The sequence below is a fragment of the Epinephelus fuscoguttatus genome, linkage group LG5 (assembly GCF_011397635.1).
Source record: "Epinephelus fuscoguttatus linkage group LG5, E.fuscoguttatus.final_Chr_v1".
NCBI lineage: Eukaryota > Metazoa > Chordata > Actinopteri > Perciformes > Serranidae > Epinephelus > Epinephelus fuscoguttatus.
This window is the reverse complement of record NC_064756.1, coordinates 18,605,368-18,677,456: the sequence shown is the minus strand read 5'-3', so window position 1 is coordinate 18,677,456 and position 72,089 is coordinate 18,605,368. Positions and strand designations below refer to the sequence as shown.

The window sequence follows — 72,089 nt, the reverse complement described above, 5'->3', positions numbered from 1 at the left end:
CAAGTCATATTGTTGCCTAAACCTAACCACCAACCCCTTTTTACAGCTTCTGCATCAAAGTACAAAGCAAATACTGCCCCCGGTGTCATATTAGAAATGCTGGGGCTTCTGCACAAGTGGCAAATATGACAAGTCGGGATGAGATCACGTTGCATTCCTTCCCTGTCTCCAATAATTTCTTGTCAACTCTCTAACAACCACCTTTGAAAGCAAAAATACTTTAAAAATTGATCCGCAGTGCAGTTGGGGATGCAAAATGCAATAAAAAGCCGTTTTCCAATGATAATGATAAAATGTAATGAGGACGTCAACTCTCAAATGTCACTCAAGATGCATTCGAGGTGAGACCTATACTCAATCTTAATTAGATCTCGATATGATGTATCCGATACCCTGTCTCAACTTTGCATTATGCAACTGAGACACTAGCTCCGGAGGAAGACACTAGAAATTAATAGAAAGGTAGCTTTGTTTTGATTTTGATAGAAACAGCAGAGAGTGACTGGACAGAAAAGAAAAGGAGGGATGATTGAAAGATACAACTCTGCGATGTCATGTTCACAGGACACCAAGATACCTCTTAGTCCGCTTTAACCGCAGATACGTGAGGAACGACACTGAAACAGCTTCATACACAAATCAGGCAAGTCACAACACAGCTGGCTAAGACAACCTTCGGGCTCTAAGAGTGGTCCTGTATACCATTACATCATCACAATACTGGGGGGATGAGGGTTGGGGGGTGTTGAGACCCTCTGTCAAACACACACAAGCATGCATACACACACAAACACACACACTTAATGGTGACCACTTGGCTGGACCAAAACAAAGCTTTTCGTCAGGCTTTGTTCTCAGCTGAGCTCATCTTTCTGAAGGGACTTAGAGCTGTGTGCTGCTTTCAAGAACTTTTTCTCATAATGGGAGCCCAGCATTTCAAAACTCTTATTTATGTACACCTTTCTGACCATTTTTCTTTCAGGAAGCTCTTGTGAGGACTGTTCACGCTTTCAGCCAACTAACCTTTGAGACTATTTCCCTTCTCGTTTTTAGAAATATTGTCATCTTAAATTGAAGCTACTTGGTATTTTTATTCCAACCATATGTGCTTACGCTCTCACTTTAAGCAGCAGTGCCCAGGTGGGAATCAAAGCCCTGTATCACTGAACTGTACAGAACAAACCCAAAGCTGTTTCTTTCCCCGAACTGTTTGCCAACTTGTCAGGCTACTGGGCATGCTGTTGCAATCCTCTTTACAATCCCAGAGGTGTGACAACTTCACTCCTGGCAGACCTGTGTGTGTGTGTGTGTGTGTGTGTGTGTGGTGGGGGGGGGGGGGTCTCACCAGTGATGGTTGGAGGATTTAGGGTTTTAAGTTGGGTTGCGATTAGTCTGAGGTTTGAGTTCAGGGAAATTACATATTAATTTGACATTTTTGTTGCAAAGCTCGAGGAACAAGTCTGTGTTTGTACGTGTGACCAGGATTGTTGGATATTATCCTGGCTCTGCTCTGCAGTGGAATTTTTCACACATCTACCTTTACCTTTGAAATCTAAGACTTCCCTCCTCCTTGTCTTGTCTCACAGGGCTAGGTTGTCTCCATACCATGTGTTCAGTCCTCCTGTTTTCTGCATGTGGTCCTTTTTTTTTGTCCTTGCAGTAGCCTTTCTTTCTAGTGTTTGTCTGCTTTCTGTTTCTTGTGTCTCCCTTTGTTTTATAACCTTCCTTCAGTTTAACTACTATCAGTGGCACCTCCTCTGTCCCCTCTGCTATAAACCATATGGCTTCACATAAACTTTAAGAGTCACTATCTACCTTAAAATTATTTGAAAAAAAGCTATGAGTTATGCTTCAGCTCAAGAAGGAGTCTTATGATCACCTTCCATCAGCCAGCAGACATTATCATAAGGTATCAGGATTATGGCTAAACAATTGCATAGCACATTTATTCAACTCAGTGAACTCTTCATTTAAAACACCCCTCAAAACATACTTTTACAGGAAGGTTTTTTTTTTTTTTTACAGTACATCTGTTGTGTGTCTAGTTTCTGTCCTTCTTATAGCAATTTTATTATTTATTTATTTTCATCACACACTCTGATGTATCTGGTCTATCTTATCTTGATGGTGTTTACTATTATATTTGTCTCGTAAAGCACTTTGTAACTGTGTTTTGAAAAGTGCTATAGAAATATAGTTTATTATTATTGATTGATTGGAGACCACGTTTAACAACAGCAACACTAAACGCTAAAAAAACCCTTAGTGCTGGAGTTTCACTCTCAGTTCAGTTTTAAATAGCATGATTTTAGCAAATTTGCATGTGTTCTGGAAGTACTGAATGTACCAATGCATAAATGAGACTAAGATTATACTGCATGAGCTGTGTGAGAGTTTGTAAACTGATGTTTTGCTTTTAGTTTAGCTGTTGTTAAACACTGTCCCCAGTCAATCAATAAATCTGTGTGTTCACTATTTTCTATGGAGGCATGAGAGAAAACCCAACTTTTATTCAGGAATTAAAGGTTAAATGACTAATTGATATACAATGGTCAGTGTTAGGAAGGTTACTTACAGATTACAAGTTACCCTGCTTAAAATATGGTAAGTAATGTAACTATTTAATTACTTCATTAAAGCAAAATAACTTATTATATTTGATTTCTTTTCTTGTGAATATTTTAAAGAGGCCAATAAAGCTGAAAAATGTCCAGAAATAAGCTATGACAAAAGTGTGACACGCAGCAACAAAATCAATGTATAATGTACATATAAACTCTTTACCGAAAAAAAATATAGTCGAATGTATGCCCTCTGTAATCACCAACATTTCAATTAGAAACTGTAATTACATATTTTATTTCAGTAACAGTAACTGATCACAATTACATTTATTTTGTAATTTAATTACTGTAACTAGTTACTTCCCAACACTGAAAATGGTCATAGCAAAGATGTTATCAGACAAGGCAACATTTCAGGTGTGTCAGTGAGTAGCCGACCTGCACTTCTCAGCAAAGTGCATAACAGAGGAAACATTGGCTGCGACCTGGTGACATGTATAGATTGATTTCATGTCAACAGTTTTTATTTTCCCCCACCTTACATTTATATTACAGTATACAGATAGGCTGTATTAGACAAAGATCATACACCTGTGTTTAGCCATGTTACTTACTGTAAAACTTTAATTATTAGCCCGGGTTATTATTTGGTTAAATCACTGAACTCAACAGGCTCATATATGGGACAGGCCTTTACTTCATTTTACACAAAACTGTTACTCAGCAAAGTTAGGGCATATGATCAAGTTGTTTCTTTGAACTAGTCTTAATATTACTTGTATAAAAAATAGCTTTGAATAACATATCCATTACAAATCACTATCACTACAAATGACTTTTTATCCTCTTAACACAATACTCACAACTTTTTTATGAAAACCCCTTTTGATTCTTTTGATCAGTGGACCCTTACAGACTAAAGCAATATGAACATTTCACTAGGTAATCGAGGAACGGACACATATTCTGACTCAATGACAGCTTCTGAGGTAGGGAGTCACCACTTGTTTTTTCGTCATGCTGGTAAATCCGAATGAATTACGGTATTCTCTGGTGCTCATGGTGTCAATAAAATTAACTGAATGATTGACTTGTGGAGAATCGAACCAAGCTAACGATGTGTAGCATATCCATGTTGACAAAAGTTTGAATATTTATATTCGTATGCACGATCTAAACAACGTTAGCTCAAGCGTGTAGCCAATAACCTGATTTTATACATCCAAAGAACAGCTTGGCAACCAGACCAGGTCTCATTTAAAAAACAGTGCATCGGATCCAAACTAGAAATGTTCGTACAGACAAAAGCCAAAAATGGCGTGCGCCAATATAATATTCAACAATTTCTGCAATCAGGCTTCCACCTCACCATCTGCGTCTCCAATTTCCTGTCTCTGAAATGTCTGTAAGCGTGGGTCAAAGTTTCTACCATCAAGTCTGCTTTTAGAGATCACAACTTTTGCATTGTGGGAAATGGCGCACAAAATGTGTAGCTGCACTAGGCTAGTAAAAGGGACTGGGCTTTAAATTGAAGTTTTACAGTACCTGTTCACATGTATTCTTTATTTGCTCAAACTGAGACTACAGTATTTCAAACATAATGGTATATAAACTGACTTGAGCATGTGCGATCTATATTTCAAGGTCATATAAGTATTAGCCAATAAATTGATGTGCATTTTGTCACTTGAGTCATGAAGCTAATTTTACAGCTGCAAAAAGTTTGATTCACACAATGAAACCATGCTGCTTTTTGTATTTTAGGAATTAAAAACAGGTCATATAAAAGTATTTCTCATGGATCTGTGTACCCTGATGCAGTGTGTGTGTGCTGTGTCTGGTGAAAACAACTTTGGGCTGACTCACAGAGCCGTGGGAGTGGCTAACAGCAGTGTTAGGTTTTAAATCCACACGTGGTCGAGGTCTTGGGCTTGTTTAGCACCGCGTACACAGCGAGAAACTTCTGACTAACCCATGCCAGCGAGTTGTCTCACGTCTATCACTGCGGGGGCAGACGGGATCGGACCAAACTTTTGAGAGCTCAGCAACATGCCATCTTTCCCCATGTACGAGTTTGCGGACCTGGAGGAGATGATGTGCAAGGTAAAAACGCAGAGAAAGTTGAGCGGAGCAGAAGTTGGCTAACAGCAGGTCACGGGGGGGTTAACGTTAGCTAGCTAGCTACACGGCTAACTTTACGCTGTTTGCTGTGTTCGTCATTTCAAGTGTTGTTTGGCGGACTGTTGTTGATTTGAATTCACAGTTTAATTAACTTTTAAGTCGTGTCTTTATCTAGCTGTTGGTTGTTACGTTACCTGAAAGTTAGCTTGAAGTTAAGGCTGACTTGTCACAAAGTGGGAGTAGTTGTTGAAGTTGGTGTCATCGTAACAATGTAACTGACTTTCAATTAACGTTAGCTAGCACGTTAATTGTAGATAATGTAAGCTAACGTCAGTATTAACATGTATTTAAAGGGTTTAGAGGCAACACGGTGAAACAAACTTAAACTTTTTATACTTACAGTCACAAAAAGTCGGCAGTTAAAGTTGTCAAGCTGGGTTGGTAGCATGTAGACGTAACGTTATTTAATTGACTGGATGCCAGTAAGTAAGCAACACTACTCTCAGAAATACTAAGGTTTTCCTGTACTTGCTGCGTAGCAACATCCTGTACCTGAAGGATGCTAGTGTGCGTAGGATACCAGGTTAAACCTTTTGTGGTCTTGTTAGTGTGCATTTAAAAAGGCAGGCAAGATTGTTGATGGATTATCACACTGTTTATGTGAGAAATGTGGTGGACTGTCACCCTCCAAGATCATCCAACAAGTTTGAAAGCAGTGTAAGGTGTTTATTTATTTATTATTCAACAGGAGGATGCATTTGAACATAGTTTGAATACAGAGTATGGGACTGATGTGTTGCACAGAGAGTTTATGGCTATTGCAGATTCTCAACTCATGTCCCTAGGGGTGCTTTTGCATGTAGACTTGAGAGGCACAATATTACACATAAACCACAATCCACACACTACAATACACATTCCACAGTACATATACCACAATACAACCATCACAATATAGCCTACGGTACACCTACTATGGGCATACCACTGTAGGCATATGACAATACATATATTAAAGTGCACATACCATACTAAAATCATTTTGAGTTAAGCATGTTGTTGTGGCCAAACTATCAATAACAAACCTATAATCAGTTATTTAAATAAGCATAACTGGCTTTAATCTACTACTTTATAGTTCGAATACTACTTCAGAATGCATTTTTATCTATGTCTGAATATTAATGTGTACTCTAGCTTTCTGTCTTGTAGCTGTGTATATAAGACAAAATGTCCCTGCAAGGCCCTGCAAGGAATTTTGTATTAGACAGCTAAAGGTTAGACAGCAAAGTTAAAGGAATACTTAAACCACAAAAATGAGCATTTGTATATCAATTACTCATGCAGTGTTACCTTCATAAAGAAAACTGTTTTTCTTGCATGCTACCACTGAAAAAAGTGATCACATTAATTTATTAGAAACCTTGTTTAACAACAGCAACACTACATCAAAACATCCATGTATACACTCACACACAGCTCGTGCAGTATTATCCAAGTTTCATTTATGCAGTGGTTTGCTCAGTACTTCATGCACACTTGCATTCTCTAGACTGAAAGTGAAACTTATCTGTGCTCTTTCCAAAGCCAGACTCCAATTCTAAAGTTTGTAAACATGGTTTTGATAGTTTTGCTGTTGTTAAACGTGGTCCAGTCAATCGTTACATCAACCTGTGAGAAAAACAGGTTTTTTCATGACTTTAAGGTAACACAGCATGAGTAATTGATTTACAAATGGTCATTTGTGGATAAAGTATTCCTTCAAGATTGACAGATCAAAATTCAAACATAAGAGTGTGAGTCCATTGGACATATTGCTGACTGAAGTACCACGCAGCTAACTTTGTAGTGTCTGTGTTATGTATTGTGTTGTATTGAGTTGAATGCTGGAAAATCCATTAATCAGTACGTTTACATGACACTTGAAAAAACCGAATTATTGCCTTAATGCGACTATAACTGGACAACTGAAATGCATGTAAATGCGTTACTCCGACTAATATCAGAGTTCTCCATTGATTAAGACACCCAGATAATGTGATTGGAATTCGATTTTCTCCGGCATGTATACGCCGTAATCGGAGTTAAACTAGACAATGCATGTGCGCATGCTCCACACCCCCCACACTGGCGTATGACCCCGGGACTAGGGGTGTAACGGTACACAAAAATCACGGTTCGGTACGTACTTCGGTACAGAAGTCACGGTTTGGTTTTTTTCAGTACAGTAATGAAAAAAATAGACAACTATTAAATATCTTTTACTTATTGGTAACCTTATTAAAACATACCACCACAGCAGTTAACTCTTTTTACACAATTTTTGAATGAAACAAATATATATAAAATCCTGCTTTTTCACATTGTTTGAATGAAAATAGAAATATAAAAGTGAAAAATAAAATCCTGCTGTTTTTTAACACATTTTTTGAATGAAAAATATAAATGTAAATTTCTGCTTAAACAATTTTACTCAAATAAAATGATAAGAAAATAATAAGTATAGTGCAGCTGGTCAGCTTTAAAGCCTGCTCAGATTCAGTTTTACTAGGAACTTACTTAGCTTTCCCACTTTGTTAAAGTGCAGTAAACAAAACATGCTTCGATATCTACAGTGCAGCTTAAACAACACTCCAATGGCGTTGGTTATTTAGTGCGATCAGAATGGTCAGGGAAATGCTCTTTCTTTTTAAACGACGACGATATCGTAGTTTGCACCAGATTGCTCTTTCTAGTCGTGCCGGTTAACGTTCAAACTCGGGTGGTGTCGCTTTAGATGCGTTAGCATGTTAGACATGTTTCCAAGTACATACCCAACCGCTGTCCTGCAGTGTCGGCACACTGCTTTTGTCTTGTCCACTTGTTTATTTCCATCTTCGTATTTTACCCTGAAGCCAAAGTGTTCCCATACGGAGGACTTAAGGTTTGCGGGTGGGTCTCCAGGTTCGTCAGGCTCACTCGCCATGTTGTCAAAATGCGAGAATGCGCTGCACAAAGTGAAGGTGGAGATTTACAGTCAGACTCGGTCCGTCACTTAATTATGTCCGTCGGGGAACTAGATATTTTATATGGTTCGGCTCACAAAAACGGAATTAAAATAAAACAATATAAAATAAAATAATGTCCTGCGCTCAATAATTGGGTACAGGGTTGTGCCGAACCGAAAGTCACGTACCGAACGGTTCGACACAAATACACGTACCGTTACGGCCCTACCTGGAACAGACAAGACATGCAATTGTTGTAGCCCTCCAACAGCATACGGCGTTCTTATCTGCCTCTCAAAATCGCCATGACCACGAGGGATAGCGTGCACCTTATCTGCACAATCAGTAACGCTTACATTACGTACGAGATGAACAAAGCTGTACGATTATCCATCTTGCTGTTGTTCGAAAATGCCGGTCTGCCGCCTGACTCCAGTTGGTTATTATTAAGTGACGTAGTAGGTCAACCGGAAAGGGGGCTGTATTAACCCGCTGAAACGACGCATATCGCCACCTAGTGTTGAGGAGGAGGACATGTTCCCGTCAGTAATTCGATTTTCTCAGTTGCTTGTAAACTGGGACAAGGACAGAAGTCCAATTAGACGCCAAAATCGAATTTTGAGCATAGCTCGATTAAGCTGTGCATGTAAACGTACTGAATGTAGTGCATCTGTAAACATGTTGGCTACTGAAGTAAATCTGAGGGGGAAAAATGTGTTTTACCTTTGCCACGTGTAACTGCTGTAGTGTTCAGTGAGGAAAAAATGAAAACAATTACACCCTTGTAACAGCTGATCACTTGCACAAATGTTCCTTCACTGTTGTGTTTAAGGGAAATGTTAACACATGCTAATATAAAGAAAGTTAGAGTCATTAAAGGACGAAGAAAAATGCCGCAGGGATTTTATAAACACATCACTTGATATGCTAACGTTGTCTTGTGTCTGTTCTTCTTACAGCAGCTACTGAATCTGGACCTGAGGGAGCAGAGCCGACCGCTACCACCCCAGAGTCTGGCAATGAGAACAACAGGTTGCATTGGTCAGACACGTAGCAACATGTCGTTTTCACTGTCATCCCTCTCCTGCCTCCCCACGGATCCTTCAGATGGTGCATTACTGACCTCCAGCCAATGGGGGCAGCAGTCAGAAAGCCCTCTGCCCTCCCAGCTTGCTAATTCCACCCAGTGGGGGAAGTCGGGCTTCCTCTCCCAGCGCTCCATCAGCATGGTGGAGACCAGCAGCACCCCAGCAGTGAGTCTTGGCTGGCCCGGGACTGACATAACGCTCTCCCAAAATGACATCAGCCCCACCGCACTGAACACTAGCTCATCCTCATCATCCTCTTCCTCATCACGCTATAAGACTGAACTGTGTCGATCTTTCACCGAGAGTGGCTTGTGCAAGTATGGCGGGAAGTGCCAGTTTGCCCACGGGACAGACGAGCTGCGGGATCTTAACAGACATCCGAAATACAAAACAGAGCCGTGCCGTACGTTTCACACCATCGGTTTCTGCCCCTATGGGATACGCTGCCACTTTGTCCACAACAACGAGGAAGAAAAGAAACATGCCGCTCGTTCCTCCACGTCCTCTTCCTCCTCCGCAAGCATTCCCCAGCAGCCATCTTCCTCCTTCCGCTCGCACAGACCTCCCCTCGTCAGACAGAGCTTCAGTTTTGCAGGGTTCCCCTCTGCGCCCCAGCAAGCCCTTCAGCCTGCCCCTAATGCTCACCCTCGGCCTGCCACAGCCTCTTTCACACGTGCTCCATCAGCCTCTCCTCCCTCCTGCGCTGACATTACTGACCTCCTTTCTCATGCCTTCCTGGAGGTGGACTCTGCCTTCGAGGCCTCCCCTGCCCACCAGTACCAGCCCACCATGGGCCAGGCCACTGCAGGAGATCCCAGGTCTCCATTCCTTCCCTCCCCAGACTCCGGCTGTTCTCCATGTGGGCTGTCTCCGAATGCCTCCCCTTCCCTGCGGCTGAGTCCCAGTACTACTGGGGTGTTTTCAGGGCCACTTGGTGCCCGATCCCTGTCCTACACCTCTCTGTGCGACCAGGACCAGGATGGAAGCAGCTCTGCGAGCTCCCTCAGTGGCTCCGAATCCTGTGGCGGCATTAACGACGTCAACGGCAGACGCCTGGCTGTATTCAGCCAGCTCTCTGTTCCTGAGGATTCTACAGGGTTCTGCCTTTAGGCTGCAGTGTGCTGCGAACACAAACATACATATTTGCATACACTCAGACACAAACATGCAGACCCAGCATACTCTGACACACATTATATCCCGTACACACATATCCATGCTCAAGCACACACAATGCTCACACACAAGAACCCTATAAATGCACGCACCCACTCACTCACACACACACACACACACACACACACAGCACCTTGACCGACACCTCAGATGTTGCTTGAACCTGCGTGGCATCAAAGGAAACAAAGACTGACTCGAACGCACAGAGAGATCCGCCTTTTAGATTCGTGTGGTTAAAATGTCAGTCATATGCGTAAGGGAAGTGGCAGTGATGCTGAAACTGAAACGTGTGGCGCCGCCAAAACAGAGTACATATCAAGACAGGAGTGAAATAGTGCCAGAAGTGGTCGATGCTTCACCAAAATAGTGTGTTTAAAAACGCAAATTGCGACAAAGATAGTGTGATCACAGTGTGATTGGCCACAGTGTTGCCTGTTGTTGTGTCCCACCACATAATTTCTGTTACACCTGAGTGATCTGAAGAACGTAATAAAGCCAAAGACATCTTTTGTAACTCAAAGGTTTTGATTATGGTGGCACAAACACACAATGTAGGAACTTGTTTGTCACTAACTGTACACAGTATTGTGCTTATAAGCTGGTGAAAGTATTTTTTTTCCTCATAACTCTACAGTCTGAGGTAAATTATGACCTCGAACCTGAATGTTAAGTTTTTTTAAACAACTAAAGTGCCTGTTGCATTATTTGGCAGGTCATGTGTTAAAACAAGATTTGCTGGTTTGTTGGGAGAGATGTTTGGAGGGGTGTGAGTCTTTTTATTTAGTCAAGTAAGGTTGTGTGAGTTCAGGTCCCTCTTAAGTGTTCTTGAGTCTCACATGCATTATTGACAAACTGCCACCAGTTAAATGCCAAGCGACCAAATTTAACCTGCCCAGTGGGAGGAGCGAGGGGGACTCTGTTTGAGCTCAGTGGAAAAAAGCCAAGTGGGTTCAATCATACTTGATCAAATCTCATGTTCATGACATATAACTAACTGTATGACTTGCCCACTGCAAAAAAAGAGGACATGGGAATTTTAGGGGCTTTGATAGGTGAGGTGTGCCAGCATAAATAGAAGGTATAAGAGAAACTCCATCAATACTAAGACAAAAAAACCCTGAGTTAAAGCAGGTCGTGTTTCATGCAAGTTCTGTTTTACCTCTGGCGTTCTTCCCAATCAATTGTGGTGCTAATATATGTATTTTAGATTATCTTAAACATAAACATTCCCAATAGTGGGATTCATTTCCTCCCTTGTCCACTGGCAGCACTGGTGATACATTTTCAAAATGAGTATTTATGTTTTTGTGGCTCACCCCGCCAAATTCCATCTCTCCCGCAGTAATAATTCTTCCTGTTTCGCCTTTGTACTGTTACGAATGTGTAGTGTTCCTGGGCATGTGAACCGTGCGCCCAGGTCTGTTGCCTTACTGAGCTAGATCCAGCATTCTGTAGGGTTAGGGTATGTCTGCTTAGTGTTATAGAAATGTTACTCAGCTGTTATGTGTGTTTATGAAGTAGTTGGTTAGAGGAACAGACGCCGCGCTGTTACTGGTCTATTTAAAATTGCCTTTTCATCAACATGTTTGAGGCCTGTTTAGTGTTAAAGGTGATAATCTTTAGTACATTTCTTTAATTTATTTTAACGTATTTATAGAGAACTTTGAGTTGGTAATGCTTGTATCAAGTTTAATATATTTGGTTTCTTTTTGTTTTTTGCTGTTTTTGTACTTGAAATAAAGTGTTTTTGTTTTTGATTTTTTACCTCTTGGAGTTTCACTTAATCATTCGCAGGTAGAATTCACACAGGCTCAGAAACCTTGTGCTGAGATGCTGATGCAACAGTGTAGAAATTACAATGCTCGTGCTTCCTTCACCTTCCATCCTATTTTGTAGAACGCTGGCTGTATGGCAACAGTGTTCACACATTTGTGACGTTTTAGATGCAAGGTGCAGAGAGGAAGGAAGGAAGCAGGCAGGAAACCAGCAAACTGACATTTATGATTTTCATTGTAGATCACATTTCCCCAGTGGGCCTGTACTGTTGAGGTTAACTAAATATAGAGACAATGTCAAAAGTAAGAAGTAAAAGAATTTGCTTAACTCCGAAGTTGCTGTCTCGGATTAGACTGAGAGAAAAGACAGTAATGATTTCCTGGACAGCAACACAGAAACTGGATGACAAGGACAGTTAATTTATGCAGAGGGTTTATAGTTTTGCTTTTTTATCGGGGGAAGTGGCTGCTTTGGAATCCACCCGCCACAGTGGCAGGTGGGCAAAAAAGTTCATTTCCAACTCGGTCCTTAAAGGAACTCTTGATCCTTTAGTTTATCAGCTTAAAGGATTAAAAAGAAAAATTGGCACACAGGTGTCACTTGACAGGTACACTTCGATAAAATAATTAAAGATATACAATGCAATATTTTCCCATAAAGCTGTCTTCTTATTTAATGTGTCCAGGACATTTATAGGTATGTACCCCCACAGCACGCAGGTGAGGTTGGGGCTTCATAAAAAGGTAGCGACCAGGTGCCAGACCATAACAGCAGGCATCAAAGAGACACAGTGCCGAAAAACAAAAATAGCGAGGAGAAACACCAAACAAGGTTAAATCCAAGGTCGTGTTTCACAGCAAGCGTGTTTAGGAACAGTTATCACCAGTCCTCCATGGTACACCTTGTGTGCATATTTGACAACAGACACACACAGAAAAAAACACATTAGCATGCGTAATCAGAGTGAAACCCAGTACATCCTTCACGTTTCCAGGTGTTATTGTGCAAGGTAGCAGGAAATGAGTCACAAAGATACTCTGCGGTGCATCATCAGCTTAAAGAGAGTGCTTGCATAACAGTGTTGCTGATTGATCCAGAAGTGATTCTCATAAATGCTTTAGTTATTGTAAGCTGTCTTCTGAAATCACCTCAGTTAACTATAGTGAGGTCAAAAATGTCTTGGTTCAGTCATTTCTGCCTCAACCAGTGTGCTGTAATATAGCAGAACAATGGTGTGTGTGTGTGTGTGTGTGTGTGTGTGTGTGTGTGAAGTCATGCCATTGAGATTTCATGTGGAGATAAAAAGTCTTTTGTTTGGGGTTTAATCTGGACAATCCTGGGCTCCCACCCATGTCCCTTCTCCCTCACCGCCTCCACCACTTCCCAGTTTGCCTTTCTCACTTTGTTTCTCTCCTTTACTTCAAATACATCCCCTCGCCTCTCCACGTTTTACACCCTGCGTGGCAGCTGGGAAGCATCCTGTTATGACAGTGTGGTGAGTAACACAAGTTGGTAGAGGCAGGAGGAAGAAAACCCACAACTTAAATGGTCCTTATTAAGTGAAACTATATTTCAAGTATCAGCACACACAAAAGCAGGGCTATAGATGCATATGCATGACTGACCCTCCAGGAATCTCTTTTTCATGCACACACACAAGAGCTATTATCTTGTCACTGTTAACATGAGATGGGCTGGCTGTCTGGGAGTGATTAGTGGCGGTGAAGGGGTTAAAGGCATGTGTGTGCTCGCATGGTTTCTGTGTGTGTGTGTGTGTGTGTGTGTGTGCTGTATTGTGTCTGATGGACATTCTCCCACACTCCTGCCCTGTGGGACGTAGTTAAGGCAGGCAGATGGCTGTATTCAGGTCCACCACGGGTCAACATATGGCCCCAGGAGACAAAGTTTGTGTCGGTGAGACAGAGGATCTCACTCTAACTATGCATGAGTGGAGGAAGTTGAATGAGGAGGAAGGGGGAAGAAAGGTAATAGCCTAAAAAAAAAGCTGATGAAAAAGAAGTTGTGAGATAAAGAAGTGATGGGACAGTTTGAGAGGATGAAAGCGGACGGCATCCTGTGAGATCATGCGGGCTGTAAATAAAAGACACTTGGTCATCTGCAGATTTGTTTGCATGCTCTGAGGACAATGAGACCGGCCTTTTGAGACAGAGATACTTAAAGGGTAACTCTGCTATTTTTCAACCTGGACCCTAGTTTCCCATGTTTTTATGTCAAAGTGACAAATGGGAACAGCTTTTGAAACTGGTCCAGCTCCAAAACAGAATGCAGTGTAACCACTCAGAGCTGTTCTCAACATCATTTTACGCCCACTAAAAGTTCTTGTTTTGCCACTGACAGGCTCAGATTTTAATTCTTAGTGTCTGAAAACATAATAAAAGGGATCCCCACAGAGACAAACCTTTTTGTTAAAGAGTAAGATCCTTTTTGTTTAACCATAAACAGCCCCATTATCAGTACTGCCAAGCCACCAAACTCCCTTTAAATAAACACTAATTTTATTTAAATAAAACATCATACAAAGTCAAAGTTGACAGAATCAAAAATACCTCATAAAAACTACTAAATCTGTTTAATGATTACCAATGATTAACCCAGCCAACATTAGCTACAGCATATTTAAGTTATATCAAAGATACTGTACCCCACTACAAGCTGCATCAATTTTATTCACATTTACTTTAATTTCCACAAATAAGAAACAATAAATTGTGAAGACAATAAAGCCTCTACAAAAAAGCATTTTAAGTCTTGTGTGTGATTTATCCTGGCTTCATATGAGCAGAGGAAATCTCCGCTCGTCACTAGACTAATTTAGGCTATACAATGCAAAATGCCATAGGCTGGCGCTAATAATGTTAGCATCTTATATTTGTTTGGAAAATGTGTTTAGTGTAAGAGTTGTTTTGTCAGTGAACCTTGTGAGCTGTAATTGAGCCGAATTTTGTAATGTTACCTTTGTTAAGTGTTGCTGTTGTCCCTGGCTTTATATGAGAAGAGGGAAAGTCTGCTAGTTGCTAGGCTAATTTATACAATGTAAAATGCCATAGGCTTGTGCTAAAAACATTAGCATGTTGTGTTTGTGGGGAAAATGTGTTCAGATAAAGACAAGTGTTTGTCTGTGAATGCTGCGAGTCAAAGTGAAGCTGATTTGTGTACTTGTGTTTGAAATTGTCACTATTAAGCCATGTTTAATGTGTGTTTAATGTGAGTTTGAATCAACTAAACTTTACAGCACTTCACAGAAACCCCGCTGCCAACTAGTGTTTCGGAGGTGTAACTGCAGAGTGACACATGCTGCATAGGGTCTGCCGCACAAGTATAAATCCCATTTAGGACTGCCACTAGTCTACAAAAGGGGTGGGTAAGTGGCGAAACCCACGTGACACAGATACAGGAAATGAATTTAAAGTGGGCCACCGTGGTTTATCTCTGGTTATATCAGAGAAATTATATCAGACTAGGGCTGGCACAATATCAGATTTTTACTAAACAATTATTTTGGCCGAAAGCATTCACAATAACAATATTATTGCAATATCTATATTTGAATTTGAATTTATTGAAACAATAGCCACTTGAGATGTAGCATCAGATTTTTAAGGGGGTCCTCAAACACAAATACATAACAAAAACACACAGATAAAACTGCATTACATAACAAACATACACTCAAAATATGTGACCAAAATAAGAGACAAAGCAAGAATATGAAGAAATGTAAATAATTTAAGAGGTGCTGGATTATTTACACAATATAATTACGTGTGTATTCAACATTATGACACTATTTCATTTATTAAATATCAATTATTGTCAAAACTGGGTCTATCGCGATACCATGAACTTGGATATGTGGATGTTGTACGACCACACAACTGTTTTGGACCCCAGATCAGTATTTGATGTTAATTTAATGGCCACTACTAAATTATCAGGGCTCAAAAATGACTTTAAATTGCATTTGGTGATTTCAGTTTCTGAAACTGCAGTGAGCTCTCAGGAGACTTCCCACAGATCAATAGTCTCCGTCAGCTTCTCACACTACAAAAGGCTTCAGTCACTCTATGTGGACAGTGTTACAGAATTTTAGCAAGTCATCAATTTGAGAGAATGAATGCTGGTTTTACTCACACACCCCCAACACCTCCTTTCTTTCTTCTTGGACCCTGAACATCCCCCTCCTCCTCCTCCTCCTCCTCCTTTGCTCTCCTCCCTCCATTCACTGTTCCTCCTTTGTGAGTATATTGGCGATATTGTGATGCAGGGTAGGGCAGGAGGAAGGGGAGCAATGACACGCAGAGCAGCACACAACTGTTGCTGAACTCCTGCCATCATCCCTCACAGTTTGTAGGACATTTGGGTACAAGATATGTCTCACACCGTTCCCCTCCTCACTATCACACCTTCATCATCTTCCTTCATCATCATCCTCTCCTACACTGCTCCCACTCTGCCCCCCCCCCCTCCTCCAATAAACTCCTCTTTTCTACCTTTCATTCCCCCCAGCCTCCTGTAGAGGCTCTTCATTCTCTCCATCTCATTTTCCTCTCGCCCGCTCTCTCAATCTCACCCTCTCTTCCTCCACCCACTTTCTACAATCCAGCCCCCCTCCCTCCCTCCCAGGCTTTCTCTCTAATCCCTCTCTCTGTTTTTTTTTTTTTTTTTTTTTTTTTTACTTCTCCCAAGAGAGGATTTGGGCAAAGTGTTTAATGGATTGCAACAAATGGGCAAAAGAGTGGGCCATAGTCAGGTGCTGCACATTTATGCAGACGCCTAGCTCAGTTTTCCTGTTTTCTTCTCTCACAACATTCCTACAGTTGAATAGACGCTCCGAAAACCACACATCTTGCTGTCACCTACAATGCACTATGCAGATCAGCAGGGGTAGAGTGGCTGTCTACTTATAACCAGGGATCTTATTTAACTTTTCTCGAATGCTTAAGCTCATTCAAGAACTCTTGTCTTGAGGGCCTCCATACTGAAGTAAGGACATAGCCCAGTTTGAGAGCCAAGTTTCAGACAAAGGAGTTAAGGCTATATTAAAGGAGTGTAGTATTGCACTTCTATGAAGTTGGGGGACTGGCAAGAGATATATTTTAAAAAAAAGAATGATCAAAACTGATTCAGTCGAAGCCGAGGTATCTTGACTTTTAATCCCTAGCATGGATCAAGCTCCAACAACACTGGATCCTTCACTTCCCATTATGCAGCCAACAGCAACTCTTGTATTAGACCCTTCCTTCATTCTTCCCTAACTCAGTACCTTCAGTTTGAGAAAAAAAGTCTGTGGTGTCAGAATCCAAGCAAAAATAACCCTGATGACATCATGAGGGTTATTTACTTGGACTATAAAATGCTCCCTTGAGAGCCACAAAAGGCATTTTACAACTGTTTACAAAGGCTGATTGGAAATTGAGTGCCTTTGTGAGGTGCAGTCCAAGTCACAGTCTGTCTCTCCTTCCACTATTTCATGGCAGCTATTTATGCTTTATGGTGGGGTTTGTGAACGAACGTAGCTGAGCTGGGTCGCTATAGTTTCAGTGTTGTGACAACTGATGTGGTAACACTGTTTTTGCAGCAGTGAAAACTTTTTACAAATGACAAAATGTTGCTATGCTATGCTAATTAAAAAGGATGTCTGGATATAGTGCATATTTGTCTTGACTTCACTGTCCATTTATGTGCATGACAAGTTGTCTACATAGTGAGCACAATTTCACCCTTCACTATGACTGCCCTGTTACATATAAATTCCACTCTGACGTTGTCATTCATGACAATAGAGTGATGCAGGAGTGAGTCTGAAATCAGGACATAAGTTAAAAATGTAGCACCTCTGGTTCACTCATCTTTAAGTCAATGGATTTTTGGTTAGTTTCTTAAAATAAGATTTTTACATTTAGTTCTACGACATTAAATAAATTGGTAAATCTCCCACTCGTGAACTGTGGAGCTTTGAGGTGTCATCAAAAAGGTGATTGCTAACAAGTGGCTAAATGCAGCTACAGAACATCATCACGCTGAACATAGCTCTACATCTCGTTGTAGTGGCGGCGTTAAGTCACATGACCATAGTGTAGTTCATTTATAGACTCAGATTAGCATTTTGCTTCTGGCCATTGCATTTACGCTTCAAAAACTGTAAAAGTCAGGGGCGCCCAGTAGCTCAGTGGGTAGAGCTGGCTCCTATGTACAAAGGCAATGTCCTTGCCGCAGCGTCCACGGGCTTGATTCCAGCCTATGACCCTTTGCTGCATGTCACCCCCTTTCTCTACTCCTTTCACGCTAGCCCCAAAATGGTCTTCAGAAAAAAAAAAAAAAATTGTACAAATGGTGGTCATTTGTGAAAATTATTTTGCTGAACAAAATGTAAATATCTTAACTTTTGTTTTCCACATAGCTCATTTTCTGCAATAATCCAGAAATGAATGGAAAAATCACGTTGGCTTTTTGATGAGGAAACCAGTGTGACATTAACTTTTTTTTTTTTTTTAAGATTATTTTTATGGGCTTTTTGCCTTTATTGACAGGACAGAGAATGAAATAGGGAGACAGAGAGAGAGAGTGGGGACTGACATGCAGCAAAGGGCTGCGAGCAGGATTCGAACCTGCGGCTGCTGCAGCGAGGCGATGCTTCTGTACATGGGGTGCTGGCACTATTCACTATGCTGCCGACGCCCTGACATTAACTTCAATAATTTGCTTCCCTGCACCAGTCTATGGCCATTACCTCTAATATCCGATGAAAACTTGATGCTAAGGTGTCTCTCTGTGTATGAGGAAATACAACTTCCATGTTGTGACTACTATAAACAGAAACTACTGTAAGAGCAAATATGGAAAGCAGCATCCACACGGTGGTTTTTCAAGCCCGAGCCTCAGTGACACACAAACTGGAAACACAGTGAATTGATTAAGTTACATGTAAAGACCTTTATTGTGTAAAACTATTACACTGATGGCAGTGAAATACTGGAGCACTGTCAGGGATATTTTACTTAAACAGAGACAGTAATGAAAGCAGAGTGAGCACCATAATCCTTCAGAGAGAGCTATAACGTCAACGTGGTGGTATACCAAAATGTAACTTTAATGAAAATCCAAGTGTAAATAAAACATTGTGACAAATCTGATGATGGATTAGAGAGAACCTGGGTCTTAAAACACTAACTTAGATTCATCATGGTTGTCTTAAAACTGAAGTTACAGTTTAGCCTGTGCAGTACACTCACATACAGTAGAACCTCTTAATGCCGAGCTCATGATATGGATCAACAACATGAAAGAAATATTAATAACTTAAGCAGGGAAGATGGGAAATGGAACTGCTGTTGCTAAAGCACACAGTGAAATATGTTGTTATGCAGACAGGTAATAAAAAAGATAAAGGAAATGCACAGTGTGATACAAAGTGTGAACAGTTTTTGACTTCTCATTATTTTTTAAGCGAGTGTGAAAAACAATTTTCAACTACGGGGTCTCTTTTCTCCCAGACAAATACTGGGGGCGTATTAGAAAGATGAACTACAGATTTTTAAGAACAAGGCTGAACAGGCAAGGAGACCCTGGACAGACTTCGCCCAAACTGTAAAGCAACAGACATGGAAATAAAGAAAGCTCTCTGTCTCCATCTAGTGGCAAAAATAGGCAACAGCATCTACTGGAGAGGTGATTTTCTTTATCACTGTGTCAGTGAGTTGTCCTTTCTTGTTCTAAAGGCTTTGTTTTGTCACATTATTATTCCACTTAGAGAAAATGTTAAGTTGAGAAAGTAAAATAATCAAAGGAAACAACACAAACTTAACAGTTTTATAGTTTTAAGCTGTTTTGGGATTTATGTTTGAGGAGACTTTTATACAAAGCAAAGAGTCATTTCACAAATGTAACACAGAAATTCATGTGAATTGGTTTAAAAGCCACACAACATGGTAAAAACACATTTGCAGCTCACTATATGCTAGAGAAATTCAATTACTACATATCAATGCTGTGCAAAAGGACAAAAATTGTACATTTTGGTACCAAAATAAAAAATCCGTAAACTAATGTGACATCCCTACAGAGGAATAGACAGAGGCGCAGACAGTGTTACCACATCTATAATGGAACATACTGAAAATAAAATTCCTGTACCCACGACTCATTCTAGATTTGCATTTTGCCTTTAAATGAACTGAAATTTGAATGACCACCAGCATGCATGAAACACCCAGCTCCTAAAGGCAGTCTGCTACAAGGCAGAGCAAAGCACCAGGAGCTAGTTACAGATTCAGAGTGTCTGCAGAGAAACAAGTGTTGAATAATGAATCTAATGAGGCAGGTGTAATGATGTTCAAAGGCTCACTGGCTGTTATTTGGATGGATGCTCAAAGCGATGGTATGGCAGTTGATGTTTTATCCTAAATTGATTTTTATTTTCAATTATGTCTTAGTGAGTACTTCTGAGTCAGTCCTCTCAGTTCAGACTGCACCCAACATTGCAAGATATTACAAAGAACATTAAATTACCATGTGATTTACTATACATTCACATTATTGTTTTCACATCACGGACAGTCAATATTTCTTTTCAAAGCTCGGCCAGGTGGGCTCAGGCAAGGCCAGTGAAAACTAAAGCTGAAAATATCATATATTATTTCCTTTGTATACGAAACAAACATGAAAATAAAAATGCAGAAGGAATAAAACAAATCTTCTGTATCAGAATACCACACGTGAGAGGTACACCTGCTAACCCTTTTTGCTCTTTCATGGGTACCTAGTTGTCAGCCGAACCTGGCAAGTCCTGTTTGACCCAGTTGTGGAAATCACGGTGGTGTTTGATTCCCTCTGTGGGTGGATGGACAGGAACTACTATCCTCTCTTTAGGATTAGCCCAAACCCACAGGGCCCTGTTCATCAGCTCCAGGGTAGCAGAGAGGATAAGGTCATAACTTCTGGATCACCACTTGGAACTTACCTGGCAAGACAAAATTAAGAAGAGGTAAACGATCTGTTTTAGGGGTCGACAGATAATCGACCTGACTGATTATCGGGGCCGATATTATGAATTTTTGGGGTTATCGGCACCTGTGATTTTTTTTCCACCAATATGCCGATATACAGTTTTATTTTCCTTAGCGGTGCTGTTTTGCCCCTGGCGTGCTTCTCACTGCCTGCATGTACCACTCTAGGCCCTTTAAAGCAAACTCAAGACCTACCTTTTTAGCCTGGCTTTTAATTAAGCTCTCCTTTATTTTATTTTATTATTATTTTTTATTATCTGTTTTTATTTAGCTAGCATATTCATTAACTGTTCAGTGTTTTACTCACTATTTCACGTACTTTAAACCTCAGGGAGCACTTTTTTCTATTCATTTGTTTACTTGTCAAAGTTTTTTTTTTTCCAAAGTGCTGCTGGCAGCTCCCTGTACTGTTTCATTGGAAAAGTTCTCAGAATAAATATATGCTTAATTGCATTTGAATGTAGTGCTTTGTCAGTGTTTCTTTTTTTTAAATTCTGTGTCAGCTATGATTTTTACAGCAGACATATATCGGTTGTAAATATCGGCTGTCGGTATCTCTATTTCATAATAACTGGTATTGGCATGAGCTCTGAAGAAAACATATCGTCGATCCCTAATCTGTTGGGACCTTGACGGTATACTATGCAAGACAGTCAGTTACAGTTTGTAAACAAGCTTGCCGACAAAGGTGAAAGTAAAAGCCAACCCTAGATTAACTCTCGTTTGGCATTTCACCTCACTATATTTGCGTTCTTTTGGCACTGTGTCTCTTGGATGCCTGCTATTTATGGTCTGGCACCTGGTTGCTTACTTTTTATAAAGCCCTGACCTCATCTGCGTGCTGTCAGGGTAGATGCCCATAAACATCCCAAGCACAGTCAATAAGAAGCAGGAAAATACACCATCACACACTTACGTTGGGTCATACGTGATAATTGAGAAGGATTACTTCTGCATGACTCTACATTGTTTTTTCTAGGAGAACCCTGCATAGAATATCTTTAAAAGATATATCCAAAATGTAGCACCCTACTTAATGATACTTAATGAATCTCACAAACATGTCCTGACCTAACTGATCACACAACCTAACAGTTTCTTAACAGCATGTTATGTTACCACATCCTTTCCCACAGTAAAGAAAAACATGAATGATATTCTGATAGTACTCACAGGATGGCATAACAGAGACCTCAGCTGTCACCACGCTGTCCATACCAAGGTTAGACAGAGCTCCCCTCACAATGCCACATGAAAAAGCGAGGTACTGAAAGGAAACACATAAAAATACAAATTAACATGAGACGTATGGAGGTGGATTTTATTATTTCAGAGAAACAGTATGCTCACCTTAGGAGCCTGATCCAAGTATTGTTTTCCACTGGAGAGCTGAGTGAGCAGAGAAAATTTGTTGTCCTGCAGAACATAGGTGCCCTATAACAGAAAATAAAGGCAGGTATAGTAAGAAACCTTGTAACTAACAACACATTTTAAAGGATAACTTTTGTGTTTTTCAACCTGGACCATATTTCCCTGTGTAAATTGGTCACAGAGACTGATGTGAACAACAATTTTTGACATTGGTTCAGTACTGAGCGAGCGGCAGCCGCGCGACGGGCTGCAATGGAAGCTCACGGGCAATTGAACACTGTCGCTGTATGTCCATTAAAAGTGGTTATCTTCATCACAGACGGCTTAGATTGTTTTTATAAGTGGCTGAAGTGTCTCTTTACCTTTCACTTGATCAGGTCTGTTTGTTACTGCCCTGTTAAGCAGAAGTCTTATTCTGAAATATCATGAGATGTCACTTGTTGCAGGAAAACAACAGTGGAAATGTGTGTGAGATCTGTGTAATAATCAGAGTGGTTTGCGAAACAAGTAGTTTAGTGTTATCTAAAAGATATTCAATGTCATGGATTACCCTGATTTTAATCATGTGGATGAGGCTTTTGAATTTGAATTCTGCCTGTTTTTATGTGAGCCAGAGTATACGCATGAAGAGCGGACAAGGAGAGAGGGAGGAGAAAAGGCAGCAGAGGGTGAACAAGCAGCAAAGCCATGAGACTGGAAGGCGGATGGTGTTCCTGTGGGTCCTGTGACCCTATGTCCACAGAGGAAAAATGCCTATTTTGTTAAGAGTGGTTCAAGTTTACCCACTCCTGATCTGTGCCAACAAAATGAGGAGCTACACTTTAACCAACTGTCATTGACCATCTTTGTTGGATATGGACACACTGAAGTTTTGGCTAGTTGGGCTACAAATGAATCCTAACACTCCTGTCCATACACTGCACATGCACACCTGGCGATGATATTGAAAATCTCTTACACTAAATACATTTTCTATAAAATACGCTGGTTATTATACTCTCCCCAAATCTTACATAGGTTTCCTATGTCGTCTGACTGCAACAGTTGACATCTCGTGATATTTCAGTACCAGACTTCCACTTAACAAGGCAATAACGAATGGACTGAATCAAGACAACGGTGAAGAGACACCTCCACCACTTAAAGCAACAATCTGAGCTCTCTGTGAAAAAAAAAAAAAACACTTTAATTAACACACAGTGATGACACTCAATTGCCCCGTGTGCTTCCATTGCAGCCCGTCCCGCGGCTGCTGGCAGCTGCCTGCTTGCTCAATGCTGGACCAATTTAAGAAACTGTGGTTCACATCAGTCTCTTTAACCAGTTTACACTATGAAAAGGGTCCAGTTTGAAAAATGCTTAAGTTATCCTTTAACTGACACTGAATATGATTTTGTATATATTATTTTCTTCATTTACCAGCAAAGCTTCCTATAATTCAAAGGAGGTTATGTAAGATATGACCATAGTTGAGTTGTATTGAAGATTTAGATATTCTAAGCTCTTCTTTGCCAACATGATCTGTGTAATCACAAACTAAGTCACATTTTCACAAAAGAGACAGAAATTCCTGACAGTGAAAACACTAATCTAAACTTTTATTTTACCTGATGGTTTGTTCTAAGGTTGTCAACCTGTCTCCGGAACACCTTCGTCCAGAAGTCTTTACAGATGAACTTCATTACATCCAGCTCATCCTTGAAGCTGGGAGAGTCCCTGGTCAACCTAGATGGACCAAACATAAACACAGGCACTTAATAAAAGTGAGGATGCATGTTGCACAGCATTTACTGTTGCACATACAGTATGTGAGTGTTCATCTACCTCTCAATGAGTCCTTGTCCCACCCTGAAGCCCATGCTTTCAAGGACAGACACACAAACAGCTCTGTCCTGGAGAGAAGAAAGGTCAAGCTGTTTATTGGCTCAGTGGACAATAAATTATTGTGTGTGTTAATGTGGTTTGTCCTGACAAAACTGCAAGGTTATCATGTGATGGTTAGCTGAATTGTGAAGCCTGAGAGTGGGGGAGTGATTATCTGGTTGGTATCTACAAATATGCGCTAATTAGCCAGCACAATTAATACCAAATAGTGATAGTGTTTTGAAAGGTGCTCCCAGACCACAGTGTAATTCAAGTCTAAGATTATTCTTCACATTAAGTGTCAGTTGACTGTTTCCTGCCTTTATTGAACACACCTTGTTATCCATCTCTCCTTTACCGGACTGCTGCTCCTTGTAAATATGTGACACAATCTCCATGTGGAGAAAGTCGAACAGAGACTCGTCTGCCATATCTGCCAAACACACAAAAGTGATTATAAACCCCAATATAACGCTTGAATAAAACAGTTTCACTTATCAGTACCGCTAAATGTGAAAACCCTTAACGTCGTTAGCATTAGCTTGACAGTTAGCGCTAGATAGCAAACAAGTGTTGTTCACAGGCAAAATTGCCCAGGCCTAGTCTTTCCTATGTCGCCATATGAGACAACACAAAGCAATGCATGTTTGTATGACACAGCTTGCAATTAATCTGACTGAATTCAACAGCGTTGACTGTTAAATGTACCCTACCTGTAGGTTGCTAGCATAGATTTTAAGCTACGAGTAAACACAAGCCTGCTTCCTGGGTTGCGCTCGAAATATTTACCAGGGTACTCCTCGGGGTTCACTCTGGCGGAGTTAGTGGGAATTAACTCCTTAAATGAACGTTAATCACACGCTCCAACAACCAAGAACATTCGAAAAACTATATTTACAGTAATAAAATATATTATTTTCAAGAAAAGGGTGTTAGGAAATTCGTTAGAGAGTAGGAAATTCACGTTGAATTTAGGCATACGCCGATACATTTACAAACAGACTCTCTGACACGGAGCTGACATGTCTTCCAATTGCGGTATGAAACGTCACTTGTCATGTGACATGATAGTGCAGCTCCGATTGGGTGTTGGAGAACAAGCCATTTCCTTATTGCTCATGTGATTTGTGTTTTCAACAACACAGGAAAGGTTTGACAGTTTCGGGGGTTTTTGGACTCTGTATTTAAACATTTAACTTTTACATTGTATTTTAGACTCTCTCTGAGAAAACGTGTATTGAGCAAAGTGAAGCCGGTATGTCTGGAATACTGTAGCATATAACTTCCCGTTTTATTAGTAACGTTAAGCTACAGTAACTGTAGGTTGTCACAGTGTAGCTAATGTAGCTGTGTGTGTTTGTGTGTGTGCAGCGATGTCCAGCAGCTACCAGATTGTGGTGCAGGGCGAGGCCTCTGAGACAGACTCTGATGATGAAGTCTACATCACCTCCATGCCACCTCCCCAAACTGTCACAGTCGGAGCCAAGGTTGTGTTGCATGCTCTGTGTGTGTTTCAGAGATAAAAGTGTGTTCAGCAGCATTGACCAATACGTCACCTCTCCTGTCATTAACCTGCAGTCTGCTTTGTCTGTGATCTTGGGTGCTGTCAGGTTCCTGGGGAGGCGTCTGAAACAGACAGTGAGGGTGAGGAGGAGGAGCAGGCGGACCGAGCATCCTCACTGAGCCAGGAGAGCACTCAGATACTCAGGAGAGACCTGCCTCCTCTTATTGTAGTTAGAGACCATCCTGATATACAGTCCATCGTGGAAGACAGGCCAAGTCCCACACACAGGCCACAAGGTGAGGAAAACCATATAACAGTGGTTCCCAAACTGGTGAGTTGCGGCAAAGTCCATAAAAAACACTATTTATTTTTAAGTACAGTGAATTTCTGGCACAGAGCTTTTAATTTGAAATGCTGTTTCCTGCTGTAGAGTTAGTGACAAATGGACAGCTACTTAACAGACACAGCAGACTAGCTTGACGACATGTCCAAACCCAAGTATGATGCTGAATGTATGTAACTGTGTGGACCTTGAACTACTGCCAAACCAGAAATCTGGACCCTGGGGCTGGACCAGTTGGGAACCACTGCCATATAACATAATAAGTATAATAGATATTCCAGTGATCATTATGTGACAGAATACTTGTTACTCAGAGATCCGTTTACTGGTTTCTCATGATCTGCATCAGTGGGTGGATCATCAGCTCCAGTGATGCATTTGAAATTTGTTTGATAGCTCTGATAAAGCTGGTAGTTTGACCTTTGAGTTAAGAGTATCTTGCCACAAAGCCCTCCACGGTTAAACTATCCTTATTATTACTATATGGGTAGCCTTACTTAAGATCATATATTGTGGAGTGTTTGTTGTTGCAATGATAACTGATTACTTTTGACCAGTGTATTTCAGTGTTTGGCTTTTTTTCCCCATCACATTTCATCAGTGTTTAGTCACTGATGGCTTTAATCAGACGGAGAAGTGAACGATGAAATTTAAGTTTAGCTCTCAGTTATTTCAGTGTGTCGTTCTGTTTCCAGGTGAGACCCTTCTACAACAGAAGCTGCAGGAATCTAACAGCCGGCTGTTTACTGACGTTGCACAGACACTACGGCATGTTTATGGCAGTGCCACTCGAGAAGTAAGTAGATGTGTTTGACTCTGGACATTTATCATTACATATATAAATTAGGTATATAACATCTTGCTAAATGCCCCTTATACTACATAATTACAACAGAAGCCACTGTACTTATTCTCCAGTGTTGTAGAACAGGAAAAGAATATTTGGGAACAACATATTGCTATGCAGAGGAGAAGTAATCAGAATAATGCTGCATAGAGGGTGTGATGCAAACCTGTTGTAATTCAAACATCTAGGGTGGCTGTGACAGAGTAAGCTTATGATATAATGTCAGAGACATGACATTAGAATAGATAGAAATCATATTGCTATTTTACATGCCAGTACATGTAAAGTGGCAACACTTGTATCATTAACAACAATCTTATGACAAGCATCTTGTCACAGCTGATTGGTTGTGGTTGAAATGTCTTCATTTTAAAAGTTTTTTGACTCTGACTGCTTTTCTTAAAGGTGCAAAGTGCAACAGCTCAGCTGAATACGTCGCAGAGCGCCATCATCAACGCCTCCCACAGCATCCGATTAATCCTGGACGACCTCAAGGCTGTGTCCGAGAAGATCGACATCATCACCAGCTGTCAAATACTGCCTGATATTAACATCAATAATCCAAATAATTGTACTGCTCCTGCACCTTGAAGAATCAAATCAATATTTATGTGTAAAATATCATCATGGGAATATTTTCCATGAATATCAGAGAGTAGAAGAAAAAGCATGTTAGCTTTACTTCAGTGTTTACGAACAGCACCCATGCATATGAACAAATATGTATACTGAACAGTCACACACTATTTATCTGTCAGGTTTCTCTGTCCTTGTGCCTGGAGCTCTGGGGATATTTCTGTAAGGAGTAGAAGTTAAGGAAATAAAAGCATGTCCTGTCAGCTCATGCTTACAGCTCTCTTCTTACACTTTGGTCTTTTTATGAGGCATATCCTTTTATGTCTTTGCTCTTTTTGGGTCCTCTGTGATAGGTCAAGGAGGCCAACGTGTGTAATGTAACACCCACACTATCCAATGGCTGCTGCCCTAATGGATGAAAGCAAAGGTGGAGATAAGCGGAATAATTTTGAGGAATTTTCTCATTTTTTGGTTATAAATTTATTTTCAAAAACAATAGCATCAAAGAGCAGAAAACGAATACATACCTTTAACTGCACTTACAACAACATGCTGGTCACCTCAACTCATGGAAAAGGACTTTGGGGTCTAAACACAGTTACAAACACACTCATATATGTCAGTCGTATCTTCACCAACAATGTAAGATAATGCTACTGATTCAATCAGCCTGCTTAACTACTAAAACACTCTCCTGTGTTCAGAGCATCCTGTCCTTTCCCTCCAGTTGTCCTTTCATCCACCCATCAATTCGGTGATGTCCCATATCCAACAATCAACAGCTTCACTGTAAATCCACCCGTACAGACTGTGTTTAGTCATGTCAGACAGGTGTGTAAAGATACACAAACACCACGACCAGGAGGTTAAGAACTGTGCCCACGATACCCGCAATGCCAAGAATGTGTTCAAGGTCCACTTTACATCTGGCCGCTTGAGGGAGCACATGGACAGGCTCGATCACCTGAAAGAGACAGAGAGAGATGTGCAGTGTGTGGATACAATTGAAATGCATCCAAGGCAGGAGTTACTGACATATTTCTACCACCTGATGGCGCCATTGATAAAGATATGACAACACTCACAGAACACAATGTAAGACTTGCTGGTTCTCTTTGGTGTCTATAGTCCAGAAAATCTGCCATCTGCAATTTATGTGTAATAAACACATTATGGCTAATGCAGTGGTGGTAGAAGTACTCTGATCTTTTACTTACTGGTGAGTAAAATACCACCGTGTATTATCTGCCATGAGGGCCCAAGGACTTAGGGATATCGTATGCCGTAAAGCCCTCTGAGGCAAATTGTGCTTTTGGATACTGGGCTGCATAAATAAAACTGAATTGAAAATGTAATTGAATTATTAGAATCAGAATTCAGTTAATTGCCAGGTAGGTTTTCACACACAAGAGGGTTGCTTTTGTGTATTGGTGCTTCACATAAATATTGTAAAGGAAAATGAAATACAAGTAAGTATTACAAAAATCAAGGGAGATTTAAAGAGAAGAAAAATATAATCAAAATATGACCAAAAAATACTATGAAAAGACCAGAAAAGTGGACGCACTCTGTTACAAATGATTGCCATGCATTTAAGATTATAAAATGCAAAATTATTAACATCAAAATACACTAAAGAAAGTCCCCTGTATGCAGAATGGCCCACTTTGCTAGATTATAATGACTGATGCATGAATGTGTACATCACTACATGACTAATGTTGCAGCTGGTGAAGGTGGAGCTACTTCAACATCTTAATAATCCTAATAAATAATCATTATATTATTGATAATATTTAGTACTATGAATCTGAATCTTCAAGGCAACTCAAGATATCAAATACATTTAGAGAGGTGAAATATTTCCCTCTGAACTGTAGTAAAGTAGATGTATTAAGTAGCAGAAAATGGAAATGGTGAAGCACAAGTGCCTTAAAATTGTACAGTATAACATTACTTGAGTAAATCTACTTTCCACTACTGGTCTTACCTCTCTGCTGTTTCTCGCTCCTCTGTTATTCCTCAGTTCCTTTGGCGTGGGTCGCTCCATTTCTCACCCTTCAAACTCAGAACGAAGCAAAAACTACTTCAACTTTAATCCTGTTCAGTCCCAAAACAAATAGAAACCAATATTCACTGGCAGGACTTTGTGCACCATCAGCAGCTCTCTGAGTTTAAAGTCTTCTTTATCCTCCTCTCCCAGAGCTCCAGAGACCCACAGGTCTGTAAGAAACAAGAGAATAAAGGGATGCTGTTTTGTTTGGCTGTGCGGCTAATGGCACAGACTGTCACAACAGGCCAAGAAGCTGCTCTGTGTTAGGTTGCGTTGGCTCGTAGATGCCTCTGTCTGTGTTTCTGTGTCTCCAGTGTATTGCTAAGGGAGTGAAGAGGCCTCAAATACTTTGTGTTGACGTCACCGGTGTCTTCTTATTTGTGTGTATGTGTGTGTGTGTGTTCTAATTATTGCTGTGTCTTTAAGTGTGATGGATAAGATCTGCCATGTTGTATCTGAGGATGTGTGTGTGGAAACTGAAAGCTATTTAAGGAGATAAAGACAGTAGAGATGTTTGACTGTAACTACCAGCTACTGTTTCCTGTAGGGAATTAGTTTACCTTTTACATAGCTTAAAATTATTAAGATGAACAGACACACAGTGCAGTGTTGAATCACATCCATCATGCTTAAAGCAGACAGGAGAGTGGTTGCCATTGGTGAGCCTTGATAATAGAGATCCACTGAGGCTTCATTACAGGTGAACCCGGGGGCAGAGCAGAGGTGAGCTGTTAGTTAGGGTTGTGGTGAAGCTCCCTCAGACCATTCATCATCGAATACCACTAGTTTAGACAATGGAATTTATAATTTGACTTGATTAGCTTGTAAAGTAGTGAGAAAATCAGCTTCAGACTCTGGAGACTGCTGGAGATAATCTCTTATTCTATCCATTATAAATTAAAAAAAGGATTAAATCAAAAGTCCCTCTCATTATTTGAAAGTACAAAGGTTAGATTCATATCCTCTGCATGTGCTTTAATGGACATCTACCAAATGATGACAAATCTCTGCAGATATCGGGGGACAACCACCAGTGCTGCAATAAATCATACCTTCACAAGTGTTGTTTTGTTTCATTTAAACTGTTTAGGCAGGTGTTGATTCAACTGTATGATCATTTTAGAATTTTTGATGCCGTTGAATCGCACCAGCTGTCACACACACACACTGGTGCTGGGAGAGGATGAACTCCAACAGTAAGACTCACACACAATGAAAAGTTAAAGTCTTTATTTGCCAAAACAGAACACCACACACAGGTGACAGTCTGGAAAATATCGGAGAAACAATCATATCAAGAAACAATGCTGAAAAGCTCACAAAACTGGCAAAGAGAGAAGGCCAGACAGAGTAAGAACACAAGGAGAGCAGGGTGAACACACACAGGTGGAGCAAATCAGGGCGGGGAGACGATCACTAAGGCCGGAAAACACACACACAAGAAGTAAACAAGACACGACACATTCGGTGAGAAGATCAAAATTAAAAAAAACCTAATGAATGAGCAAAAAACATAAGAGAAAACCCCAAACAAAATCTGCTTGATACACTAAAAGTGGAGAGAAAACAAAAGACAGATAAACTAATTTCAGCAACTAAAAGATGACGCTAAATAGAAATAAACTGGACTCAGAACTTATACGACACAATTAGCTTACAATAAATAACACAAATAACAGCTATATGATGCGATACATATCAACAACATCACAAACTGCATCCTCCAAAATGATCACAATGTTGATTTCACATCTCTCTAAAACAGCGGTCATATGTATCTCTGTACTCTACGTAACGGTTTCTTGCCTATCAGCTTGTGCTCACTGGAATAATAACTGTATGTATGTTCGGGGATCACCCTGGTCTTGGTCCATTTTCCCTCCCTGGAATATTGGTAGCAAACCTCAGAGGGAGTGAAAGAAGCGATGAATCAGTTGATCAGGGACTCTGGTTTACATGAGTATAATGAGACCCCAGGGACATGTGAATGTGTTATCTTCATTTAAGGGACCACATAAAAAAAGAAATCTCACATCCTCACATATCTATTATCTCTCTTATTATCTCTCCTTCCAGTGTGTGTGTGTGTGTGTGTGTGTGTGTGTGTGCGCGTGTGTGTGTCCATCAGTCCCAGCTGTCCTGACTGAGCTCCATGTTTGAGGGTTTCATGAGTGATACGTAATTTGGAATGAGGGCAAGCACTTAAAGACAGTCAGGACCCAAACATTACATCATCATATGTCATCAGTGATAAAGAAAGACAATGCCGTCCTAATGATAGTGATGATAATCATGACGATGATGATGACTGTCACATCCTCATATCCTCCCTATAGCTGGGAAGAAGAAGAAGATATACTTCATTAATCCCTGAGGGGAAATTCGATTTATTTTTACCCTCTGTTGTCGTTGAAATACACACACGTGCACAAACAGGACCTATTCAATGGAGAGATGTGAGAGCGAGGGGTTTGTCTTGGACAGGCACTCTGAGCAGTTGGGGGTTCAGTGCCTTGCTCAAGGACACCTCAGCGATGCCCAGGAGGCGAATTGGCATCTGTCCAGCTACTAGTCCATGCTTCATACTTGGTCCGGATGGGGACTTGTTCCCAAGCCAAGTCCCTATGGACAGACAGCAATATTGATATCGATGTCAAAGTTGTCACCTCATCATTTTTGTTTTCTTGTAAAGACAATTATACAGTGATACAATGCATCCCCTTGGTATATGCTGCATTTGATGTTGACTTGGGCAATCGGCTTTGAGTTGGCCTCTAGGGTCGTCTTCCACATTCTCATGGAGTTCTTTATGAAGGTGGTTAGTGTCCTGATAATCTGGTATAGTTTCAGACATACAAAAATTAAATATGAATCACTTCAATGAAATTCCTTCAGAGCAGGACCAGCTTCTCATTAAGAGCAATCTGTGCTTGGGTGAGGTTAGACAGGTAGGTCACCATCAACAGGTCGCTGATGTTGGAATTGAGCATGATTTCAAAGTCCTCAGCTGAGATGGTGGGAACCTTATTAACCAAAGCTTCAATAAGTAAAATGAAGTGATATATTGTTATGAGTTTCCTGAATCCTCCCAGTGGGAATGTGATTCAGATTGATAGTGAAATGTAAATGGCTGTGATCTTTGTGGACACACTGGAGCTTGTGCCTAAACACAGACCAGGTGCATCTGCAAGAGATTGTAAACAAATAACTCTGTGACTCAGTGGGTATTTTCCTTCAAGGCTGGGTGAACTTCTGAGGGACTTGTTACACTCAACAGGCAAGTAGGACATTATATTACTGTTTACATAAAACATCTTTCCTTGTTCCAGTGACAGTGGCTTGAGGCTCAGAGCCAGGGATGTGGTTCACGCTTGAGCTGGCAAACTAACTAAAGACTAAAATAGGAACAAGGCAAACAACGGACCAGCGCGCTGCAAGAGATCATAAATGTTTGTGGTACAGAGAGTGCAGAGGGTACGGGAGAACAGGAAGAGAAGAAAGAGACACTAGATTATTAAATCATCCTAGATTATACATTTGAGCTGCAGTCAGATCCTTGCTGGAGAATAGACCGGTGAGTCTTTTATAAATGCATTTGTGTGTGTGTGCGTGTGCATGTGTGTGCACAGAGGGCAGCCACCCACATTAGCCAGGTCAGTGGCTGTCTCATGGGGCGCCTGAGGACACACTGTTAGTTTATCTGGCTGGCTGAACAAGGCTGCACACAACAGCACAGGTCTGCCAGAGCAGCTATACGACTTTAAAGGAACTCTGCTCTGTGGGTAATGACCTTGTTTTCAAACTGATAGCGCATTCAAGACAACACGAAATTAGGATGCATCCCACTGACAAGCCGGAAGAATAAACAAGAGTAAAAATCCTCAGAGGAGCTTAAGAGGACAACAGCACCGAGCACTCAAGTTGAATTCAGAGAAAAAGTAAAAATGTGAATACACAAGTAGACTAAAAAAGAAAACAGAAGGGTTGGGCCACTCAGCTTTATTATTGTGTCAGCTAAAAGGATTTACTTTTGTACTTTCAGGCTCCTTGATATATTTTAAGGCAGGAGTCATCGGAGCAGAAGGATGAAGTCCCCAGTGATACAAACACAAAGTCGAGTTTTGTTGGGTTAGAAATCCAGTTTTCCAGAACACATCCCCAGGTGGGCAGAATTACAACTAATGATCAAAACAGGCACAAGAGCTGTAAATGTCAGGCATGTCTGACTTCTATCCTGCACTCCCTGAGCATCTAAAAGCATTTCAGCCTTTCCCAACCTTTTAGCCAGTGGTGGACAAAGTACACAACTCCATTACTTGAGTCAAAGTGTAGATACTCCTGATCAAATATTACTCCAATACAGAAAGTCGTTCAGACAAACTTTTACTTGAGTTAAAGTACTGGATTGCTTGCTTTTAAGATACTTAAGTATTCAAGAGTACATTATCTGTGTAATGTTGATATATTGTTGTGTTGTTAACACAATGTATTTACAAAACCGATGACGCTGAAACAACCTCCTGGATTTACACCCGTTCACAGCCAAACTAGTCAAATACTGCCACTTTGTCAGTGGACCTTACCGTTAAAATGTGAAATGCCAGGAAGCCTCCTGCATTGGTTTTGTGCATTCACTGATGGCATCTCAGTTGACACTTGTTCAACACATTCTTACTCCGACCTAATATCAACATTTGGTCATGGACTTTCCAAGTCCATATACAGCGTGCAAGGTACCCTGAGTGCGTTGGTTGTTGACGTTCTCAGACGACATGTCATGTTCTGCTTGTTACATTCATTGTCTTCTTTCAAAATACACTTCCATTTTCACAGGAAATTTATTGTTTACATACAAGCTATTTCAAAATAAACACACTACGTCAGTACAACAATGCAAATTTATGTTTTTTTTCCCCTCCAACAACTAATGCACGTGGTCGAGTTTAGGAAACAAAAGCACAAGGTTGAGTTTAGTAAAAAAGAACAGGATTTGGCTTTATAACCTTACAGGGCGTGAACACCACTCTCCTGGGTGAATGTCAGTGTTTGTTAGACCCACCCACCCACTCTACCCAGACTTTCGCCGCCTCAACTTTCATTCTTGTTCCCCTGCGTTTCCCCCTGATGCCGCCGAGCACCATTAAAGTATAGCGGTGACAAACCACATATCATGCTGACGTTAAAGACAGCTTTTTTCGTTAGTATATGACGCTGCAAATCACTGCCCAAGCACTGGATTGAGACGACTTTGGAGTGAGACTGGTTGGCTTGTATTCAAAATAAACTTTCATTTCAGAGTTCTCGTGAGAGCACAATTTGAATTTGCACAGCGAGTCACTCTGGCAATCAGTAATGATGCTCATTACCCATGCCGTTGGAGCCGAGCTGCACCAATCACATCGGTGTATCTGATATAGGCGGGCCAGAGGCGAGCTAAACAGATGACGACAGCACTGCGATGGAATCAGTCAGTAAACATTGCAAGATGGCTACGGATGAACCCCAGTTGTTTTAAACGGCTTTGGCCGCTACAATGAATGAGTTAGACTTGGCTTTTTCTCTAAAAGAGGAACAGAAGAGCTTGAATCTTTCCTTTGCAAGAAGGACGTTTTTGCTGTTTTGCCGACCGGATATGGCAAAAGTCTAATCTACCAGTTAGCTCCGCTGGTAGCTAAGCATACGTCACCCCGTGTATTGTTCTGATTGGTCGTAGTGTTATCCAATTGCGTGCAGTGATATTTTCAAATGCATGCTTGGCGCCGCCCCTCGGGTTGGGCCTTTTTCATTACCCATAGCCAGACCCTAACTCTTTCTAGATTTGGGTCTGGATTTCCATGCTACTCATTACATGTATTTGCTTTTCAAAATAAACTTATGACTTATGTTTATCTCTTTAGGTTTAGACAACAAAAGCACATGGTTAGGTTTAGACATAAACATCGTGGTTTAACTTAAAATAGGTCCAGTTCTTACTAACGTGATGCCACTACATGTGACATGTAACTATGGTGGTATGCTACACATACTAGAACACACACCTTTTGGTTCCAAACAGGGAATGAACAGTGGGCTTGAGGGTGAAAGTCCAGTGTCTGTTTGACCCATCCACCTTCCCTGCTGCCTGCCCTAAATTGACTTTTTAGCTTTTCCTAATACGGTAGTTGCCTGTGGCACCAGAAATAGCCACTGCCCAGCGCATATCATACCGCTGCAAAAGGTGTATCTTTGTGTCGGTGTCTGACTCCAACATCCACTTACAAAGCGGTAGTAGTTAACAAGTTGGGAGTGAGAACGGGCTGGATTCATACCCAGGTCCAATACGACAAGTTGAGAATCCATTAGGCAATAACGAAGTTTGTTCATGGTAAAAAGAGCAGACATTTGAAACAAAATGAATCTGTTGTTGTACAGTAAAATTTTAAGCATGGACTATGGATATGCCCATGGGTGCTCTGGTGGTTAGGACTTGTCATCTTCAGTCGGCAATAGCCCTTATAACCACCACCAAGTTCAAACGGAGCCATTCAAAGCCTGCAGCAAGCACTTTGAACCTGACTGACAGGTGTGGGAGGAATAGTTTACTGAAAGACAGCTTGTGGCCTATCACATCTTAGAAAACAAAATTCAGCTGCTCACTTCAAAGCTATGTTTTAAAGTAACAAGTAACAGGAGTAACAGGTTTAAGATTTTGCTATTTATATTAAAGAACAACAAAACTCTCTGAAAGTGTTTTTTTTATTGGCATTACTGTTAACTATACATTATACATATATATATAAACAATACATGAAAGCACACCAGATCTCACAGCATTTGTTCAAAGTTAATTCTCAAGGATCATAACAAACTGTTTCTCATCAGAAATCGACATGTTCACACATATTCTAGAGGACGTAACTTCCTTATTAAAATAAAATACCTATTTCTTGCTGATAGAGGCAAACGTTATCTCCCATTTCAAAGCTACAGTTTATTTTATTAGTGCTGTAGCAGCTACTGTCCTGGAATGTTAGTCAGTAAATCAACATGTCACACAAAACTTTGGTCAAAGGCTAATTTCTCAGGCTTTCTGTTACACCTGGCAGTTCCCTGGACCTGCCTGCTCATGGAATAATTTGCATTCAAAGGTACCTCTTCTCAGCCTTGTGCAGCAGATAACGCAGAAAACACTGTATTAGTGGAATCTGTTTGTACAAAACAAGGCAGTAACAATTCAACCTTCACAGGCAAATAAGTGTTTTTCTTTTTTTCAGACTTCATTTTGGTCAAAATCTGAGATGACTCAATTTTCTTCAGCTTTGTTGCACTGAAATAACATTAACATATCTTAGGGATCCTCTTGTCCACATTATCTCCTCTTGTCTAGTCTCAGACAGTCTGTGTGCAATATGCCCTCTCAGGCTAAAAATCAATTCGGCTCATGCATCATGAAAAAACATGGGAATCTTTGCTTTGGCTGAACATAACACAGTCGCTGGCTGGCTCAGACTCAGAGGAAGAACATTTTTTGAATCCAGACTCAGAATGAGCATTTGCCTGTCTTTGAACATTGCTTTCTTGTTTTCAGTGTTTTGTGTTAACACTCTGTGCCTGGGGCAGTGGTTTGGAGTCCCAGGTGTACCTTGATGCACCTGTTTTTCCTCTGGCATTGAGTACTGTTTCGATAACATGATGTGTGTGCACATGTTGGCCTGTTGACCGTGTAAAAATGATAAAATACAGTAAACAGGCATCAAAGAAATGTAAAAAACAATGTAAAAATGTGTGTATTTTGAAGTGTGAGGGAGACTTTTGAGTTGCATTGTTAAAAAAATGTCCATGCTGTGTGTATGTGTGTATGTGTGTGTGTACTTTGAGGAAGTGGCTGAATGTCTGTTGGGACAGCAGATGGTCAGGACTCGCCCTCTAGGCTCTCCCCTGTCGTTGGTCTGTTTGGCAGTGAGTGTGTCATGTTAAAACAGATCTCAACTGAAAACATGGACTGCATACAAAACACACAATAACATGTATCCCAGGTACTGTAGCCACGGAGCGAGGTCCACTTATCAAAAGCTGCTCTGGACAGATCAGTCAGTGCTTATCACTGCGGACATGATGGCAATTCCTCCCTGACCAAGACTACAGAAAACTATAATAAAGACTATAAATCTGCAATGATTTTTATTTCATGTTTTTGCAATTGCTATTTATTAAATATGTTGAAGGCTCGAAAAAGTCCCTTTTACTAGCCCGGTGTGGCTACACATTTTGACAAATAAAGGCCTGTCTCAATTAGAAGCCCGGTCTGGTTGCCAAGCATTTTTTATAGAAGTTCTTCGGATAAATAGGATAAATAATATATAAAACCAGGTTGTTGGCTACCTCAAACTGTGTCCATTCCACGATTACCCTGTAAGTTATTTATATTTCTTTAGTCTGTAAAGGTCCTTAGATCAAAAGAATCAAAAGGGTATTTCATAAAAATTAAGAGAGAGAGAGAGTTGTTTTAACAGGATAAAGCAACACATTCTCACTCTGACCTCGTCACATATTAACGTTTTGGTCATGTCAACCACAAACACACATGGTTGGGTTAGGCAACAAAAGCACGTAGTTGGGTTCAGGAAAAAAAGAATAGGGTTTGGCTTTAGAGTCTTATGTGATGTGAACACAGCGCTTGGGTGAAAGCTGGTGTTTGTTGGACCCATCCACCACCCCTCATGTTTGCCCCAATTGGACTTTTGCCACCTTAACTTTTGTCCTTGCCAGCTGCGTTTTCCCCTGCTACCGCTGACCTGCCGGGTATCATGCCAACGTTAAAGGACGCCTTTGTCATTGGTTTCTGACACCAAAAGCCCAAGCGCCGGATTTCGACGACTTCGGAGTGATACTGGGCTGATATGCAAGGTGCCGTAATCCTCGAGTGCCGTTAACTCACTCACTCTCTGATGCGCTGTCTGTCGGAGCTAGATCAAATGAATGATTCATAACTGATATATCATCTGAAGCCTAATCTTCAAACAAGTAAGATTCATACTGGTTTAAATCAACAATATGATTGTATTACTCGGTCTTTGCTGAGCAACAGTTTTGTGTGAAAGGAATTAAAGGCCTGTCCCACATGGGTCCATGTCATTGGTTCGACAGTCCATTGGTTCAACATCCCATTAGTCCGACTGTCTGCGCAGCTGAACGGCTCTCGGCGGGCGTATGGTGCGCCGCGACCGGCTTGAGGCGGAGCAGTCTCACGGCTTATGTGTTTGTCACTTTCTTTTTCATTTTAACCCACACCATGATCTTTTCCTGACCCTAACCAAGTGGTTTTTGTGCCTAAACCTAACCAGACCTTAACCACAGGGCATCATGATGATTTCGGAACGGACTTCGGAACAATGAGTTTAATATGGTCAGAACAATGGGATGTCGAACCAATGGGCAGTTCCCGTCCCATATTTAGGCCTGTTGATTTCAGTGAAGTTAAAAACATTTGATATATGTCTTAGTTGTTTCTGTGTAGAAAATAGAGAGAGATGATTTTACCGCTGTCCTTTGAAAACCCACTTTGCTAAATTCGGTCTCACTTTCCAGTGAGGCACCATATATTACCAATGAGTCAGTGGTCCTGCACGTAGTTCTCTAGCATCAGTTTTGGACACTCAGGGACAGCGTGTTAACTTCCATCTTCACAGGAATTGTACAGTCTGCTTGTTAAACGCATACAGTGTCTTTGCAAAATTAACTACTGCAGTTAAATTGATTTAGCAATTGGTTAATAAATCATTTACACTGGGTTCAAACGGATCTATGAAGCATTCGTGAATAAATTATTAACCACTAATTAAGACATTACTTAAAATTAATGATTTATAAAAGTGTGCCTTATCACAAAGCGGATAAACACCAGCCAAAGCGCAACCTACGACTTGTTCTTATTAATGGCTTTAAACTAATATAACATTAAAGTAAAGCATTAGCAAAGTATTTATCAACATTAATATAGCTGTTAGCCACAACTTATAAACCCTTTATGAAGGGGCCTTTATTGGAAAGTGGTATTTTAAAACCTCTGCCAGTATCTTAGTAAACCTGAGTTAAACAGTTGCTTGTTTGGTTTGTTTGTTTGCCAACATCAAGTGACCCTTTTAGAGGTGGCACGAAGTGAACCAAAAATATCCTCAGTAGCCTACTTTTAGTTATTTCAAAGTCTATTTGAATGCGTTTCTGCACAGCTGTGGCTTCGACTGTCACAGTCTGACAGCAGATGTCTGGCAAACCAAAGGTGGCTCACACTGTGCTTTGGTGCACTCTTAAAATGGATTTAGCTCAACAAACTCCACTGTACAGTTATTAGATGTGACAGGAAGTAAATGTGCAAGTCACATCGATCTCAGCGTGCTAACGGTCGAATCTCCTGATGTGTGCTGAAAGATGGTGTAAACTTAAATTCATGAGGACGCAAGTAGCAAGTGTGTGTGTAGGGGGGCTCTCTTTCTATCTTTGTGAGGACCGGTTTGAGATTTAGATATTGAGGGCTTTTGGGAGACATAAGGGTTAGCCTATTTAATGCTAAATAAGAGTAATGATTTATTAAAATTTGGGTTTTATTTTAATAGTTGAACTACTCTGAACTATTGGTTGAGATTTAAGAATGTGGAAATGCTAAAAATAAGTCAAGGGAGCAGGAAACAGTAGTGGCCACATGATCATATATCTTGTGTGATGCCACTATGTCCCCTAATCTTATCAGTGACTTTGGTAAGTACAATGTTACCATAATCAAGAGAAGCCTAAGATGTGATGAGCCTTAGTTTTGCTTTAAGATTTCCAGAAATAGGTAAATGTTACATAAAATTTGGGGAGTAAGCATGTTGTGTTAAGCTCCGTTTCCACCAAACACTTTCGGTATGGTACCTTCGGAACCAAAAGTAACCCTTCAGACATGGTACCTAGACCCCAGTGTTTCCACTGCAAACAGTACTTTTAAATGTCATCTTTAAGGTGTGTTGATTGATTCACGTTGTCAACTCATGCATTAAGTAACATTACAAGTTAACGATCCACTTTAAAAGTTGCCTGCAGTTGGCCCAGTGGATTAAGTTATTTTTTTCTCCAACTCCAGCTGCTGTGAGAGGCAGCAAAACATCCTTTAATTTATAGTTACAGTCTTCTAATGAAACTCTCCATAGTATGAACAGTGGTTACATGAGCTTCAAAACCAGCCACAACTCAGCCCTGAGCAGAGTGACCGTCCTCTATTGACCATTCAGCAGCCTGCAGTGTTCACAGCTCCACCTTTTAGTACCAGATCTGTGTGCTAGGTACCCCAACAGAGGGGGGACCAAAAATGGGGACGGCACAGAACAGTTCCATTGGTACCATCCACAACTTTTCACAATGGGAACGGAAAAAAAGCAAACCGAACTGAAGTGAACCGTACGGTACTGCTTGGTGAAAACGGGGCTAAAGGGTTAGGGTTAAAGGCTAATACAATTTATTAACAATGGTCCTCAACTAAGGAAGTACAGATGTTTGTGAGATGGTGAGAAAGACATTTTTCTTAAGCAATGCAAGTAACTAAAATGTACCTTTGTAATTTGTCCTGGTTGCTGTTTTGGAACTAAACAAAGCAACTGATCATTCATAGTAAAACTTATCATTCCTGCAGGCAAATTGCGGTCATTTGTTCATCCAGCATTCTGTAGTCATGGCCATGGAAATACTTATCTGTACTATTCTACACTTTATAAAAATAGACAGTGGCCAACAGAACCAAAGTTATTCGTTGACTTTCATACCAAACATTTTCCACTGTAGTGACTGTGACTTTTGGATTCAAACAAAACCCTCAATAATAAACTGTTGCTAACGCTAAGAGCATAATACACTATGGAAGAAGGAATCTTATATGCAATGGTTATCAAAATCTCAGTACCTCTCACAATTCACAGTTCTCACAAGCCAACATGTCAAAGTGAGCAGTCAGAGTTGGTCGTGAGGGCCTCCTCTTTTTGTCTTCACCCCCAAATGTCTGACTGACAGTGTATGAAATGAAGTCCGTGCATGTGCATATATATAAAAGTATTGTGCTATGTGAAACGACAGCAGAAGCTCATGTGGGTCCTCTCAGTACTATGTCTTCTCCGGCGTCAGCTTGTTGGTGGAGAAGAGAATGACGAGGATCATGTGTAGATTCAGGCCAGTCCTCTCTGCTCGCGTGTCAGCTGCATTTAGGTTTGCTCCTCCATTACAGGCCCAGTGCTTGAACCTAAAATCATATCCATAGTGACATGCAGCTCTAGTGGAAACGCTGTAACCCAGTCCTGGAGAGTTTTTTGTGCCTTTATGAGTTTCAAGACAGATGGAGAGGCCTTGTGCAGAGGTTTTATGTCCTCTTTTTTCAGGCACTCCACACTGCAACAGGCCGCTGTCTGAATTTGTGTGACATTGTCTCAGTTCCACGCTTTGCCCTCGCTGATGCTGCTCCTCGCCGGCCTTACAGATCCAATCACAGAAACATGACACCAAAAAATAGATCATTATCCCATGGTACCAACCCTCCACAGAGAGAGCTCTGAAGGTGCGCAGAGCTGCAACAGCATCCAGCTCCATGTCTGGGTGTTTACAACATCAATAAGCATGTAGAACAAACAGAATAACTGTAAGAAATGGCAGTCTTTACATCAGGTATTTAAGTCAAGGTGTGTTAAAGATTATAATAAGTAAACATGTCATCATGCAGATATGTGAAGGAGCACTGCATCTACAAAAACACCAACTGTAAGACACAAATTTATACAAAAAAGGTAAAGTCTTAAAGTATATTTCTATCATAAATTAGTCTGTGAACAAATCTCCTGTTGGATGTCACTTGCCTTTTAATTCCCTCATCACCCTCCATTCAACATGTTATGATTAGAGTATCACCATATTATTAGGCACAGCAACCTGCTTAGAATATCATATAATCTCCAACTTGGCTAGGATGTGCTTAGGTACATTATATACAGGTGTGGCTGAACACTATGCTCTAAGGTACAGGTGCTGTTAGGTGTGGCAGGATTTTCTCATGGCGGATATTGTGTATGAGCACATATATCAGACGGAGGTGTATATATAGACGAAGACGAGCAGTAGGAGGTTGAGTACGATGCCGATGACTCCCAGCACAGCCAGGAATCTCTCCTCTGGTGTGCTTAGGTGTGGACACATTAGGTCCATGTAAAACCCTTTGAGTCACTCTATTAACTACAGAAACTGGTATTTAGCAATAGGTGTGAGTGGATAAATGTTCTATTCAAGTAGATTTTAAGGGTGCTCAGCAGTAGATAGGCCTATGGATTAGTATTTCTCTTGGCAATTTTGGTCCCTTTAAATAGTTTCAGCAGTGTATGGCATATCTCGCTAACTTCTTATTTGGTCAAGCTCACTCAAAGTTGCCTTGTTCGTCAAACCATTTCAATAAATTTACCTGGCAGTGATGATATTTTAACTCTCACAAATGAGCTTGATTGTTCAAAGACACTTTTACATGTTATGGGACAAAGATGCAACACACTTAAGCAGTCACAGAAGTGCTATGTCCCACTCATATGAATGCAGAAACATGTGACCACTGGCAAACTGGACACACTGTCAATAGTCATTTGACGTGGATCTGTCTTGAAAAGCTGACTCCACCTGCAGCTCTGTCCCTGTTACCGTTAGCAGTCTAGAGAAAAGCAGTCTTATTGGATAGGCAGTGATGCAGGTGTGGATAAATATGGCTACTATCCAGGTGAACACACTGCCAATGATCCTCACATCATATTGCTCACTCTGAACAACCGAACCCTTTCAATATTTAAAGAAGAGGGTGGCAGTGCAAAGAAAAGTTGGGGACAGTGCCAACGTCTCTTGTTCAAGTCTTGCAGAAAACCTTAGGTGACGGAAGTGTAGATGTAGACAAATATGACCACCAAGAGATTGAGGATGGTTCCGATGATGCCCAACACGGCTAAAATTCGCTCCTCTCGGTCGTTCGTGGCGTCTTCCTCTCTAGCATGAGCGCTGCAGACATAGCGGCTGCCGGGGACCATGGTTACCATCACAGAACCCCACCCCCACAGGGCACGACGCCTGGATATGGAGACAGTGATGGGGGCGGAGGTGAAGAAGGGGAGGTTGAAAATAAAGAGAGGAGAGAGGCGAATGCAAAAAAAAGGAGGCAGAAGAGAAGGAAAGTTAATTATTTCTGACACAGAGTCGCTGAAAATGGTCCCTCTCTTTCCCAAACACATCATGCACACATCTCTTTAGTCACAAACTTTCCCGGCATGCATTTGGGCATTGAATATTAATAAATGAAACGTTAAAAGTCAGTGGAGAATGAAATGAGATTTTGACTTTGTTCACTGTCTGACCCATATCTGCATCAATTGTAGAACTGTCTCTTCCATTTTCCTCATTCTTTTTGTTCTCTGGCGTACATCTTGTTTTCTTTTCATCCTTTCACGTCTCCTACCACTTGTTATCACCTTTTCCCACTACCTGTTCCTCTTCCTTCCTTCATCGTTTTCTCACCTCTTTCGCTTCCCATTGACTGCAAGAATCTCCAACTCAACAAGACAACATCCAACACAGTGCCAGCACCTTGTAATGTTAGCAAGGAATTGCTCGTTATGTGTAAAGGCGTTCTTCACATTGATTCTTCAGCAACCTGTCTCCAAGAAATAACGTCTGCATGTTACTAAACTGAGTTCTTAATTACCTGATGTGGCAATATAATTGCTGCCTGGATTATGTTCAGAGACAATGTTTCTCTCAGGTAATGACACACACTACATTCATGTACCCTGTAGGCTTTGAAAGGAAGTGGCTGGGCATACAAAGGGCAGGACCATGACACCAGAACTTTGGGTTTGTGTCCTGTCTACTGTCTGAAAAGTATATGACAAAGACTTTGTGTCAGTTCGGGAAGGACCCAAATGCAGCAGCCTGCAGCAGGCAGGTTTGAGGTTTAACAAAAAGCAAGCTTTAATATAGCTCATTAAAAACATCCAGAACAGGCAGATAACAGAAAGTCCAAATGACAGAAGAACTAAAACTAAACTGAAAACCAAATGGGAAAATATAATGATTTCAGGCAAAAAAAATCCAAACAGAACACAAGACACCAGAGGGGTATTCCAGAAAGCAGGTTTAGTGAAAACTCTGAGTATGTTAACCCTGAAATGAGGGAAACTCTGGGTTTTCAGTTCCAGAAAGAGAGGTAAATCAAACTCTGAGTCAGTCACCATGGCAACTGAGTCTGTGAACATAACCTGCTCGCTGGCAGGTTTTCTTCAATAAACCCTGAGTTTTTCTCTGTCTCCTCCCTCTTACACGCTGTTTCATTTCCTCATTCATTCAGTCCATGTCAAAGCTTGTATCGAAGCGCGTTAATTAGCGGAGATTTACCGTCTGTCACAGTCTAAATCCTGCTGGATATTAGTTTGTTACTCAGGACTGTCTTAAGTTACTGAGTTTATGCACATCAGTCATTTCTTTGGACATCGGTTTTTGTCTTTACATTCAAATATTACACAGCGAGAATTCACCCTCAGCTCAGAATCAAACCTCTGTCCTTTTTATATGTAGGCCTATTATTTTTTATAACACTGTGCACAAGGATCAGACTGTGTAAACTAATGTGTAGGTCTAATTATTTAAATTTTAAAAATCGGTATGAAGCTTTAGACACGTAGTATCAGTGACTAATGATCTCTATCACTGATGTTATTGGTCGCACTGATGGAACATAATTCCTATAGCCTAACATTGGGGATTATATGTTAATATTTCTGAGTAAACAATGGTGCAGCATTTCAGTGTCTTTAAATTTACTGCATTTGTAGCTGAAATAACGTCATTGAATGCTGTTGAGTCAAGATACAAATAGATGTCCAGCATTTTAAAATCTACTGTATTTTAACCTCAACGTCTTTTCAAGTGCAGATCACCAAACATATTATTACTGGGTCAGACTGTGAGTTTACAGTCATGTCTTTATGTCTTTGATCTATAGCCTAGACTATATGTTTTAAATCTTACTATTTTTCAGTTGCTGCCTCCTGTGTTTTTCCCCATCAGATTAAATCTGAACAAATATATTATTGTATATTATTAATATAATGTAGCCTAATGTATTTACAGCCTGATACACAGTCAGATTCCACCACTTTATCTTCATTAAGGAAATGTAAGTCTGATAAATGATGAATAAACGGACAACACTGAATAAAACTTTTTTTATTAACTTTATGGTTAACTTATTTACACTTTCTTCGCTCTGACTCAGGCTCTTCTTTTAAAGATAAACATGCACTGTCTGCTACACATGCATTAATATTTCTACATCCACTGGATTAAAATGGAGGCGCTGTCTTTTATTTACCTGTTGCCATGGTGAATCGTGGAGTTGGAGCTCCATTGATGATGGCTTTTTATTGTCGGTTTAACTCAGAGTGAACATACTCAGAGTTGACTGAACTAACTCAGATCAGCTGTTCTGGAACCGGAACCAGTTTCCCATCTCAGAGTAAGTCAACTCAGAGTTCAGGGATAGACTCAGAGTTTGTTGAACCTCCTACCTGGAATACCCCTCAGGCAAGAAACACAGCAAGGAACAACACCACAGATGAGCACAGGAATGGACGCAGATGAACTGACAAGAAACAGAGGAAAACACACAGGTATATATTAACAGAAAACTAATCACAAGAATGAGACACAGCTGGAGTAGGAAGACGTGGGCAAAAGGAGGGACATGGGGATTGGCTAGCAACAAGTGTGTGGAGGGGAACACTAGGATGGAGCAGACAAGACTAATACAGAACAGGTGTGAAGGGAAGACTCTGGGAACAGGGAAGGACTAATGAGACAGGTGTGACAGAAAACAGGCGGGAAAACACACAAAAACAGGAAGTAAAACCAGACACAACATGAGGAGAGAATCTACAAAATAAAACAGGAAATAGATAAGACATGAATGAATGACATGAAACAAGGAAGAGCACAAACAGAAAACCCTGAAACAAAGTTCACAAGATAACATGATATAAACAAAAACCATGGATCATGAAATACTTTCACTAAGGTTAGGGGAAGATCATGATTTGGGTTAGATGTTGATTAAAAAAGTAATAAAATAATCTGTAGTCAATACGTGTGGATAATTTATGTAAGATTACCTATTTTGGCCAAAAACAACTGAAATTCCTTCATTCAAACCTTTATTTAAGACTCGGGAAATCAACTGAGAGAGACCCTCATTTTCAATGATGCCGAGCATGAACAAAGACATTAAAATAATTAACAAGCAAACAAAGAACAATCATGTATATCAATTAAAACAAAAATGAGATCATACAAAACAATGAACAACACTAGCAATAAATGGGCTCTAAAAGTAGAAATACAGGGCGATAAACATGCAACAATATCATTTATTCATTCATTCATCCAACCGCTTCATCCTCTTGGGGGTCGCGGGGGGGCTGGAGCCTATCCCAGCTGGCATTGGGCGAGAGGCAGGATACACCCTGGACAGGTTGCCAGACTATCGCAGGGCTGACACATAGAGACAAACATCCATTCACTCCCACATTCACACCTACGGACAATTTAGAGTTATCAATTAACCTAGTCCCCAACCTGCATGTCTTTGGACTGTGGGAGGAAGCCGGAGTGCCCGGAGAGAACCCACGCTGACATGGGAAGAACATGCAAACTCCGCACAGAGGGGCTCCCATACCCGGGATCGAACCGGCAACCCTCTTGCTGTGAGGCGACAGTGCTAACCACCACACCACCGTGCCGCACCCCAATATCATTTATGTAAATTGAAAACAATGTTGGCCCGAACACTGAGCCCTGTGGGACACCTTTATTAATATTTAAAAATTCTGAATGAACATCACCCATCTTTAAGCACTGCAGTCTATTGGAGAGGTAGTTTTCAAACCACAGGCAGCTGACAGAATCAAAACCAATATGGGACAATGCCTTTATAAGTAACAAATGGTCAACTGTGTCAAATGCCTTAGACAAGTCTATAAACAGAGCAGCACAAGACAATTTGCTATCCAAGGCTAGTGTAATGTCATTTAGAACCAGCGATGTTATATTATATTTGTGGCTATGTGTGCTATCCGCATTTTTGCCGGATTCATCAATTATCAACATTTACTCATTATGTTAATAGAAAATGTCATTTGTTCTGCATTACGTTTCCTAAAAAATATTGCTGTTTCAAATTAGTTTCACATAAATGTAATTTTTTAATAGACAGGGCTGTCCTCCTCAAATATATTTCCCAAAATCCTAAATTTAAACTACAGAACTGACTAAAATTAAAGTTTTTAACAATAGATATCATGTAAACACCAATACACTTAAGCTGGTAAAAGCATAGACTGCAAAAATAGTAAACGTAGCTACCATGACATCACCCATTGGTTTGTGGACTCCAGTTTTTGAGCTACATTTCAGCCATCGCCATCTTGGTTTTTGGAGCCAGAAGGGACCATAGAGGCTGGCATTGTAGAGGAGTGAGGCGTGGATCTGACTGAGAAGCCATGGACGCTACTGGCAGACAGTCTGTCACTTAAAGAGGCCCGCCTTTAATTTTGTGCAACTTAAAGCAATAATAAAATTCACATGGGTGACTTATATAAATATTAATCCCCCGCACAGTTGTCATAAAGGGGGACATTTCCTATAAAAACCAAAACCATTTTTTTGCACCAGGCTATAAATGCCTTCAGTGACCTTTCAAAAAACTGCACTGGCTTCATTTTTCAGCCCCAGAGGTTGCCCTTGGTCAATAGTCATTGAAGACCTTGGTCTCCCTGTCCTCTGACACTAAGCGCTGATGTGCAATCAGTGGTGTCCGTTAATAATGAATGAGGTTAGATGCTGATGAGGGAATTATCTACACTCCTCTAAGACAGTTTGGGAGCGCAGAGAAAAAGAGAGGTTAGGATGAGGACAGTGTGAGTGCATATTTCTCTCTCTCTCTCTCTCTCTCTCTCTGTGTGTGTGCTAAAATGAGAATGACTCCAGGGCTTTACACAGGATGTGAGACCGTTACACTGAACTGGTCACAATTAGGTCCACCAGTCAGTTGCCTCACTGATTTTGTAAATAATTCACATCCCTTAGCATAGAAAAATATAGATAATTGTAAATACACTTTCTTAAATTATGTATTATTGTGGTTACAATCTCAACCTGTCGCTGGATAACTCATTGTTGTGCAAATACTGGAGATGTAAACACACACAAAAAAGATGAATTCTCAAAAGTGTGTCTCCTCCTGCCTCTTCTTTTATGTTTGCTTTACTCTGCTCTCCACTTGTTGTTCTATCTTTTCTTTTTGTTGGTGTGCTGGGCAAACACTTCAGCATCCAGCAGCTGTTCTGGCAGCCCAGGGGTTTGTGTGTGTGTGTGTGTGTGTGTGTGTGTGTGTGTGTGTGTGTGTGTGTGTGTGTGTGTGAGACTGTGCGTGTGTGAGACTGTGCGTGTGTGTGGGTGGGGGTAGGGGGTTAGTGTAAGGACAGGGACATAACACTATCTTTTGATGCAGCTTAGCCATTCAACAGTGTAACGTGATTATTTCCAACCCAATTAGAGGGAATGCATGGCACACCTCAAAACTCGGGCCATAAAGAAGAGAAAAAAAGAAGAAATGAGAAGATGACAAAAACAAAGAGTAAAGAAAATACAATAGAGAAAAGAGAACATATGTAAACATCCAGATTTATTTATTTACCTGCCCAAGTGTTGACTATAAAGGTGTTGTTGCTGTAATGAAGGTGGGATTAATGTGGCATTAAGGTATACTATGCAGGATTTTTCTAAAAAGAAAAAAAAAAAAAAAAAGTGTTATGTTTGTGATGTTTGTGGGTACAGACACTTTATGAAAAGTTACAGCCAGGTGCCAGATTGTAAGCTGCACATACTGAAGATGAAATCACATCGCAGATACAGTGCTGGCGATATTGTTTACAAACTGGCTATTTCTGCATAGCTCACCTTCTAAAGTCTAGGGTGTAGGATTTGGTGGCATCTAGTGGTGAGGTTGGAGATTACAAGCAACTGAAACGTCTCCCACGTGCCAAGCGTGTAAGAAAACTATGGTTGCTGACATGAAAACGCAAATGAGCAGAGCTTGAAAATAAATGAAGGCATCAAGGAATCACATTGTGCCTAATGGACGTCATAGCACAATGGCATAACAGAGGTGGACCTGTTGAAACTATTTTGTGACTATTTTGCATTTTTTGTGTCATTTATTTGTCATGCCCCTGGTGTATATAGGCCTTAAAGGGCAAGGTCTTTCAAATGGAAACTCTCACTTAGCCACTACAGCGCTGATTAGCTTTTTTCCTTCAACAACAAATGCAGGTGATTACGTTTAGCCAACAAACGCACATTTGCAATCACACAGGAAACAAACACTGGCCTCATGGGTGAAAGTCGATGGCCTTTCATTAACTTTCGTTGCTGTCCTGCTGCATTTCCCCCGTGACGCAGTTGGGTGCCATTGAACAATTACAATGACTGGCCGCCTATTATGCCGACGTGACAGGACAGCTTTTTCATTGGTGTCTAATGCCAGATGTCACTGACCAAGTGCCAGTTTTCGACGACTTTGGAATGACACCAGGTTGCCAGGTGATGGGGGGAGAATGTTTTTAGAAAGGCTTTGGGGGATGGCATTTTGACACTACAACATACATACTTCGACTAAAATTAGAATTTTCAGATTTGAAATCATCAGAAACACAACTGAAAAGCGACAGAATGATATAATAGCTTTATATCATTGTATCCGTGTCGCCCTTTATGTCTTTTTTCAAAGGTATTGACTTTACCAAACGGACAATGCAGCCCAGAAAATAAGCTGCCACTGAATACAGTGTGCGCAGGGCAGCACAAAAAGTTTCCCAAGGTTTTATATTGTCAGATATCAGACTTTGGGCTTTGAAGCAGTATACCATGTCCTTCTGACCTTTTTTTATGTCTTTGCTATATCATATTTGTGATACATGATAGTACATTGTATGCTTGTGCCTACATTGATCTGCAAACATTTCACATCCTCCTTGAACTTCTCAGGGCACTGAAATTTGACAGTGATCTTAGAGCATGCTTGTCTGAGTGTGCATGCACCTTAGTTTTTTCTTACTGCATCTGCATGTTTGTCAAATTGTGTGACTTCCTTTGGGCATTTATAGCATTTACACATGATTTATCACACATGTACTATATGTTTACACATGCAGTGTTATGCCAAACAACTGCAGCATTCTCCAGTCACAAGCTCACACATTAGACAGTGCTACTCTCAACATACAGTTACTCCAAGAACACAAGCTTCTCTTTCACTCGCTTTGCCTCCCTCCCTTCAAGAACACACATCTTAATGAACCGCAGCAGCTCAAGCATTTAGTCATTCAAATTAATATTTAACACATTTATTCTATTTCAGCCACTCAAACCTCCAGTATCTCACCACAGAACAGCAGGAGGAATCAGATGTGATTGTCTTGTCACCGTGAAGGTTTTTACCAATCCCAGTTGGTGGCATGTTGTTAAATGAAGTCTCATTAGATCCAGTTTTCCCATTTCAGTCTGAGGGGTTAGTTAAAAAGTTCTCCGTGCGTTATCAGGATAAATAAAGCCTCTATCTATGACTTCCCTGATGTGTTTTTCCCCATGCGTATAAGGCATTGTTTTAGGAAAACATGTAATTAAAGCTGCGCATGCCGAATGCTTCTCTGAGTTTGTTTTGAACCAGACTATGAGGACACTGTGTCGTGCAGTAGAAATACAGAGTCACACTGGGGAATTCACCAACGGCTTCCCCGCAGAATGAGCAATGCAAGGCAGTCTGCCCCGTGAAACTCATGCATAATATTCATCATAATTGGTGCAGATAGCTGCTCTGCTTATTTCGCTGTCAAATTAATTTGTATAGGGTGCAATATGAATTCTCCACGGATGGTCCATCTGCAGTGCAGTGTGCGTTACTCTGGGAGTCTTAGAGGTCACATTCACTAGGAGGGTAATCTCATGGAAGTATATGGAATGGAAATAAGAGCTTGTGAGATGCATATTTTAAATTACAACAGGGAGAAAAAGACTGACTTACTGGAAGAAGTCACTATGAGTAAAAAAATATCTTTAAAAGTTTAGTTTTAGAAAGTTTTATTTTGGTAAATGTGAGAGGTTGTGTTTGTTCCTGAAATAGCTGGTAACCACTAATCTGTGCAGACGTAACAGGAGGTTTAATGTTCTTGATTTTGCCCTTCATTACACACGTAGCACTTCCTCTGATGCTGTGTAATACACTCAGCAAGCTTCATCGACTAAATTTTTAATTTTAAGGTTGTATTAGTAAGGTTTTTAGAGGGCAATGCAACCTCTAGGAGTAAGTCTACCTCAGGGCAAGAGAGTCTGTTGAGGGTGAGGTTTGATTTTATCTGACATGGGCTCGTCACTAGGGGTTTGAATTACATTATCTCAGGAGGAAAATGACTTGTTTTCCAGTTTCATTTCAAATATTGGACAAAATTACAATCTTTCACAAATAATGTGGGGATTGGTTAAATCACAAGATTGAAGATCTGTGGAGGGACTGATAGAAATCTTTCTGCCTGTAGCCACGATAAGACATTTTACGCAACTTAATTACTGCCACAGTTTAATGTGCAGTTTCCACGAGCCTCCATGATTTTGAATTTTGATCAATAGATAGAAAGATAGATGAGCTCAAATATATAATAAGACAGATAGAGGTCGAGCTGAGAGATAGAAAGTTAATCACTCTAGGGAGAAACAGACAGACACAGACAACCAAGTAATAGGCAGCTAGACAAATGTGCAGACTTAATTAGAGTTAGACCTGCTCAAATGCGTCACCGTTACAGATGCAGTTGTAAGGGTAAAGAGGTAAATAAGAAGCTGAGAACAGAAAGGACATTGGATAAGGAATGAGACTGGCAGATGGAAGATAAAATGAAGAAGGAGGATTTAAAAGATTGGTGTGAGGTGTGTGTGTGTGTGTGTGTGTGTGTGTGTGTGTGTGTGTGTGTGTGTGTGTGTGTGTGTGTGTGTGTGCTCCAATGGTCTGATCTATACAAACTGAATCAATACAAAGGACATTGAACTGTTTGATGAAGTCACTGACTCATAAAAAAGACAATAGCAATTGTTTTTAGTTGTCATGACAACACATCAGTGGGGCTGTAAAGTGTGTCACACTCACTAATTTGAGAGCTCTGTTCTGCCCCATTTTCCTTACTAAATAGAAAAACACAATCACACACCTTCTGAATCCAAATTTTTCTCTTTCGCTGAACTAAGACTAGCTTTGGATTAATTGCCATCATCACCCATCATAAGACACACTTCATTCAAACTCAACATAAACAAAATAAAACTCACCAAAACCATCTTTTGACTTGTTGTTCATCTAGTTAGTTAGTCCGCTGTTCCAACAATCACCAACTCTGGTTTGGTCAAAATAAATCCTTAATTCACTGAGTTACATGTAAAAAAATTTGCTGGCACCACACACTCTCTTATCCCCATAGTCTAAGCTGCCTGCTGAGTAGTCGCTATCACTCATCCTTTGGCAGCAGCTACAGTTTTCAGTTTACATGTTTCAACAAACATGCAATTTATGGCAACAAAGGAAAAGGAAATAACATTTACAACACATTCTCACTTCGACCTCGGCACATAGACGTTTGGTCATGGCCTTTCCATGTCCAAATACGACATACAAGGTAACCTGGGTGTGTTGGTTGTTGACATTCTGGGACAGCATGTCAGGTTCTGCCTGTTACATGCATTGTCTTCTTTCAAAATACACTTCCATTTTCACAGGAAATTTAATGTTTACATACAATCTCTTTCAAAATAAATGCACTACATTAGTACAACACCACAAATTGACTTTTTTTTTTCTTTCAGCAACTAACGCACATGGTTGGGTTTAGGAAAAAAGAACAGGGTTTTGCTGTCTAATCTTACGGTATGCAAATACCGCTTTCCCAGGTGAAAGTCAGGGTTTGTTGGACCCATCCATCACCCCTCCCGCCCATTCTCATTCTATGATCTGATCTTTGTCTGAAACATTGGTAAAAGGTAGACTAGACTGACCTCCACATCCTGTAAATACACACACACACACACACACACACACACACACACACACACACACACACACACACACACACACACACACAGGTGGGTGTACTACTAGGTAGATGGGTAGGTTACTAAGGAGGAAGTGGGTATCCTCTCATATATATTCCAATGGATTTTTGATTGATAGGCGGGTAAACGGTTAGAAAGACAACTGCTTATACCCTGTATACCTGTGTATACCCTCCACTGTGCCACTGCACACACACACTTTCCAGACAAAATTGTCAGCCCTTTACACTCTGTTCCTATCTTCTACCTAACATTGCCTCCTGTCTAATCAACTTCTGCTGAGGAAACACATTTTAAGTACAGTAAAAGCAAACTACGATGTTGGGTGATATCGAGAAGACATGATTGCAGCATCTATCTTACAATTGCCATTGTTTTATTTTCTTCCTTGGTTCCAGCACACCGCACTTCACAACAGCATAAGTCCTGCCTGTAGCACAGACTGGCTAATCGTTCGTCGCCCCGAGGATCATTGGATCGATTGTTTTTTCAGTTGAGAAACCTGTTTCGTGTCAGGATGCCAGACGAATCAGTCAACTCGGAATTGGTGATGCAAATGGATTAAAAGGTCTGGACTCAGGCCACACACACACACACACACACACACACACACACACACACACACACACGCACACACACACACAAACATGCATTATTATTTACATTTATATTATATATTTACATTTATCATGCACATATATACAGCGTAAACACTTCAAATACACTTGTGTGAACTTAGTTTCACCACTACTTCAGTGTGAGCAGAGAAGATCCAGTGCTGCATGACCTCAAAGTTTTACTAGCACTGATTGGCACTGACTCCAATGCTGTTAATAAGCCACTGAAAGTGCATTAAGAGTTTTGTCTACTTCACCGTCTTATATTCACATTGGCTACTAATGTTTTCAGGGTAGCACCAAGCAATGCACTTGTATTTAATTCATGGGTGCATGAAGGTAATGGTAGTAAAATGATTTTACATGAGAAAAGACTGAGTCACATCGGATCAACTCACGAGTCATAATCAGGGCAGGGTTGATGGTAGTTTTGATGACAGCAAATTAAACTTTGTTTCCCACAATCACCAGCACATCACCTGTGCCACATGGCTGGCAGCTGTTAGCCGCCACTGAGCCAGCAGAAAAGAATGAGTGAATGAATGTTTAATTGCTCAACCTTTTCCCAACGTGTCCTTTTAGTAATGTGTCCTGTAATTGTCCAAGATTTGCACCATTTGAACATCTCCACTAATTTGACTCTGTCACTTGTGTGTTCATATAAAAACAGTAATAGGGTTTTTAAAACTGAGAAAGAACTGGTTTGTGGTTATCACAAGCATACATGCCATCTACAAGTACCTACTGTCTTATTTAACAGCACTTATATCTATACCTTTGTCTTAAATATTAAAGGTATTTATTGTTTAACTTATTCTGACTGGCTAACAGGCAACAAAACCTGAAGCTAAAATGAAATCCAAGAGCATGCATAAATACAAATAAGCTAAACTAGTACAAGAAACACAAGCATAAAACACAGTACACTGGGAGTGACGCCGGAAACAGGGAACAAAAACAGACGACCTGACACTGAAACAGGGAAAACACACAGCCTAAATACACAAGGAAAGGATGGTGTTAATGAGGGACAGGTGACAGAAAGGCTGAGGGACAGGTGAAACCAATCAGAGCGGGACAGACAATCACAAAGGTGGGAAATGACACAAAGGAACAAAGTAAAACAAGACAGGACACATGAGAAGACTAGTCTATTTTGACAGTTCGAGACACTGTAGCCCAAATGTCCAGTATGGGAGAATGACTGGTTTGCCGTAACCACCACTACATGAAAGTGTTTTAGTATAATTCATGTTTCATTTATCCAGTTAAATGCTCAGTACCTCCAAACACATGCATTTTTGCTAAAACCTATTTAAAACTGACCTGAACGTGAAACTTACCTATGCTCTCTTCAAAGTCAGATTCCAGTACTAAGGTTTTAGCGAAAATACATGTGTCTGGGAAGTACTGAGTGTACAACTGTATAAATGACTCTTGGATTATTCTGCACAGGTTGTGTGAGAGTTTGCAAACAGATATTGGTGTTGTTAGGTCCCTAAGCAATCAATATATTCATTGTTTTCCATGGAGATGTGAAAAAACAAAGTTTCTTTCACGAATCCAAGGTAACACGGCATGACTAACTGATTTACAAATAAGTATTCCTTTAAAGTCCCTGGTGTCTGGGGCTTGAGCCTATCTCAGTGAGGTACCTCCCGAACCAGGGCTGACACATAGAGACAGAAAACCATTCACACCTACAGGAATTTAGAGTCACCAATCGACCTAACCTGCACGTCTTTGGACTGTGGGAGGAAGACGGAGTACCTGGAGGAAACCCACGCTGACACGGATAACATGCAAACTCCGCACAGAAGGGCTCCCCACCCTGGATTCAAACCAGAAACCATCCATTATTATAACCTTGAAATCAACATCTCATGATGAGGAAATCTGACCTTTGAAACCCTGAACCCTCCAAGGTATTTGACTTTTGGTAAGCAAGGCAGAATACTAACAATGTCAAATGCAATATAAATAAATTGAGTTCTATGTGGTGCAGTCTACCTTGTCTATCGGCCCTTCATCCAGTAGTGATCAGCAAAAGGAGGAATTGCAGGTATTGAGTTGAGTCATTGATTGGTAGTGTTATTGATTCCACCGAAAGTCTTAATCAATAATCTTACAGCTTTTGTGTTTGCTACAATAGAGACACTGTTCTGATCAATGACATACAGCTTGTTTGGGCTACAGCTGAGCTGGAAAGACCAGCTGTTTGTTGCCAAAAGATATATGAGACAGCTGAAATGAAACCTGCATGTTACAATGTAAATGCTTTACATACATTCACGTCTCTCTCTCTCTCTCTCTCTCTCTCTCTTTCTCTCTCTCTCACACACACACACACACCCACACATACACACACTGAGCTGATGCACAGAGTGATGGTGTGGGAACCAGATCCGTATGACACTAGAGCGTTCCACGGCCTCATTACGAGCTCGGCTGGCCAGCACTGCCAGAATATGAAGCCAGCGGCCATGAAGCGACTGTCACTTCTCCTCAGCCATGGCCCCGCTTCCTCCGCATTTGTGTGTTGTTATGGTGTGTGCTTGTGTGTGATGGAGAATTAGAGGGGGCAAGAGAAGATGAGTGTACTTACTGTAAGATAGTGTGACTCCATATATGAGCTGTATTCATGACAGAACGAGAAGAGTGATAGTGCTTCGGTGTGACGGAGAAAGTGTGACTGTTGGTGTCTGTTTGCTGAGCTGTAGCTCACTAATTGTAAAAATAAATGCTTTCAATAAGATAATCAGAGTAATGCAAGTTAAATCTTAAACACTAAATACTTTTTAAAATATGTGCTCAATAAACTAGATCGATCCAGCTTTGAGATGTTCTCAGCTGTAAAACTTTGGCAAAACAACAACATAGTCATGTCGCTGGCCTGCAGCATGTGATGCATTTGCTGCTATGATATCAAGTACATTTCTCACACTACCACAAGCACAGAGCACATTTTGCTTGACACTAGTATCACAACAAGTATTAGCCTTCCTCCCTGTCGTCCAGAGGCAGTAATGAGTGTACTAACAAGACAGGACACCCATACATCATCTCATCTCTGATTCCTGCCTCAGAAATCACTTCTCATGAAATCATTTTCTAGTTTCTGATGCTGGGAGAACAGGCCAGCCATTAGGAATTATGGCCAGGGTGACAAAGTTCTCCAAATTGGGCCCCTCATTCATGCCCAGTCCACCACCACCAAGCTCCAATACCAACATGAGCAATTTCAAATAAGGTTTTAGCCACTGGCCTAGCGACAGAGATTCTTTTTTTCAACCATTTCCTACCATCCAGGCCACGCTCTGTTTCACATGCATATATCCAATATGATTTCAAACCACCAAGGTCAACTGACTTATTTAAAAGCACATTGAAAATGTTTCTTTCAAACGCAACTCTGATAGTTATATCTCACTTTACCTTAGAACAAAACAAACAGGGATAAAATACCTTCCAGTAAATGACTGTATAAAAGTAGCATCAAAAGCTGATTAAAGAAATGACTGCAAAGCATTAAAGGACAAGATCAAATCATCATCAGTAGAGGAGACACATTTACTCTTTAGCTATCACAATATCCAAATCCAGTGTTTATAACCAGCATTTTTTGCAATTCCAAGACTGTTTAGGGACTCTAGTATGCAAAAATATTAAAATATGCCATTTTAAGAAAGACCAAAAAAAAAAAGGCACAGTTTTATGTCTAGAGTGATGCTGGCATCAAGTGAAACTACACAACCAAAGGTATTCATTGACACCAACCATGTAATGATATCTTGTTGGGAAGTGGCTAAATAATGCTTCAAATTAGGCTAAATTTTGACGATAGAAAACTGGCATTTCCAACTTTAGCCTAACTTTGGAGCAATGGTGCCATCAAAACCATACCACACTATTATAATATATATATATATATATATATATATATATATATATATATATATATATCATAATAATACTATATGTAGTTATCATGTAAATACATATAACTTATTGTCCGTGATATACGTCAGTCAGTAAACTGCTGCTACTCTATCCCATTTAAGGGTCAACCATAGACCTTTTGCGTGGCCCCCTCTGGGCCTTTGCTGGGGTCATTTGCACTCTTTGAGACTCCCTGACGGTGGACGGGAGAAAGTTAGTGATCCACAAATATTTAAGGAGCTGTATGTGACATTCAGACTATTAATACAGCAGCAAATCACTATTTACTTTATAGTGATATAGTGGAGAAATGACATCCTGATCAGAGAATAAATAACTCTACCTCTGTGTGTGCTGTAATCTGAGCTTCTCTGTTCTTTGTTATGGTAGGCCGTCCAGCAGCACTTGCATGTTAGTGCACTGGACTCCCTGTGAGTATGTTCCAGCTAATCTCTGCCACTCTGAACATCAGTCATACGGCAGTAATCACTGATATCAGGATGGAGTCGTTGCATCCATCCTTCAGTATCCCTCAGGTAAGAATGTTAGCTCTGTCAGCACTGTTGATAGCACGTTCATGCTGCCAGCTCAGCCACCTCCAGAATGGTAGACATGCTCTGAATGTCGGGTACAGCTCCTTTAATTAGCCATAGGTTAACAAGCTGTATACAGCAGCATGTTTTCCGGTATTTAAATCCCCAAAGGTAGCTGGTATTACACATATGACATGATTAAATGTTGGTGCATGGCTACAAAAAGTTAATTCATGAGAATTTATCAAGAGCTCTGCCTGTACATGGGAACAGACACTCTGAGAGATACTACAGCACATTCTCATTCCAGGTCTTCAAATACCAATGTTTTCTCACGCCCATCAGAGTGTGAAATCAATGCCATAGGCACCCTTTGGCGTCTTTATGAGATGCATCCAATAATAGCACTGTTAAGGTTTGGAAAAACATCATGTTTTGGGTTAAAATAAGTATGTAACGTGATATTTAAGTACGTGATGGATGGGTGTAAGTTACATGACATGACATTGAAATAGCATTGACTTTTGGTTTCACGCACACACACATGACAGAGGTCTCCTGGGTGAAAGTCCATGTTTGTTTGAGCTATCCAACACCCCTCCCTCCAACTCTACACAGACATTCAGACTCTTTATACTTCATCAGTTTGTAGTGTCAAAGATTGCCACAAATGGGTTTACATTGGAGTTAGCCGAAAGCCTGGTGCTTCTCATAGAGACGCCAAACAGTGCCTGCAGTGGTATCACGCTGAGGGGGATCACGAAGTGTCCATATGTTTCAACCTGGGAGTGAGAACAGGCTACATATCACTATAAGAAATGAGTGTTTATGTTGATAAAACATCCGCCGCCATTAAACCTGTTTGGTTAAACATGTCGTGGTTTATGGAATTGGTTCAGTTTCCATTCAGGTGCCAGGCTGGATGTCATGTGACCCACTGGGCACTGTATCATGTGTAAATCAGTGGATGGAAGCACAGCGTGAGCCACTGGACCTACATATCATCTGCTCTCCGATCACATGACCTGCATCTTATAACTGATTTATATTTGTACTTCTGAACTCTGAGTTCTCTAATTGACCTTTCACCTTTGACCTTGGCCAACCTCCTGAGGGAATGTGATGCTCATTGGTGGATACACAGTGTACTGTACATGCACTCACACATATGCACAGACCCTGACACACATGGCAGCCACGATGGCGTACCATACATTTAGAAATGTGTACTCACCACACATTGCACCAGGGGGGCAGCCAAAAACTCCTGTCTTTCTTCTCTTTATCCGAGCATGTTGTCAGTTTTTTCTTCTCCTCCGTCCTGCTGGTTTCTTTCACCTCCCTCCTCTCCTCCTCCTCCTCCCCCTCCCTGTCCCCCCTCTCACCACTGCTGTTCAGGTCCAGCTCTGTCGCTGGTGGGGAGAATCCAGGCGACACACACGCACGCACACACACACACACACACAAACACACGCAAACACACGCTCACACAGCTCCAGGCGATGCTTTGAAAATGTACTCAGACACAGCTGGGCTCACACTCACACCTCTATACCCACACCCACACAAGCATACGCACAAACACAGCTGAGCTCCTCGACAGTCCTTATACCCCCATGCAGCCACGCACACACGAACACGCAGCTGGTCTGTCCGCAACTGGATAGAGACTGTGGCGTTGTGTCTTCCCGTGTTACTGTTGGGATGTTCTGAGGAATCTGTGATTCAGGTCAGTGTGAAGGGTGTCTCTATTGTAATGTCTTGGTGACATTAAGTTGGAGAGTCGCCCTCATGTAGTCATGGAGACAAAATCAAAGTATACATCCCCCTTCAAATTAAAGGATCCTGCGTGTTTACGCACATCAAAGTATCTCCACACTTATATTTCCTCAAGCCATGACAGCAATCCTCCACTGGCCAAATCTCTGTAATGAGGCCATTTTTTTTTTCAAGATAGCTGGAGCAGTTCCAATCAGTCCAGGACAAAATAAAAATAGACAACATTCATGAGTGCTTCACCAGTGTTTGGCTCCTCTCATCTGGCATTGATGCACCCCAGGAGTACCTGTCAAAGCAGGTATAACATGTCAGTCCAAAATATGAATCTGTATTCATGAGCCAGGGCTGGTCCTTGATCTCATAGAAAAGAAGAAATTGTTCCAGTCCAGCTGTGGTGTCAGTGAACTCTCAGATGTTAATTTCCGTCTTCCTTGTCGTCTCACACAAGAATAAGGTCCTGCTCTTCTCTCTGTAGTTACTCCACTCTCCCCAAGAACTTGCACAGCTGGCCAGAAAAACAAAAAAACAAAGAACCTCCAGGAAGCCAACTGTCTGCTAATTCATACGTCTTGTCTTAATTTGTAGCAACATTTGAACTTAACCCCACTCGGTTTTCATCTGACATACTTAACAGCTTGTCTATTCCAGTTTAAAAATCCCTCAGAATAAAAAAAGCAGCTGTGTTTCTTCCTTCTGTTTCCCCCTCTGTGGTGCAAGGAGCGAGCTCTTTCCAGAGTGGCCTGTCAGCATCAATATTTAACAGGAACCTCTTGCTGTGTTGCTGTCACAGTTAAAGTTTCCACGTCCCCGACGTTGTGCGTTGGATGACATGTTCCTCTGGTCTGCAGTGTGTTCCTTTTTAGCTCTCGGCTTGGATGTGAAATTTTGCTCTTATCTTGCCATGTTCACTGTCCCTGTATGTTTTTGTGCTCTTTTTTAAACCCTCTACTCTCCATCGTTTCTTTCATTCTTAATGGTCAATCTTCTTGAAGCTCGTCCTGCCATATGCAGACCTCAGTCATGTTCCCTCCCTGTAGCAAGACACAGTCACTGAGGACTTTCTCCCCTGGAGCTGCTCACATAGTTTTTCATTAAGTCTGCCCTTCTGTCCTTTGCCGTTTATTGTTCACTGTCCACCCTGCAGCAAAACCTTCATTCAACCTTCCCTTAACCCTCGTCAGTCATATCAAACCTCCCACTTTCTAAACTCACCCTCTTCTCGCCTTCCTCTCCCTCCAGCAGGCTGATTCACTTGGCCTATATCTCACCCACTTGCCTGTCAGTGTGGCTGATTCTTTCTCATCTTGTCCTTCTTCTGTCTAATGACTGCTCAATTCTGGTCAAGTCCTCTGTTTTTTCCTCCCCCTATATCTCCCTCATTGTTCCTCCATCTCCCTCCACCTCTCCTCTTGCATGCAGAATACACAGTATTCTAGCTGCTGTGCTCTGACTCATACTGCTCTCTCCTCCCTTTTCCTTCCAGAGGCTTGCAACTGTTCCTCAGTTTTCTCTTTCTTTTTTTTTTCTTGACTTCTCTCTCTAACAACACGTCAGGATCCGTTCAGCTTTTCCCTTTGTCCCGGGCACTGAAATGACACCTCTGCATCCTGTTAAGACAGATGGGAGGACAGCCTGTGGACAGACAGTCAAGCATAGAGATGAAAATGAAAGTGAGTGACACACTTTCTGCAACAGAGGCAGGAGTCTGCCTTTAAATGCTGTATAAAGTGTATCTCCCTGTGTTCCCACACCTGCTGGTAGTCTCTGAGTTTGATTACAGGTGGTTTCCTCTCTCCTCCCTGTGCAGGAGAAGTGTCTTTTGACTTGCTGAGGTCAGAGATGCAAGTTTTTCCCCCTCTCTTTCCCCTCCTCTGCTGCTCCCTCAGGTACACGTTTGTCACAATCTGGAAAAGAAATACATTTTAAAGCTAGGGATAAATGTTGCCTGAATACACACACAGCCGCAGCAGGGAGATTCTCTGAGAGGGACACAGAGGGACGGCAGAAGAAGGATATGTGGAGATGAATAGAAAAAAAAGAGATGCCCTCAGGATCTGTAGAAGTGACAGCAGAGGAGATATGGAGGGAGAGGGAGGAGGAGGATGAAGAAGATAGGGGGTGGTGTGGAGAAAAGCTTGTGTGTGGGTGGAATGGAGAGATGATTGTAAGATGGATATGGAGTGAAGCGATAGGAGGAGCTTGGAAGATGGAGGACAGGATGGGGGGAGAAAGATGGACATGTGCATCTATTTATGGATGGATGGAGGGATGGACGGATGCTTTGACAGGTTGAGTGCTCTTCTATGACATCCAGGAAATCTTTGATGCAGCTGTCATGGAAGAAAAGGGCCTCTCCAAGTCTCTAATTAGCCAAAACTCTTCGGCAAAATTCTGCGTTTCAGTATTAGATTTCCAGCTATCTGATATGTTACCTGTGTGGGAATCCTGTCGTGCTCTCTCTGACAATGCTCCTCTACTTCTCTCATCGATTCTCTCCATCCCTCTGTCTGCTCCTGCAGTCTCAGTCTGTGCTATCACTAAAATGCAGCATCCCTCTTCCCTCCTCCTCCTCCTCCTCCTCCTCTCCCTGTCTGTTTCCCTCATTTCCCTCCCTCTCTCCCTCTACCCCCCTCCGCTCTCTATATTTGTCCTTCTCCGCCTCTGCCTCTGTTTCCCACTTTCTCCTTCCATCTCCTCTCCTCCTCCTCCTCCTCCTCCTTCATCACCCCACCCTCTGTCTCTGCTCCCCCATATTCCATCACCACCTCCCCACCTCACTCGCACTCACTCTCCCTTCTTGCTTTTTTCACCCCTCCCTCGCTAAGAGAAGCTTCGAGAACAGAGTGGCCAGGCTCTGGCAGAGGAAAGCTCTTAGGACATGTGAACACCATTCATAACCATGCCACATGAATAATACACACACAATACATTCATATTTTCTCTTATGCATGCATATGTGGAAAATACACACACACACACACACACACACACACACACACACTCTCAGTTTTCCTCGTCTGTACATCTGGCTGACAAACCAACTACATGCTGCTGAAAAATAAACATACAGCAAGGTTTTTTATTATGCATGCATACCTGAGCAACAGTCACAGCACACACACACACACACACACACACCGACGGCATCGATAATAAAGGCAGTTTTTCTTGTGACACAACAGCTGCAAATCAATGAAAGATTGAACAGAGAATATAGGCTGTGCATGTTCATATGACTGCACACATGCACAGAAACACACGCTGACACGGTGCACATGCAGGGTAAAGAGCGGTCTCATTTGAAATGGAAATTCTGTTTGACATACAACCGAATCTTTGAACAAATAAATGGCATATCAAACCCACTGCGTGACCAACAGAGAGAGTGTGTTTCACTGTGTGTGTTTGTCTACTGTACGCGCGGATGTGTCTCTTACCCCATATTAAACATTTCTGCGTACATTTGTAAACTACGACAGGTACGTATATCACACAGTTGTGTGCGTGCGTGTGTGTGCGTTTAAGTGTGTCTGTATGTATGTGTGTGTGTGTGTGTGTGTGTGTGTGTGTGTGTGTGTGTGTGTAGCCGGTTAGAGCTGTCCTTTTGGCCTCTAGCATCACCCAGTGCCACCATCTGTCCTGCCAGCCAGATGGGAAGGATGTGTTTTTGTGTGTGTGTGTGTGTGTGTGTGTGTGTGTGCAGAGGGGGGTTGGGAGAGGGAGAGTGTGTAGTACAAAACATTTGTTTGAAAGGGACTGACTAAAGATCATCATAAGTTATCACTATTGTTTTGTAGAAATTGTATTACTGTAATTCTTTTGAATTTTACATTTGAATGTCTTCTGTATAAAGACTCGTCCAGGTCACAGGATAAACCTCAGTGCTGAGTGAGTGGTAATTACTAACCAGCCCAATCAAGCTATCTTTGACATACTGCTTCTGGATGTATTTAAATGCAATATCAAGTAGTATCAACTGGTATCCTTACTGAAGATGTTTTTGTTGTCTTTATTATCTTTGACAGGTGTAAGCCTGGAAGGTATTACACGTTTGTTTGTCTATGTGTGAGTATGTGTCTGTGTGTGTGTATCTGTCTGTCCGCAGCTAATCTTGCAAACTACTGGACCAATCAGCCTAATATTTTCTGTGCACATGTATGCTCAAAGACTTCTTGTGGTTGCAGTGACTCACAATTGTTGAAAAACCTGTTTTACTGAGTGTTGTATATATACCATCAAGAACTGCTGACTCCTCAATCATTTTAACCGGTCAGTTGGGGCCACAAGTTTTTAAGAAATTGGTTCGGCTAAAACCAACAAGCCTTAAAATGTGTTGTAGGCCATATTTTGGCATTCGTCGTAGCTCAAAAACTGACATCCATAGAAAAGTTTGATTTAATGGTGTCACACATGTTTATACTTGCACTGTTGATGACTTTACGCTGCCGCTCGTCTCTTAACTGGAGCACGTAACTCCCATTCTGGCCTCCCTCAACTGGCTGCCTGTGCACTTTAGAGTTCATTTTAAGATTCTTTTATTTGTTTTTAAATCTTTAAATGGTCTCGCCCCACCTTACCTCTCTGAGCTGCTCCATCCCTACGCTCCTGCTCAGCGCCTCAGGTCAGCTGATCAGCTGCTCCTGGAGGTACCGAGGTCCAAGCGGAAGCTCAGAGGGGGATAGAGCTTTTTCTGTTGCTACTCTCAAACTTTGGAACAATCTACCTTTGCGCATCAGTCAAGCCAGTCTGTCCATTTTTAAAACTTGTCTTAAAACCCATTTTTATTCCTTGGCTTTCAACTCAGCATGGGACTCTGCTCTTCTTTTAGTGTTTTTATTGTTTTGCTTTATTTTATTGCTTTTAGTTGTTTGTTTTATGTCTTATGTTTTTATGTATATGTACAGCACTTTGTTTCGGCTGTTGTTTTTAAAGTGCTCTATAAATAAAGTTGAGTTGAGTTATGATGATGATTTTATACCTGATTTTTGTTCTGATTTTATCTAGTTATTTTATTAACTTATTATTTTATATTACTAAATGTTTGACTTTATGATCTATGGATACTTTGCTGCTGTTTTTTTATTGTTTGTTTTTTAACTGTGTCCTGTAAGGCGTCCTTGAGTGCTTTGAAAGGCACCTATAAATAAAACGCAGGAAAGTTTGGTCGTATTTTGAGGTGGAGCATCTGCAGATAAATTCCATACCCACTGTGTTATTATGATCCAATAAAGTCAGGCACAAAGTCACTACATACACAGCCTTTGCTATCTTGACTGTCATCTGAACTATAAGGGAGCCAAAAGGGTCAATTTCAGCTGCTGCAGCTCTTTGCAGTCTGTTCTGTCCACCACTCTGCCTCATACCACACTGGTTGCATGGAACGTTTTGTCTGCTCGATTTTGTAGACTTGCAGATTCTGTTGATTTGGTCATTATTTCCTGATATTTGTATTTCTACCCTAAGTAAGTAAGTTCAGTTCAAAAGTTTCTTTTTTTGTCGGATTTAGTGGTGTTTATTGTTGTCATTTTCTACTTTGTTGTGCTGTAGCCTACAGACGAGGTTAAATAGGCTACATGGATCAAAGATTTGTGGCTGTGTGGCAGGAGAAACCAATCTGCTTTGTGCCATGCACTGCAGGCTCCATCAAAATTAGATGAGGTGTGTATTTTTATTAGCTTCTGGGATGCTTCTTAAATGCGCTGCGGCATGTCTGCTGGAATGTCAAGAATTGTCTAGGGTGGACAAATCAGCTCGGATGGCCGCCTGACGGAGAGCTGCACCCCCCGGAGTGCACTTCTCTAATTTCTTGATTTATTTCCTCCTCTTTCTTTTTGTCTGTCTTTTCTGTCTACAGTCTGGCAGCCCAGATAACCCCAAACTGGCATATCAATAGAGACCTGTCACAGAAACCCTTGAGGTCAGCTCTGCAAACTGCAGAGTCACCCAAAAACACCATTAGTATCTCATGTTTTGTGTTTCGTTAAATATGCAATATGAAGCTTATTTTAGATGCTAACAGGATATTGACACTCCCAAGTGTTTGCTCCTTACATGCAAGTGAACTTGGCAGCCAAGACGGAGAAACTGGAAGTGAGCCATGTCTCTACATGGCAACTGACCCAGTCTTTACTGCATGCGCAAGAAAGTGTCTTTAACTCTCCCAGAGGTTTTCATGTTCCACTTTCTAGTCTCGACTAGGTGAAGCCGACTCCTGTTAGAAGATGTTTCTGGGTTTATAAGTCTGATACATATCTTAAATCATATATGATCATCGTTCTATTTCATCAAAACCCACATACAATGTAGGGCTAACAATCATGAATTAGTAACCACTGGTTTAAAGCCCTATGAGCGTCCAATTGAATATGCGCGCATTAGCTGACTGGCTCATGAGTCACATTGCAAGAGCTGAATCGGTGTATCACTTTCTTATATATAGAGTGAAAAGTTTCAACATTTGTACAGCTCTGTCAGGAGCATTTACATCATGCATTGCTGTCTATCTGACTGTGACAAAGTTGGCAGTGAAGACATAAACAGGAAGTGGGCCATATCTCCACGATGCTTTCTCCAGTCATTCAAACATGCTCAATGGTTAGACAAGTCCTCATTTCACTTTGCCGCTGGAATTGTTGCCTGCAGCAACAGAGTACATTTTTTATACAAAACCCCGTGAAGAGAGAAGAGTGACAGAGCAGTGCTGTGGCAGTGGTAGCACCTTTTCATAGCCCACTGTTGTGTCTGTGTACGTATGTTGACTGTCAGGAAGATTAGTCCTCACAAACAAACTGTCATAGCAATGCCCACTCAATCTCAATCTCAGGTCCCCTTCAATGAAAGTGTCTCTCTGGTCTCTGTTGCAGTATTCATCCATTTGCGGGCTGAATGCCAAATGCATTTTTTTTTTGCCAAATACGTCACATCAAGTCAACATGGCCGGACTTAAAAGGCTCCTCTAAATGCCACAGAGGAATACATCTTCATCTGCCGCTCAAATTCTGCTTGACTGCTGATTCCACTATGCTTTTTCTAATCCTGCCTGTTCATTATCCACCATGGGCCTGACTGACTCATCAGGAGAGTGCATTTAAACTCTTGTCTTTCTAAGAGTCTTCATGTGTATCCAAGATCTGCTTGAATAGTCTACAGTGAACATTAATTCAGCCAACCAATTGTCAACATATTCTCATATGCCACCTTTACACACGCACTACAAACCTTAAATTACCTAGACATTACCCAGAGGAGCTGCGTGTGAGAACGCAAATGTCCAAATCCATTGGAGTGGACATTAAACAGACTTAACCCTGCCAGATCCCTGGTACAAAGTCCATGTAATGTCCAACTGAGCCCATGTGTGAGAAGAGCAGGTAATAGTCTGGAGAATTCATCACGAGCAAGTGGGCATGTTGATGACATTTCTATCACGCAGCCTGCCCAAAACTGGAAGAAAACAAATATGCAACAGTGAAGATGACTGGTCATTTACACGAACATGGCAGTGAAAATGTCCAGCTGGAGGAATGAGGTAATTCAGGAACTTCTGTCGGTAAGGACCAAAGCTGAAATTGTCAGACAAATTTAAGGAACAGCACAAACCTGCTGGACTGCAGCGTAGTCCATGTCATGTCCTCCCTCCTGCATGCTCTACTCTGGTGCTACCCCTCACCCAAACCAAGCAGATTATTTCCAGTAGGTATAACGCTTCTGACGCAGACAATTGCCTGTTGATTGCTACATGTGTGAAAGAGAAACTCCAGACCTGATTCTCTGGACAGTGACTGTGTTTACAAGGTCTTTAGTATTCCGGTTTTGATTGGGTTTTTTAAGTATCCCGTTTTTGTGTTTGTGCATGTAAACACCATATCCCGAATTCAGAAACCGGGTTATGCCCTTTTCCTGGTTTCAAGAAACCCGGTTTTGCCACCTGGAGTACTCTGATAGAAGCCGGGATACTGGAGCATGTATACACCTTATCCCGGTTTCATGAATGGTTCAACTACGTCACACAGCCGGCTGAAGGATGCCCTACTCATTCTGAAGTTTTCTCTCCACTCTGAATCTGTAAACTCCATGAGAACGATCCTATCCCACCAGTCACAGCTACGTATTTTCATCCACTGTTGCCTAGTACTGCGTGGTGGCAGTGACAGCTGAATACCGATCAAAGTTGGTGACATATTCAATATTTGTTGTCGCTCTCTCCTCCCATTGCTGAAGATGAAGTGGATGAGCCATAGCTGTAATGCGACGTGAGTATTTACTAATGCTAAGTCCGCTAGAAACCACGGAGGTCTCATTTTTGTCTTACTTCTAAATATAATAAATATATCACATTTCCCGCTCAATCTGTTGTAAACAAAAGATGTAAAAGACGAAACACACGCCTGCGCAGATAGGATGCAGTGATCAGAAAACGGGTTACTGGTATTTATCATGTATACAGGGATATGAATAACCGGGTTTCTCTGTGTTCCATGTAAACATCATATCCCGGATATGCTCAAAACCGGGATACTAAAGACCTTGTAAACACAGTCACTGTGTGGAGTTCATATGATATCTAGTGTTGAAGTAACTGTCCTTCAACATTAAACCTACAGTAACTTACTTGGGTTAACAGGTACAAGTTGTTCACACATCACTGACTTACTCACCTTTTAAGTTAATATGGTGACCTTGTTAGCCAACAGTTGCATATTTACACATTCAGCAAATACTGAGTTACATTATCATTCATCTCATGTTGTATTCTGGACACCTAGCAAATATAAATGCAATATTTACACTCTTTAAGCTCTTCTTTTGGTCTCTCTCATGGAGACTTTGCAGAAATTGCCCACTGCTTCAAATTTCTGGACATCCACATCACCAACAAACTTTCTTGGTCCAATCACACCACTGCTGCAGTCAAAAAGGCGCAGCAGCGTCTGCATTTCCTGAGGCTCCTTAAGAAAAGCAACCTGTGCGAGAAGCTACCCTCAGAAATCACCCTCTCCTTTCACTTGAAGACATTGCTGACTCCTGATACCTCTCCAGAGCAAAAAGGATCACTGAAGACAGCTCTCACCCTGGTCATCACCTCTTTGACCTTCTGCCCTGAGGGAGGAGGTACAGGTCAATCAGGTTGTGCACCAACAGACTTTTGAACAGTTTTTTTTAAACAAAAATAATCACTCAGTAATTCTGTAACCCGTCCCACAATCCTCAACACGTGCAATATTTATTTATTACTTATTTATACATTTCATACATCGGGTCTGTGCAATGTCATACATCAGTGCAATTTCATATATATTTTATTTTATCTTGTGTTAGTTGTTGTATGAGTGGGGGTGTGTATGTATGAATTGACATGATGTATGTAATGTCTTAAATGTCACTGTGAGGGCACTTGAAATTTCACTGTATCACTGTATATGGTGACAATAAAGGCATCTTCACTAACAACTCCTGAGGGAAATATCTCATTCTTTAGCAGCTAGCTGCTCCACTATGTTCACTGGCTTGTCTGTAATTCTGTCAGGTAGTGTAGTGTGCATCCAGTGTGTTTTTCTTCATAGAAAGCAGCTTCCTGCTGCAACTGAAAGCACCAATATGAGAATGGCAGGTGTGGAAGTAACGCATTACATTTACTCATCGCAATAAAGTTGTCTTTTTTTAATTGTACTTGTACTCCTATGAGTATTTTTTTAAATAGGTAATAATTTTGTTTATCACAAGTATTGTACTTTGCTACATTATAAGTTGCATCCCAAAAGTCACATGAAAAAGTCCCAGTGAACTGAATTAAAATGGAATAAAAGGTTTTTAGCAGAGAAGAAGCTGCTGGTGTGACTGCAGCTGCTGGAAGGCAGAGCTCTCGACAGATATGAAAACAGTGCATTGCTCCACACTCACAGAAAGCAGTTCAGACAGGTAACATATTGATAACTGGAATTCACTTCAAAGATGAGAACATCAGTAAGCGCTGCATTGCCTAGCAACATTGCATTGCGCTTGTGTGTGCTACACAGTGTGTAAGAATTGCAATTTCTCCTGCGTATGTGTGTCTGTGCTGCAGCTGCTGTGCACTCTATGTTGTTATACATCTGTGTTGTCCACCTTGGTGGTGTTTTATTCTTATTTCTATTTTTTTTTTTCTTATTCTTTATTCTTATTCTTATGTCACGCAATGCTTGTTGCTCCAATGTTGGTGTGCATAGCAACTTTTGATTAATTGTCAGTCATTTTTGTCTGGTTTTAATTGCCTAACCTTAAATGTATACCCTGCAGGATTGTCAGTTACTGTTTCTAAACACACTCACCAGCAAAAATTAAAGTAAATTCCAACCCCAGATTCACTTCCATTTAATGTTTTGTCTCACTGTATTTGCATTTCTTTAGGTGCTGTGCTTCTTGCTCACAGTCTGACGCCTGGTCACATTTTTATAAACCCTGACGTCACCTGAGCTCTGTGGGGTACACGCTCATAAACAAGTTGAACATCAAAAATTGAAAATACCAGCAGAGGGCAGAGTCTCTGCAGAATAAGACACCACCACGCACTTCCAGAGGGTCAAACGTGATGACTGAGAGGGATTACTTCAGGAAAATCCAGCATAGTACTGTATATCTTTAATCCAAGTTATTTACCATAACCTTATTCATTCATTAATCCAAACCATACTGCAGTTGCTATTTAAAAAATAGAGATTTTTTTTAGGGATTTACTTAACAAACATCATTTACTGAGTTAAGGCTCACACTAAACCAGCAGTGAGTGGGTAGATCACCAGTGAAAGCAGTATGGAACGTAATGCCTTTCACAAATGTCCCTAATTACACTGGAATGGCACAACACCACCATGACCACAGTGACCCAAACCTCCTGACTACTACCATCTATCTAACCAGCTCCAATCATCCAATCCACCAACCTTGAACTCTGAGGAGCAATTTAAGGGTTAGAAAATGACCAGCAAAAGAAAAGCAGGTGAACTGGCAAGTCAGTGGTTACATGGCAGTTTCTGAACTCTCATGATTGATATCAAAATGACCATTAAAATAAAGCAAGTGATGCCAACGGTGATGTCAGCTGTAGGAAGGCTGCAGGAAGCCTTTATAGCCAAGGGTCCAGGTGCGACTAATCATCTGACGACCCTCCCAAGACATTTTGACTTGTCATAGTAGGAAAAGCACAGGTGAAACTGATAAAATTAACAATAGCTCTAGTTCCTATGATGACAAGTCAAAATGTCTGCTGTGAAGTAGATCTACTTCTGGCAATAGGGTTTCAAACTGGTAGCCTACTGACTTTGACAACAGATGTAATGCCAAAAACAGTGATGCAATGACTATTAAAAGTAAAAAATATATGTATATATTTTACATTTTTGTATGTAAGTAGCAATGTTGTAAAGTAGGCAGTTGTTAAAGTCTACAGATGACATGATACACTGATGTCACGAGGATGTTTGAGCCAGATTTTACGCCACGTTTATTTGCATAAATGTTTTCACATGTCAGGCGGCGATAAGAAACCTCATGCATAAATGTATGCACTGTACATATTGGATAAGGTACGGGCGAGCAGAATTGACGCAGTGGTTAATCCTTCTAAATACTTTAGAGATGTGGCAACTTTGGAGTCTATTTTATGTGATGTGAATTTTCTGCCTTAGTTGGAGAGAAACAGACTGATAGGCAGAATAAACAGAGC

At 41.1% G+C, this 72,089-nt stretch overlaps 3 protein-coding genes and 1 long non-coding RNA gene across 8 annotated transcripts; 2 read left to right on the top strand and 2 right to left on the bottom strand.

The window, feature by feature from the left end:
- Positions 1–4,276: 4,276 nt before the first annotated feature.
- Positions 4,277–11,693, top strand: zgc:114130 (uncharacterized protein LOC570332 homolog). 4 transcript variants are annotated; one of them, XM_049577153.1, is made up of 2 exons: positions 4,277–4,667; positions 8,635–11,693. In XM_049577153.1, the coding sequence occupies exons 1-2, from the start codon at positions 4,614–4,616 to the stop codon at positions 9,868–9,870; spliced, it is 1,290 nt and encodes a 429-aa protein (XP_049433110.1). In that variant the 5' UTR covers positions 4,277–4,613; the 3' UTR covers positions 9,871–11,693. The 4 variants fall into 4 exon arrangements, with proteins under 4 accessions (XP_049433110.1, XP_049433109.1, XP_049433112.1 ...); XM_049577152.1 differs by having other exon boundaries at positions 4,281–4,667; positions 8,632–11,693; XM_049577155.1 differs by lacking the exon at positions 4,277–4,667 and adding an exon at positions 4,816–5,167.
- Positions 11,694–18,646: 6,953 nt separating this feature from the next.
- On the bottom strand, positions 18,647–24,960 carry trappc6bl (trafficking protein particle complex subunit 6B, like). 2 transcript variants are annotated; one of them, XM_049577161.1, is made up of 7 exons: positions 24,762–24,960; positions 24,308–24,405; positions 23,934–24,001; positions 23,717–23,834; positions 22,089–22,172; positions 21,912–22,005; positions 18,647–20,692 (listed from the first exon to the last, which is right to left on the bottom strand). In XM_049577161.1, the coding sequence occupies exons 2-7, from the start codon at positions 24,401–24,403 to the stop codon at positions 20,661–20,663; spliced, it is 492 nt and encodes a 163-aa protein (XP_049433118.1). In that variant the 5' UTR covers positions 24,404–24,405; positions 24,762–24,960; the 3' UTR covers positions 18,647–20,660. The 2 variants fall into 2 exon arrangements, with proteins under 2 accessions (XP_049433118.1, XP_049433117.1); XM_049577160.1 differs by having other exon boundaries at positions 24,686–24,769.
- A 126-nt stretch (positions 24,961–25,086) lies between these two features.
- Positions 25,087–27,505, top strand: bloc1s3 (biogenesis of lysosomal organelles complex-1, subunit 3). Its single transcript, XM_049577159.1, has 5 exons — positions 25,087–25,227; positions 25,344–25,459; positions 25,583–25,772; positions 26,515–26,615; positions 27,072–27,505. The coding sequence occupies exons 2-5, from the start codon at positions 25,346–25,348 to the stop codon at positions 27,255–27,257; spliced, it is 591 nt and encodes a 196-aa protein (XP_049433116.1). The 5' UTR covers positions 25,087–25,227; positions 25,344–25,345; the 3' UTR covers positions 27,258–27,505.
- Positions 27,506–36,040: 8,535 nt separating this feature from the next.
- LOC125889302 (uncharacterized) lies at positions 36,041–62,993 on the bottom strand. Its single transcript, XR_007449442.1, has 4 exons — positions 62,821–62,993; positions 62,140–62,292; positions 59,844–62,020; positions 36,041–43,389 (listed from the first exon to the last, which is right to left on the bottom strand). It is a non-coding gene; the product is annotated as an uncharacterized LOC125889302 (long non-coding RNA).
- Positions 62,994–72,089: the final 9,096 nt, after the last annotated feature.

Bases quoted from the DNA above. Each gene is read 5' to 3' on its own strand.
- zgc:114130 (XM_049577152.1), top strand. From the start codon at position 4,614: ATGCCATCTTTCCCCATGTACGAGTTTGCGGACCTGGAGGAGATGATG. The intron at 4,668-8,631 runs GTAAAAACGCAG...TTCTTCTTACAG, and splicing joins TGGAGGAGATGATGTGCAAG to CAGCTACTGAATCTGGACCT.
- trappc6bl (XM_049577161.1), bottom strand. From the start codon at position 24,403: ATGGCAGACGAGTCTCTGTTCGACTTTCTCCACATGGAGATTGTGTCA. The intron at 23,835-23,933 runs GTAGATGAACAC...TGGTCCATCTAG, and splicing joins GGACAAGGACTCATTGAGAG to GTTGACCAGGGACTCTCCCA. The intron at 22,006-22,088 runs GTGAGCATACTG...GTTTCCTTTCAG, and splicing joins ACTTGGATCAGGCTCCTAAG to TACCTCGCTTTTTCATGTGG.
- bloc1s3 (XM_049577159.1), top strand. From the start codon at position 25,346: ATGTCCAGCAGCTACCAGATTGTGGTGCAGGGCGAGGCCTCTGAGACA. The intron at 25,460-25,582 runs GTTGTGTTGCAT...GGGTGCTGTCAG, and splicing joins CTGTCACAGTCGGAGCCAAG to GTTCCTGGGGAGGCGTCTGA. The intron at 26,616-27,071 runs GTAAGTAGATGT...CTTTTCTTAAAG, and splicing joins ATGGCAGTGCCACTCGAGAA to GTGCAAAGTGCAACAGCTCA.